Source organism: Panthera leo, chromosome E2 (assembly GCF_018350215.1).
Source record: "Panthera leo isolate Ple1 chromosome E2, P.leo_Ple1_pat1.1, whole genome shotgun sequence".
NCBI lineage: Eukaryota > Metazoa > Chordata > Mammalia > Carnivora > Felidae > Panthera > Panthera leo.
Window position 1 is genome coordinate 39650272 of NC_056693.1, and position 72089 is coordinate 39722360.

A 72089-nucleotide genomic window follows, 5' to 3' on the forward strand; every position below is an offset into this window, starting at 1 on the left:
TACATTCTCTAAGTTGTGATGATATGAGGCAATCTATCTTGACCACTGTTATGAAACCAGCAGCCAGTTCTTTGAAAAAAATTTAAGAAAATTGATAAAACTCTAGCCAGACTTATGAAAAAGAAAAGAGAAAGAATCCAAATTAAAAAAAAATCACAAATTAGAGAGAAGAAATTACAATAAACACCATAGAAATACAATTATAAGAGAATATTATGAAAAACTATATGCTAACAAAATGGACAACCTGAAAGAAATGTATAAATTCCTACAAACATATAAACTACCAAAACTGAAACAGAAGTAAATAGAAAAATTGACCAATAACCAATAACCAGCACAAAAAAAAAAAAAAAAATCACTCAGTAAACAAAAAACTCCCAACAAAAGTCCAGGGCCAAATGGCATCACAGGCAAATTCTACCAAACATTTAAAGATGAGTTAATAGCTTTTCTTCTCAAACTCTTCCAAAAAATAGAAAAAGAAGGAAAACTTCAAATTCATTCTATGAGGACAGCATTACCCTGATACCGAAACCAGATAAAGACTCCACTAAAATAGAGAACTATAGGACAATATCCCTGATGAATGTAAAAATCCCTGGATGTACATCCATCCCTGATGGATGTAAAAATTCTAAATAAAATACTAGCAAACAAAATCCAACAACACATTAAAGCAATCATTTCCCACAATGAAGTGGGATTTATTCTTGGGTTGCAAGGATGGTTCAATATTGACAAATCAATCAACATGACATGCCACATTAATAAAAGACAGGATAAGAATCATATGATTATTTCAATAGAAGCAAAAAGCATTCAAAAAGTATAACATCCATTCATGATTAAAAAAAACCTATGCCAAAGAGGCTTAGAGGCAACATACATCAAAATAATAAAGATCATATATGAAAAACTCAGAATTAATACCATGCTTAAATGGGGAAAAAAGTGAGAGCTTTTCCTCTTTGGTCAGGAACAAGACTGGGATGATCACTCTCAGCACTGTTATTTGGAAGACCTGGCCAAGGCATTCAGACAATGACAAAAACAAAAACATAAAAGTCATTCAAATTGGCAAGGAAGAAGTCAAACTTTCACTATCTGCTGATGACATGATATTCTATATAGAAAACTCCACCAAAAACTGCTAGAACTGATAAGCAAATTCAGTAAAGTCGCAGGATACAAAATCAATGTGTAGATGTCTGTTGCATTTCTATATGCCAATAATGAAGCAGCAGAAACAGAAATTAAGGAATCAATCCCATTTATAAGTGCACACACACACAAAAACAACCTAGGAATAAACCTAACCAATAATACCTGTACTCTGAAAACTATAAAACACTGACGAGAGAAATTGAAGATGATGTAAAGAAATGGAAATCCATTCCATGCACATGGATTGGAAAAACAAATTTTGTTAAAATGTCTATACTACCCAAAGGAATCCACCCATTTAATGCAATCCCTATCAAAATACCAAGAGCATTTTCTTCAGACCTAAAACAAACAATCCTAAAATTTGTATGGACCACAAGAGAAACTCAATAGCCAAAGCAAACTTGAAAAAAGCAAAGCAAAGCAAAGGCATCTCAATTCCAGACTTCAAGTTATATCACAAAGCTGTAGTGACCAAACCAGTATGGTACTGGGACAAAAACAGACACACAGATCAATAGAATAGAAAACCCCAAAATGAACCCACAACTGTGTGGCATACAAAGCAGGAAAGAATATCCAATGGGGAAAAAGACACTCTTTTCAACAAATGGTGGTGTTAACACTGGATGGCAACATGCAAAAGAATGAAACTGCACCACTTTATTACACCATGCACAAAAATAAACGAGACAGATTAAAGATCTAAATGTGATGGGTCTCTGGGTGGCTCAGTTGGATAAGCATCCAACTTCAGCTCAGGCATGATCTCATGGTTCATGAGTTCAAGCCCTGTGTCAGGTTCTGTGCTGACAGTTCAGAGCATGGAGGCTGCTTTGGATTCTGTGTCTCCCTCTCTCTCTGCCCCTTCCCCACTCCCATTCTGTCTCTTTCTCAAATATAAACATTATAAAAATAAAAAAAAAAATTAAGACCTAAATGTGAGACTTTAAACCATGAAAATTCTAGAGAACACAGACAGTAACCTCTTTGACATCAGCCATAGTAACTTCTTTCTAGATACATCTCTTAAGGCAAGTTAAACAAAACAAAAACGAACTATCAGGACTCCCTCAACATAAAAAAGCTGCTGCACAGTGAAGAAAAAAAAAAAAAAGAAAAGACAATCTATGGAATGGGAGAAGACATTTGCAAATGATGTATCTTACAAATGACTAGTATCTAAAATATATAAAGAACTTGAAAAACCCCACACCCGAAAAATGAAAAACCCATTTAAAAAATGGGCAGAAGACATGAATAGACATTTCTCTAAAGAAGACATACTGATGGCCAGCACAGACATGAAAAGATGCTCCACATCACTCATCATCAGGGGAAACTCAAATCAAAACTATAATGAGATACCACCTCACACCTGTCAGAATGGCTAAAATCAACAACTCAAGAAACTACAGATGCTGGCAAGGATGTGGAGAAAAGGGAACCTCTTGCACTATTGGTAGGAATGCAAACTGGTGCAGCCCCTCTGGAAAAACAATATGGCAGTTCCTCAAAAATGTAAAAATACAAGTACTCTATGATCCAGCCATTGCACTGCTAGGTATTTACCCAAAGAATAACAAAAAAACTAATTCAAAGGAATACAGTTACCCCTATGTTTATAGCAGCATTATCCACAATATCCAAACTATGGAAACAGCCCATGTGTCCATCAATTGATGAAGGGTTAAAGATGTGAGATATATATAGATCTATATCTATATCTATATCTATCTATCTACAGATATATATACACACACACATACATACACACGCACATACATACCTGCACATACACACACACATGCACACAGGCAATGTAATATTTCTCAACCATAAAAAAGAATGAAATCTTGTTATTTACAATGGCATGGATGGAGCTAGAGAGCATTATGCTAAGTGAAATAAGTCAGTCAGAGAAAGACAAATATCATATGATTTCACACATATGTAGAATTTAAGAAAAAAACAAATGAGCAAAGGGGGGGAAGGGGGGATGCCAACCAAACAAAAGACTCTTAACTATAGGGAACACACTGATGGCTATGGTGTGGAGGTGGGGGAGGGGTGCAATAGATGACAGGGATTAAGAAGTGCGTGAGTGCATTTGTGATGAGCAGCGGGTGTTCTATGTAAGTTTTGAATCATTATATTGCATGCCTAAAACTAATATTACGCTGCATGTTAGCTAATTGGAATTTAAATAATAACTTAAACAATACATAAACAAAAATGACAATTTCTGTCATCTTGTAGGTAGGGGATAATCCTGGAGTTCTGAAATGTTACTTTTGGAAACCAACCCATATCTTCAGCAAGTACACCTGCTCGTTTCACATTCTCTCACTCCTAAACCAACTAATCTCACATCACAATAGTCACTTCATCAAATGTTAAAGAGAATTTAAGTATTTTTTTTTAATAATCACATTCCCTCAATTCTCATGTTCATAATTTTACCAGTAAGTTATCTTTATTTTTCGCCATACTCTCTTTTTAACCATCCCAAATTTCTTCATTCTTAGTGGATTTCCGTTTCTGTGGCCAAATGCATTTATTCTATAGCTTTATTTTGCCTTTCATTATTTATATTTAACTGTTTCCTTATTATTACTTTCTTTTTACCATAGTCTAAATATTAAACCTCTCATAAATTCATTCATTTTGCTGTTTGCATTTGAATTTTCATGCAGTAGTTTCTAAAACCTACATCCTTGAGTCTTGACCAGCTTTCCACACCCCACATCTGACTTCAAACTGCCTTCCATACTGAATTTCCAGCAAGCACTTAACATCTAACATACACTAGTCATTGAGACAGCATTCTTTCCATTTCAAAAATTAACCTGGAACAGAAATGAAAATTTCAGAAAACACTTCCTGACATCACAGAAACTGGAAAGAATATTAAGTCTTTGATAATAGAACTTAAAAGGAGGGGCACGTGTGCAGCTCAGTCGGTTAACCTTCCGACTCAGTGTCAGCTCAGGTCCTGACCTTGTGTCTGCGGGATGGAGCCCCACATCCAGCTCCTCACAGGATGTGGAGGCTGCTTGGGATTCTCTCTCTCCCTCTCTCCTTCTGCACATACCCCCCCCCCAACTCGCTCTCTCTTGCATGCATGCTCTCTCTCACTCAAAATAAATAAACATTAAAAAATAACTTAAAAGCAGATGCAAACATAGGCAGCGGCACAGCAACAGAGGAGCAGTGAGATGACAGAATTAAAAAAAAAAACAACTTTCAAAACACAGACATTAAAATAACATTAGAAACAGCCAAAGCAGTGTAAATAGAGCTCAAAGTGGGGAGGAAACACAGAAAAAGGACCAAGAACAAAGGCTAAACCCTCTTGTTATTTCCAAATTCAACCATACCAGCTCACTTTTTCTTTTTTTCCATTCTAGAAACACCATTTCTCATAAACTTCACACAGCTCGTGAACAATGCCATTTACAGATGCATTTTATTTTCACAGAGCTTGCTTTCCTGTCCCCAGTGAGCTTCCACCCACCTCAAATCTCAGATCAAATATCATATCCTTAGAGAAATTTCCCCTTACAACCCTGTATAAGTTTCATCCAGATGTTTTAGACTTCATACTCTTCTAATACCATGCACGCACCCTATAGATAGATGGGTAGATACATACATACATACCATACACACACAGAATTGGGGTTGGTGGTAGTGGTCATGATTTTTGTTGCCATTGAGATTGTGCATAAATTTATTCTATTATTTGATTAAAATCTACTCCCCCACTACAAGGTTATTTATACTTTACTTACTGGAAAACTTGCAGATTATAGTATTCCAGGAACAAAGTGGCTGTTCTTTAAATGCATACTTTATCAGAAACTTAAGATGGTAATAATATACATTATGGATCTACTAAAAGGTCCTATTGTGTATGTTTTTAAAATTTATTTGAATCTGAAATGCATTCTGTATTCTTCTTTTGGTTACACGGCCAGCTTCATATATTTTCTACCTTCCCTGATGCACACACACATGCATGTGCTTGTGTGTGGGTGTATTGTCCACTAATCTCAAAAACAAGTGATGATTTAAAGTAAAAAAAGGATTGAAGTCCAACAGTAAGTACAAGAGACATGATGTTAATTCATATGTCATGGGTGTGGACAGCAAATTCATCTGTCATCGTCACGATTAACTTTATCATCATCACAAGAAAATAATGCGATATAAAATATCCTACACTTATTAAGTTCTTACAATGAATTAAGCTCTGTGCTGAGCACTGTGAATACATGATTTATGAGCCTAATACCAACTTTCTAATTGCCTCCAGGTCACACTTGGTTAAAACTCACAATTATAGATGCACTTAAGAGGCTACACCATATACAAGACAGCATTTGAACCCAGGTCAGGCAAAGGCCCTGTGGTCTCCTGATCGGTGCTACTTTCCTAAACTACTTTCTCTTGCATTAAAAAAAAAAAAAAAAAAGGTAAGAGAGGCTGATTCCGAGACATCTGTGTGGATTACATGCGATATACTAAAATAGCTATTCCATAGTTTGAAACATAGTAGGGGTTCAACAGACAACGATTAGGAACAAATTGACACACTTGTTAAATATTTACAAAAATGTATCAATCGACCTCAGCAGGTTGGAAGCCCCATGAAGACTAGAATACGTGGTATTTCCACCATCAGATGAAATGGCAATACTGAAGATAAAATTGATAGAGGCAGTAGATGTACAAACCAATAAATTGTTCAACAAACATTCACCAAGCACTATGTGTTAGGCAATCTTTTAGGCTCTGGGGAAATCAAGATTTATCTATACCTCTTAAAGAGAAAGACTGCTACAGAGCTCAGAAACAATGTGGTTAAGGGTGAAGAGGCCGGAGATAGATGGTATATTGGCTACACAAACTTAGGTTTTTATAATAAAGCTGCCAAGCTATAATTTAAAACATCATTTAAAAAAAAAATCTTATCATGTAATTGTTTTTCAAGAGAACAGTTACGTAAATAACCTTTTTTCAAATGAACTTCCATGTATTTAGTAGATAGTCTATCTGACTATTACACTTAGCCTTGTCAGGTAAATGGATGGTATTCCATTCTTGCCTCATTTGCTTTCCTCAACAGTTATTCAATGAAAATAAATAATTCACCTACATTGTCACAGACTGAAATTCAGGATCTTTGCTCACTGCAGACATGAACAGCATAATTACCTGTTAATTGTTCTGTGATTACATTTACCTTTAACTGTCACAACTTTAACAGGTACCCTAATTGCAGCTCAAATAATAGCTTTCCTCCATCATGTTACCTTCAGCTTCACCGCAATGCAGAAAAAAAGGTATTTAATTTCTTTGAAACATGATCATCTCATTCTGGACATTAAAAAATCTTTAAAAAGAACCAGTTATAAATGAGGAAAGCTCCTTCTATTTACGCTTGTCCAAAAGGGAAATTTATCAGAAGGCACAAGTAATGTGCTAATGTAAAAAGATGCTCTTAAAAGGACACATCTAATTGTAAACTTGTTTTGATCTTTTCTTTGTATAAAGCCTGACTGGTGACTGAAATCTTTTTAGAGTAATGGTAATTGGGACAGCATGGATCACTGACAAGCACAACTAATATTGTTTATAACTGGCAATACAAGATGCCTTCTTAATGAGATGACTTTTAGCCAGAGGGAGAAGGATTTAGTTAACCAAATGGAGGAAACAGAAACTGGCAAGTGTTTCCTTAGACTATTTTCTGTGGTTCTCACTCTTTTTGTCTCTGTCTTTTTAATTTTAATAAAAATAGTTTGCAGGTGTTTTATGCTGGTGGTTAGCCTATTTATAAGCTGTGACTTTCCTTTGGTCCTATGCCTTGCTCAGTTGAGGTCAGTGGACCTGCTTCTCCCAATCACAGATTATTCTGAATGGGAAAAAGAACACATTCGAAGCTATCCTCACCGGTGGTGAGTGAGTGGATATAAAACAGCTTTTGGCCCCCTTAGCCCTGGTGTCTTGGGGAGGAAGCTGAGTTAACTAGCCTTTTGGAAAGATCTCAGCTTTTTTAAACAGAAGGTGGGTGGGAGATTGGTCTATTTTGAAACCAGTGTGTTAAAGAAGTAGTGGTAACACCTCAGGCAAAGCTCCGTGGTGGTAGCTGATATTAGCAATGAATGCTTGAGAAACGTGAATAAAGGACTACAATGTGGGACTGCATGATTATTTTGTTGCCTTTCTTTTTCAGGAGATGCAACTTCCAGTGATGCCAACGAAATGGTGTCAGCCTGTGTGTATAATATTATGTGCATATATGCTATAATGTATATTAAAACATTATTTTTATTTATTTTCCATATTATCTATATTTATTTATTTTAGTTATATTAATTTATTACAGAAGGTAATAGGGCAATGGGTAGCATAGAGGCTACGTGCAGGGACTTTGGAGTCAAACAGCTGCAAGTTAAAATGATTGTAACCAACTACTTTAACCTTTTGAAATTCAATTTTGGAAAATGTAACACGCAGAAAATTGAAGCACTAATGCGTTGTGCTGTAGTAAGGACTGAATGAAGTGATGTACTTAAAGTACTTAGAATAGTGTCTGGCACATAGAAACACCATTATTATAGTATTACAATATTATTATTAAACTGTGTCATGCTCTCATCATCTAGGGTCAAGAATATTTTTCCCTAAGATCTGAATCCTATCTTTGGCACATTTAAATCTTTTGCTAAGATGTGAATATATTTTATTACACTGTATATAATATGCATGTACACATGGGGGGAGTTATGTGTGCATGTTATTTATCTAAAATGTTAAACTGCTGTATCTGACCTGGGTATTTCTTTTTTCCACAAGTATTTATAGCTCATGTATCCTTTAAACAATGATTTTTGTTTCTCTGTCTTACTGACAGATGTATCAATTTCTAAACTTTATTTGTCAAAAGTATTAGTATTGGTGAACCCACACATTGCAGCTTTGTAACCTCTTATATATAAGTGAGGCGATATTTTCTGAAATTCTAGTTCACCTACCTCTTGCATCAAGTACTTGGTTAATATACAATTTATATATCTAAAATTTACCCAATGTATGTGTACATACACACAGTAAATTTATGTTCAATAAATTTATACATGGCCACCATCTAGTTTTACATTTCCATCACCCAAAAAAGCTAGTCATGTTGGGGCACCTGAGTGGCTCAGTCAGTTAAGAGTTGGCCTCTTGATTTTGGCTCAGGTTGTGATCTCCTGGTTGTGAGATTGAGCCCTGCATCAGGCTCCGTGCTGAGTGTAAGGCCTGCTTGGGATTCTCTCTTTGCCTCTCCCCTGCGCATGCTCGCTCTAACAAAATAAATAAACTGTAAAAAAAAAAAAGTTATTCACATTAATCCCCACTCCCACTAAACCCCAAACTACTGATATGCTTTCTGTCTTTATAGGTTTCCCTCTTCTTAAATTGCATATAAATAGAATCATAGAGTACACAGCTTTTTTTGTAGCTGATTTCTTTTGCTTTATCATGGTTTTTTTAGCTTTATCCACCTTGTATACATCTATAGTTTGTTCTTTTAAATGCCAAGTAGTACTCCATTAAATGGATATGCTTATTTTATTGATCCATTTAAATATTAATGGATATTTGGATTGCTTTTGTGTTGAAATTACTATAAATAATGGTGCTATAAACATTTGCTCCTTTACCTTTTTCATGTGAATGAATCTTTGGATTCTAACAAATTTAGCTCCTATCCTCACAGAAACATAAACGTGTACCTTGGCAGAAAAACAGATTCAGTTTTAAGATTCACAGGCTCCTTGAACCTGAATGTCACCTACAGTTCCCTGGGTCTTAAATTAAAAGCTCATTCCCAAGAATCCTACTATTTTAAGATTCACACATTCTTATTTCCTTATATAAAATTATAAGTATACTATGTTTTAGAGAAAATGAAGCAATTGGCCTCAAAAAAAACTAAAAGCTAAAGTCATTTATCAACCTAATCATGATTAACAAACTACACACAAGCAGAGTGGCCTGGGGACAAGAAAGAGCTGTGACCTGCTGTGACATCTGCTATGATGGCAATGTACAAACAGACAAGATACAAGCGATCTATACCCCAGGAAGTACATAATGTAGTAAAACAGCAAGATGTTTCAATATGATGACTGGACATCAAGTCCTGAATCGTGGAAAAAGAGGGATAAGAAGTGATACGCATCATCAACAATCATCACTGTTTGAGTACATGTCCATGCTGTATGCTAACAGTTGTGGAATTAACAATGAGTATCAAGCATTGTGCTTGCCCACAGGAACTTGGAGTTCAGTGGTCCGCAGAGAAATACTCTTCTTATTGAACTTTTAAAAATAGTGCCAATGTCAACATACTGGAGCCATTTTAAACGCACTCCCTGTAAGATTTATGAAGCTGAGTTGCTTTTAGAAATATGACATAATTATGTGGATATGGTGCCTAACACAGATTAGGCATTTAATTCATTATAGCTGTTAGGACTTGTCCCATTCCATTATGATCCTGATATAACAGCTGGGGAATGCGATGTATAACTAAGTAACTGCAAATAATTGATTAATGTTGCAGTGGAGGCATAAACAATGTGCTTTCCAAGCACAAAGGAGGAAACAGGTGTCATAATCTGGCTTGGTAGGAGAGGGATCCAGATGAAGCACTGAAAGAAGAGAAAAATCACGAACTGGGTTTTGAAAGATGAGAAGTTGACAGAGTAGATTAGAAATAAAGATTAAACAGAGTATTTGAGACAGAGGAAAAACATGTAATAAGACATGAACACATGGAAGTATGTGGAATATTCAAGGACCAGGGAGTTTTTCAAACATGGCTAATTTGAATGGGTGTAACAAAACAAGTAGGGTGGGGTTTATGCCACCTCAGGGTTTTTGCAGTCTAGGAAAGCAGGCGGAGGGGACAATCCAGTGCAGCTGATTCCTGGCTATGCTCTACATTACTGTTTTACAGGGAGATGTTACTGCGGCCTGCATTTGCCTGCTATTTCATGCTGCAGAAAACTTTTAATTTAGAATTGTCTCATTTGTTCCTTAATACTACCTAGACATAGAGGTGGCTTAGCCATCTTTGGACTCATTTTTAATCAGGAAACTTTGCCAGAGAGGTTAACTGATTTTCCTAAATCTCAGAGGCAGGTAGTTGTCTGATTTAAAGTTAGGACTACTAACTGTAAATGTAATGGTGCTTTTCAATTGCCCTTAATCTTTGAAGTCGGACTAAGTATTAATATGGAAGAAATGAAGACTTCCAATAATGGTGCTGGTGGTGATGATAATGTTGATTCCCATGGTGTTTTTTGTTTGTTTTGATTTTGTTGTGTTTTGTGTTGTTTTGTTTTGTTTTGTTTTATTTCCTGGGTGATTTATTGTACTACTCTATATTTCAGGTTAAATAAATGACTCTTTGGTTTGAAATCAGAATAAATCTCGTGCCAGGCACTTCACTAACCAATGAGACTCAGAAGATGAGGAATCTTGAGCCTTCTTTCAGAAACTTGGAAGATGTCTCAGAATGGCCATACTATATAATAACATTATTATGCAAACTGAGTACATTTCTTGTTATACAACATTTACTCCAAATTCAAATTGTTTGTCCATATAAAGGGATCATAGAAAATTAAAATGACCATTTAAAATCAATCCTCTCTCTTCCCCACACTCTACATTAACCTAAAGAGCAATAAAATACAGCACACCCTCCTTTGCTAGAAAACTACTCTGCGGCACCTCGAGGTGTGCATCACAAGTGGTTGAGTAGTAATTACACGTGGAGATGTGTCCGTTGTAGACGCTGGGTTCCCAGTGCATAGACAGTCTAATTACCAGAAATGGACAATGTTGCCTGGTAGGCTGTTCCCTGTAAACACTGCCTCTGCCCACCTTTTTTCTTTCCCCATATTGTATTGTTGTGCTGCATTTGTCAAACTGGAAGAATATGGGGGAAACTGACAAAGAGAACTTATGCTGTTGTTTTATTTTCTGAAGGAAATAAGTCATTATAACATGTATGAGTAAATAGAAAAATATAATAAAATATTTTATAAACTAAAAAAAGGTATTTTAAACTGAACCATCTACTTTTACTACTACTCTAAGTGATAGCAGAACTTAAAAGAAGGAAAGGATTCTAAATATCTTTAGGGCTCTTAGGAGTAGTCTATTTTATATTTTACCCAATCTTCAGCTGAAGACAGGTAATATGAGAGGATGAAAATACCTTTTAGGCATTGCTTAAAATACTGACAAGGACTTGCTTAACAATTCCACTATCTAACTTCCATTTAGCTCTTTTTTTGGGCCCAGCATTGTGCTAAATTTTTCAAACAGTGAATAATAAAGAGTTTTCTATTGTCAAGGTTTTCATCATGGCAGGTGGTATGGAGAGATAAAGGAATAAATGGGTAATTGCCCTAAAGTGTGTGAAAGTCTATGGTAGGGTTAACTTGCTACCAAGACCATAGCCCTACAGGGTATTTAGGGCAACTTCACATAAATGGAGAAAGTTCGAACCTATAAGAATTGGAATTAAAACTCTAAAAATATGAACTAAGAAAAAAGGAATTTCCAGACAGTAAATCAACAAATAATGGAAATGGCTTTTCCTAGGTTAAGGTAAATGGCTGGAGTAAAACATCTTCAATAAGTGGGATGTGAGGAGTACTAAAGAGGAGGCTACAAAAGGAGATTTTTATATAACTATGTGAATTGGGATTTGTAGCTGTCATTTACCATGTTTTTCTTAAGTTCCTTCTCTACTAGTTGTTAGAAATAGATTTGAAGTTAAAATTGACATGGTCCATGGCCTACTGGCAGGTAAGAAACTGTTTAGTGGAGGACGCAGAGAATTCAAAATAAGCACAGAAATAAATATGTAATTAATACAACTTTATAATTATTGAGAAGATGAGTCTAAAGGTGCTATACAAGAATTTTTTAGTCTTGGGGCACCAGGGTGGCTCAGTCAGTTAAGCATCCAACTTTGGCTCAGGTGATGATCTCATGGTTTGTGAGTTCGAGCCCCGCGTCAGGCTCTGTGCTGACAGCTCAGAGCCTGGAGCCTGGTTTGGATTCTGTGTCTCCTTCTCTCTCTGCCCCTTCCCCACTCATGCTCTGTCTCTGTCTCAGAAATAAATAAACATAAAAAAAATTTTAAATAAATAAATAAATAAATAAATAAGGGGGTACCTGAGTGGCTCAGTCAGTTAAGCATCCAACTTCAGCTCAGGTCATGAACTGGTGGTTTGTGAGTTTGAGCCCCGCGTCAGGCTCTGTGCTGACAGCTCAGAGCTTGGAGCCTGCTTCAGATTCTGTGTCTCCTTCTCTCTCTGCTCCTCCCCCACTCAGGTTCTGTCTCTCTCTCTCTCTCTCAAAAATAAATAAAATATTTTTTTAAAAATCAAAACAAAAATTAAAAAAAAGAATTTTAGTCTTTGGCTCTTAGAGAGTCAATGCATTATAAGCATGAAGAGTAATGATCAAATATTCTTCAAGATTAGAGTTTTTTTGTTTGTTTTGTTTTGTTTGTTTATCATAGATGATGAAGTGGAGTCCCCAAAACTGGACTTGGTTCAAGCCATCTTCACCTTAGCTGGTCTTTTACTATCAGCAGCAGAGGGATGAAGAGACCCAGACAATTTTAGTAGAACTCTCAGAAGGAAATGCAATCGACTGTACATAAAGGAGAAGGGATTTACTGAGCTTATGTCAATACTGACTGAAGAAAAATGCATCCATGCCTCTCCTGCAGAGTCCAAGAGAAGATCAGGGAATGTTGAAAGGAACTCAACCCATTTTTTTTTCCTTCTCAGAGGGGAGATACAAAAGTGTATTGTATTGTAACCTTGGATATCTGATATATTTCAGATTTTCAAAATTTTTAAACATAGACTAGAAAGCTTTCAATAAAGTTAGCATTTTCCCCCAATTTAATATTTCCCCACTTGGGTGATAAGTGAGTTATTCACAGTGCTTCTGAAAACACACTCTTCATTTGTGTAACAAATCATTCAGTGAGCTACTACAATATATCAAGCACTATAGTAAGGACTTAGTAATAAGAGTCAAAAAGAAAAGGAGTTCCTATCTTTACCTGGTATATATGGTCTAGTAGAGAAACCAGACATTAAACATGTTATGACAATGTGCATATGAATTATAGTAAGACAGGATTTTAGGTACTGCATGATCTCCCAATATCAGGAGAAAAAAATGTAACAAAACTTGAAGTGTCTACAACATTAAAAATACGGTGGGGATGCTGTCATGCAAATGGGTCAAAATCGCATCCAACATTCAAATGTCTTCCATATGGGAAGAAAAAAAAAACTCTTTTGATGATCATAGGAAGCAGAATACAAAAAAAAAGTTAAAGGGTATCAGATTCCTATCAATATAAGATATAATTTTCTAATAATCAAAACATTATGCTAATGGAAAAGTATTCCTTGTCACTGGAAGCATTCATGCTCACGCTGGAAGAATTCCTAGATATGGGTTCTGGGTGTGCATATTCAAATGCATAGGGATAAACTCAGGTGAAAAAAAAATTAAGCAAGATGGACCAATTGAAGAGAATGCACATCCTATAATGTGTTCATTTTTATATTGTATTAATTCTGGACTTAGAAGTTGTTTATGAACAAAGAACAAGTTTAGTCAGGGTGCCACAAGACTTCAGTCTGGTGAACTGGCAGCAAGTTTGTGACCCTTGTAAGGTTATGTGAAATGTGAAAAGTCAACTTATTTTATTTTTTTAATACGAAATTTATGGTCAAATTGGTTTCCATACAACACCCAGTGCTCATCCCAACAGGTGCCTTCCTCAATACCCATCACCCACCCTCCCCTCCCTCCCACCCCCCATCAACCCTCAGTTTGTTCTCAGTTTTTAAGAGTCTCTTATGGTTTGGCTCCCTCCCTCTCTAACTTTTTTTTTCCTTCCCCTCCCCCATGGTCTTCTGTTAAGTTTCTCAGGATCCACATAAGAGTGAAAACATATGGTATCTGTGTGAAAAGTCAACTTAAATAGAGGATCTGAAGTCATTCATTATTCTTCCTTCACATCCTGATATCTAATAGTTTTGCTATTCTCTGATAAAATTCCATCATCCTGAGAAATACATTGCTAAGCACAATTTCCCCAAATCCTTCAAATTATACCCTGCCTGCAACCACTGGTGCAAATAAAAGGGCCAAGAATACTCACTAGCCAGGATACCTCAAGTGTTTGAGATCATTGCTGAATTTTAGTTTCAGCATCTGCAATTTGGGAAAATTTGTTTTAGCAGAGAAAAAAACAGTCAAAGTCCTACAAGTTAACTGTCTTGTTAAATGAGCCAGAACTCTTGTCTGGGCACAAGGAGGTATGGGGGAAATACAGCATTTTGTCCTTATATTCCAGTTAACCCCTGAACTGCCACTTCTCCCTTGCTCCTATTGTCAGATACTACCTAGGGACTTCCCCACATCTCCCAATGCTCATGTATATAATTTCCAAGGGACGAGATAGGAACTTACAGGACCTCAACCCCTACGTGGCTGGTTCACAAAGGATCACCTGATACAAATTAGCTCATTCATAATATTCTGACTCCCAGGGACCACTGTGCTATAGCTGGGCCAATAACTTCCTTCCCTAGGCTGACTGGATAAGGGGGAAAAGGCTGAAGTTGTACCTCTGAGAATTGTCAAGGGCAATGTTTTCCATCATATTAAAAAAGAAAACAGAAGTCATGTAGAGAAAGTAAGATATATAAAACTGACCCACAGAGAGGAGGAAAAACACAAAAATGAAAGCTCTGAAAATGCCAAGATCCCCATAACAGTTGTCCCAGTGGCTGAGTCTACCCCTTCTAACACGGGTTGGTGGTTTCACGAGATTATTTCAGTATCCTCTCCATGAACTTTCTTCATGTAAAGTTCCTACTTATTACCTATTTTACAAAGTCCTAATAAACACATCAATATGATCTTACTCAGAAATTGTGAGTCTAAAACATGTATTGGTAACTAAAACAAAAAAAAGGGCATGGATCCTTTCTTCTTCTTCTTCTTCTTCTTCTTCTTCTTCTTCTTCTTCTTCAAGTATGTTCATTAACTAAGTGACACCTACAGTTAGCAAATTTTATTAGAAGCATTCTACTAAGTGATACATTTGGTCAGTCCTCATTCTAGCTCCTGTGAAGCCACTGGCTGCCCTTGAGTCATGTACTAGAATGGCTCCTTAGAAGCTGGAGGACTAAAGTCTGTGCTTCTCTAAGTCACCACCTGAATGCACAGAGTCCTTAGACAGATACCAAAGAGATGGGGGAAAATGTAATTAAAAAGCAATCTAGGACCTCTTGTCCTTACATTCCTTGTACCATGTGGGCAATTGCCACTTAGTAGTATCTGGGCAGATGTTACTGGAACAGATGGCAAACTCAGGGGAAATGTGGTGTCCTGTAGAGAGCAAGGACTTCACAGACAGAGAGACCAAGGTTCAGATCTTGACTTTGCCACTCTCTCTTGAGCCAATGATTTAGTTTCTTTGACCCTCAACTACTGTAACTATTAAGTGCAGTGATTAAGTGAATAATACATAAAGCACCTTGACATCCGAACGAAGTCATGTATATGAAGTACCTTGCACATACTAAAGATGTGATTAAAATATTACTTCTTCCCCAGATGGATCCCTCTAACACATCCACTGGGATGTCTAACCAGAAAATTAGAGGAGGTGGGGAGGAGAAAGAGACAAAGGGGAGGGTTATATAAACTCATTATCATTAGTCCCAAATTATCTGGCTAAAAGCCAAGGTGAGAAAAAATTGCATTTCAAATGCATACATGCTCCCAGCTGTAGCTAAAAGCCTTTAGGTTTCTGTTTCCAAGATAACTTCTCTCAGGATGTTTTAAGAACATATGATGTGGATACCTGTATGGTTCAGTCGGTTAGGCAACCAATTCTTGATTTCAGTTCAGGTCATGACCTCACAGTTCATGAGATGGAGCCCCACATCATACTATGCACTGATAGCAGAGAGACTGCTGGGGATAGACTCTCTCCCCCCACCCCCTCTCTCTCTCTCTGTCCCTCCCCACCCACCCCCAAATCAATAAAATAAAACATTTAAAGAAAAGAGAATATGTGACAGATTTTCTGGAATAGTTCCCTCATTCAAGCTAGAAATCCATCTGCAAGACCTGTTAGGATTGAGAGCAGACAATCAAATAAATACCTGGTATCCACTCTCTATTTTAATGACACATAAGAAAATTGTTATACTAGACAGAAAGGATTAGGATAACAATGACAAATCCCATTTATGGGGCACTTAGTGTATGCCAATCACTCTCCAAGCAATTCTATCAATATTATATTTCAAAAAGAAACTTTCTAAGAAAAATACCTAGGGATGTCACCTTATATTTGTTAGATACAGCATGTACAAGACATAGTTAACAAAATTTTTAAAGGTCACCAGGACTTGTGACAGGCATAGGGAACCAAGAGTTGAGTAAAAGTGTTCCTGATGTCAAGAGGCCCAAAATAAAGAAGTAAGACATTGTAAAAACAGGACAAAATACAAAATAATAATAGTAGCTGTTCCTTATTATGCAAATTTACTTATAACTTATTTAGAATGATTTATTTTTACAGAAAAATAAACAGAAGCAAAGACTATATTATATACACCAACTCACTCTTTCTGAATCCTCTCTATATTAGTAATACCATTGTGGACATAGATATAAATATCTCACCACAATGATAGGCAGTGGGATATCATTAAGGATTTAAATGCCCTGTTTTGCTGTGTTATCCCTTTCCACTGGGAAGTTAATTCTTCAAGTCCTGATAATTTCTTGTTACTTCCTTGACAAATACTTGCTGAATTCCCAATAGGATGTAAGGAGACTAAGATGAATAATACCATGACAAATGACAAGTTTACTGACGAGTTTACCCAGGAATGCTCATGGAACACTCAAACTCTAGGCATTAAGATACCTGGAAAGGTAGGAAAACATATGGTAAGGGTTAAAAAAAAGGCACAGGTCCACACCAATATCCCAAATTGTGTTAGGGGCTGCGTCTCTCAAAAATGTTACCTTAGGGGCACCTGGGTGGCTCAGTGGGTTGAACCTCTGACTTTGGCTCAGGTCATGATCTCAAGACTCATGAACTGGAGCCCCACACCAAGCTGGCTGCTGTCAGCGCAGAGCCTGCTTCGGATCCCCTGTCCCCCTCTCTGTTTCTCTGCCCCTTCCCCGCTAGCTGAGTCTTTCTCTCTCAAAAATAAATAAATCTTTTAAAAAATGTTAGTTTATTTTCTAGGTGAACCAGCCTTCTACATTTGGTTTCTTTACGGGTAATGCTATGTGATATAGTTCTGTATTTGTTTCACATGTTGAAAAATATTTTACAATGTATTATATTTTGCATTATTAAAAAACAAAATTGAACTGAGGGCATTTTAAGATCTGATTGGCTTTATTAAGCAATTCATGCATGGGGCAGTATCCTAAGTAGCAAGTAGAGATGCTCTGGGGAGTAGTACAAAATAGGTTTTGATAGGAAGGAGAGTGGGGCAAGAAGTTATTAGCAAAAGAAAAGAAAAGAATTGTTACCCTTCACAGGACGTCACCAAGGCTGATCAAAAAATTTCAGATGGACTACTGAAAGGTCACATTCCTGAGACAGGTATGTGTTGCCCCTTTGCAATTAGTCTGTTAGCCAGTTGTTGTGGTTTGGTCCAGGGTTGTTAGGGAATGGGGCAGTCCCATTTAGTACGGAGTAGCAGCTCCAGAGAGCTTGGGGAACCCTGATCCAGATGAGGTTTTAGTTGGCTCATCAGTAGTAATGATGGAATATGGAAAGTGACAGACTTCTTTTACTTATTTTGAGAGGGGGGAGGGGCAGAGGCAGAGGGAGAGAGAATCCCAAGCAGACTCTCCACTAACAGTGCAGAGCCCTATAAATCACCAGAGCTGAAATCGAGAGTCGGACACTTAACCAACCAACCCACCCAGACATCCCTCTAGGGGCAGATTTTAAAGCAATCAGCAGTACAGGGCAAATATGAATCGTTAAAAAAATAATAAAGTGCCTGGATAGCTCATTTAGCAGCGTGAAGCAACTTGAGAATTAGCTATGTTGCCTACCAAGTAGCTTTTTTTCTTCTTCTCTCAAAGAGTGAATTGCTTACTGTGAATATCAGAATTACTTGAGCTGTTGGTTAAAATCCAGAGTCAGAGGATTGCAAGCAATGACATTGTAATGTATGACATCCATGCAAATGAAATGTTACGGAGATCAGGGCAATCCTAATACTTATGTGTTTTGTTTCATATTGTATTCCAACTCTTAGCACCATGCCTACCAAATTATAGATGAAGGAAGGGAGGGAGGGAGGAAGGAAGGAATGACGTTTTGGGGTGATGGTGGGCTTCAGAGCTGATGGCCAAGAAAGAATTCTTGAACATGTCTTTGGTGCAAAAATGGTGATTTTATTAAAGCACAGGACGAGGACCCTTGGACAGAAAGAACTGCACTTGTTCAGGGAAATAGTCAAGAGGGAATTTCCAAAGAGACTTTCATATGCTAAAGACTCACAGATTACTGGAGGCCTAGCTGTTGTCAAGCTAATGTTGTTTTCCCCTGTAACAAATCATTAAGACAGTAGGAGTTCCTGAAAAAAGTCTAGTCTGTATTCCCCTCAAGTATTTATCCATGAGCTACAGGTTATAAGGTAATTTAATTTTACCTGCCATTTCTTTCTTGCCTTTGTCCCCATATCACTATGAAGGGGTGATGCTGGGGCTCCAGGAGCCAGAGTCTACAGGTTACTGGAGATTAGGCTATTGATAAAATTACCTTTTTCTTGTAATTTACTAAGATATTTGTAAACTTATGGAGATTCATTAGTTTAACCATTTCTTTTCTGTCCTTTCCTTTGTCCTCTGGTAGCCAGGAGAGCCTGAGGAATATCACACATATCTCACCTGGGTGGGGGTGGTGTGTGCCAGCTTGTACTTGGTCCTCACCTTCCCTTAGGGTCCCTTATCAGAAGGAAGGAGAGAAGGAAGGAAGGAGAGAAGGAAGAAAGGAAGGAAGGAAGGAAGGAGAGAAGGAAGGAAGGAGGAAGGAAGGAAGGAAGGAGAGAAGGAAGGAAAGAAGGAAGGAAGGAAGGAAGGAAGGAAGGAAGGAAGGAAGGAGAAAAGTGCACAGGGCAGAGGAGGACTGAGGATGGGAAGAGGAGGGAAGGTGAAGGGAAGGGGGAAATTCCACAATATCAAGAAGCCATATTACTTTTTCCTTTTTTTTTAATTTATTTATTTGTTTCAAGTTTTTAAGTCCAACTTTTCAATGGAATGTGTGTGTGTGTGTGTGTGTGTTTTCAAGAGGGTCTGGGAAAGGTAACAAAAGGTAGGAAAAGATGAGTCTCTACCTCACTCCTGTGTTTTGCTTTTTTTGATGCTAAGAGTGAGGAGGAGAAATCATTTTAACCTATACATTCAAGAGCTCAGTCCCAAGAACATTTGTGTCAAAGGTCAAGCTTTCTTAGCCCCTCTACATCCTTTTGTAAAATTAATCATGCTATTAATTATTTGGATTATTTTAATATTTATTGTTCTCCTATATGCATGACAGGAGACAGGACCTGGTAGATTACTTGATGACAGAAAGTATGTACTAAATAATTGTTAGCTGTTTATGTGAAAGACTAATGATTGAAGGCTCAATCTGCATCACGATGACTTGATGTCTAGTGTTTATTTTTTATATCATTATCTTGTGACCACTCATTTCTGCCTCAAGTTCCGGGCAAGCTGGGAGGACTATCATGAGGGATGTTGTTGGATTCACATGTACAGAACACATGGTTCTAGTGAGGTATGAGGGAAGGGAGACCTGGGAGATGACAAGTTGACCAAAGTAAAACCATTTTGGTTTTGGGCTAACCCTTAACCTAAAAGTCATTAGGTCATAAAAAGAGTCACACAGTCCAACTCATGGAAAACAACAAGACTCTACTCCCTCCAGCAATAAAAGCCACAAAATCTGGACATTCTTAAAATTATTCTCTGTAAGGGTACCTGGGTGGCTCAGTGGGTTGATTGTCCCCACTCTAGATTTCAGCTCAGGTCATGAAGTGGAGCCCTTCATTGACCTCTGTGCTGACAGAGGATTCTTTCTCTCTCCCACTCTCTCTGCCCCTCCCCTGCTCTTGCTCTCTCTCAAAATAAATAAACTTAAATAATAAAACATAAGAAATAAATTTTTTAAAAAAACCTGCTCCCTGTAGATAATTTCACAAACCTAAGCATAACCTTAAGACAATGGAAAAACTAACCACCTTCTACAAATGATAAATGCAAAGTTAAAGAGTTAATTTAAACGCACACACACACACACACACACACACACACACACTTACAAGAGGCAAAAGGGGATCCTTTACCTCATTTGGGAGGAGAGAACACTACTTTGTCTGAGAAGTAGCTCCATTCTTACTTCTAGACTCGATGAGTCTTTGTCTCTTTCTCTAAATGGCTTGCTCTTGAATTCTTTCCTATAGAAAACCAAGAACCCTCTTGGCAAGGGGCCTGGGTCCCGCCATCTCAGGGCCTCAGCCCATCCAGCTTCACTAGTAAAAAAAGAAACAACTTTATGGGAGAAAGAAAAAAATGATGGATGGGAGGAAGGAATTAAAATATCCTCAGGGGTATTAAAATAAAAATTTTTAAAGGATAATAAAGAAAATGGGGAAAATCTTACTTTCCAGCATTGATTGAAAGTAACCTGTTTTTCAGGGGACATCTTGGGTCTGCCTCTCTTGGTGTTGCTTTTGCTATTGCTGTTTTTGTTACTGTTTTTTGAGGCAATTATGCTAAATGCAGATGTGTTTTTTCTTTTACAATTCTTTCCTTTATATAATGATTCTTTACACTCTATAGTACCTTTTCTTTTCTTCTTGTTTTGTGGGGGAAGGGATAAGCTTTTTGTGAGTTCATAATCAGAGCTACATTGTGCTTTATGCCATCTTGCAGACCCTTCTGTTATCATAGGGATATTGTAGAATCATCCTTGTAATTAGGATATAGTTAAATTCGCAACTTGATTTTGCAGCCAATTGTTATCTAGGTTCTGTGTAATCTTGGCAACCTTATCATTGATGACTCATGCAGTGCATTACAGAGTACAATGGTGCCAAAATTCCATGAACATTCTCATACAAATAAGAGCTTTCAAACTTATTTATTACCAGTGTGCATACCAAAACACATTAACTATTCACAGGAGAAAGGTTAAACCACAGCTAAGCTAAATCCCATCCAGTTAGCACAATGGTGCTGAATTAGAGCACATGGCAAGATAGTGTCTTGTGAGTCTCATGAAAACTGGGACTTTCTCACTTTGGCCTGAAACATACATAAATAAAGAGAAGGGAGGAGAGGAGAAAATTAAAGATAAATCAACTATAAGATCAATTTGTATATATTCAATATTGAGATGACATTTGCAGAATTCTCTTCCTGTAACTGATCTTCAACATAATTTTATCTGTTTAGTCTTGGCCAAGCTTTCAGTAAATCTTTTTTTTTTTTTTCAATACAGATTCATATATTCTATTTCTTCTTTGACATCTCTAAGTGCATAGACAAAAGAAGACTTAATATGGACAAATGCTCTTCATGACTCTTGATCCCTCTAATTCATTCTGAACTTTTCCTTCATGGATCTTTGCCACTAAAGATAAGCCACTTAATTAGCCATTCACCAGACTAAAAAAGGAATTTTCTCTGTACCTTGTCTTTCCTTTATACCTTGCATCCAAGATATCCATAAGCCCTGCTATGCTTCTATTACTACTTCCTGTTTCCAAGATTTTATGGTTCTCATTTGGACAATGAAAGCCTCCTAAATAGTCTCTTACATTGATTCTCACTGTCACTATATTGTTTTTCATACAAAAGCCAAAATAAGCTTAAAAAATATCATGATTCTCCTTTGCTTAAATCTGTTCAATGGTTTCCCCAATAAACTAGAATAAAATAAAATCAAAATTCCTTTTGTAGTTTATAGATATGGCTTGTCTACTTTCCTCTGAATGTCATACTCCCAACTTCTGTCATTTCCCTTAAGCCATACTCACATTATTCTCTTCATCAAACATATGAAACTTATTTTTAATCCAGGGTCTTTGTAATAGCTCTTCCCTTTGCTGGGATTCTCTTTAAATTTGGTATGACTGAGCCCTTTTAAAGATCTATGCTTAAATATTTTCTTCTAGAGAGATCTTCCTGGCTATCCAAGTTGAAATAGTCCATTAGGCAATCCTTATCACTTTATTTACTGCATAGTATATTTGTACACTAATAAATAAACAAGAAGACAACATATACTAGTTATTGATAGTCTACTCTTTCTAGATTGTAAGCTGCATAGGAGCAGAAACCATGTCTTTCCTCTTTGTGATGAATCCAGAGGATCTAGAATATTTCCTATCAGTAGCCTCCCATGAAACATGGTGAATAAATATGTATTCAACAGGTTATTATTCCATGTTGAATCCTATGTTGTTGGACATTCAATGCTGAGCAAAACAGATATGTCTATTTCTTCATGGTGGTTTTGAGAAGGGAAATCTCATATTATTTAAATATTAACACAAATAGCTAAGTATCATTCAATAAAAAAGAAGAGTATTGGCAACATACTACTGGAAGATTCAGGAAGAGGTTTCTAAAAAAAAATAGTGCTTATGGGATCCAATAGTAGAACTTAACTAGGAAAAAGGTTGAGCATGGGAGAATGTTGGTCAGTGCCCTAGTCATCCAGGGGGAGATAACCGCATTTGTTAAAAACCATGAAGCAGAAAAGATGATGATCCATTTGAGGAAATAAGTAAAGGCCAGTGGGGTTTGAACATGGAGGAAAATGGGGACAGAAGTTATAGGTGAGAGCAGAGAGGTGGGTAGGACACTTTGAGCTGGAAAAGAAATTTGAGCTGGAAAAGAAGATAATTACCTTGAAAGCATTAATGATATGGGGATTACTAGCCTCTCTCTTTGCCACACATCTGGTTCTTAGGAATCAAAGTGATAAAGCACTTACATGAATAGAAAATGGTAATAATGAAAGTGTGCAGAGTATATAGAGGCCATAGTGTTTTTTTTAAAGTTTATTTATTTATTTTGAGAGAGCGAGAGAGAGAGAGAGAGAGCAAGCAGGGGAGGGGAAGAGAGAGAGACAGAGAAAGAGAGAATCCAAAGCAGGCTCCTGACTCCCATTGTGGAGACGGACATGGGGTTTGGCTCAAGTCCACAAACTGTGAGATCAGGACCTGAGCCTAAGTCAAGAGTCAGACACTTAACCAACTAAGCCACCCAGGCACCCAAGGCCATAGTGTTTTTAAAGATGTGGAAGTGAATTAATTATATGTGTAGTCTTTAGGCCAAAATAAAGCAGGAAGATGATTCCTAAGCAAGGTTTAATGGATACATAGGATTATATTTAGAAGAACAGAATGACAGGGAGACATTCCAGGTAAGTAAAACAATTTTCATGAAAGCCAAGTCTTCTATTCTGGCTACTGGAACTAGTTTGAAATTGGTGAAGAATAAAGTATGAGTAAGAGGTGCTGAAATATGATAGTATAAGAATAACAAGCATTAGATAATGCAGGCATAGTGTTATTTGAAGAATTTGGACCTTCCTCTGGTCAGTGCTTCTCAACTTTTCTCAACTTCTCTTCAAATATCCCTAACAGAAGATGAGCTAGGATGCATATACTCAGAGGACTAGAGATATAGCCCCAAAAGTCACCAATAAGGCCATTTATTTCACAAATTGTCCTAGCTCAGTTTAAAAAGGCATGTGATTCCAACACTGATTAGTTGTTTTTATTGTAAAAGATATACAGTGCCCAAATATTTGTAAAAATCAGCAGCATGCTTATCCATACTATTGCATATCCTTGGCAAACCACTTCATACCCCTGATGTTTGGGTCCTCCAGGTAAAAAGATAGGTAGCCTGTCCCCACCTGGGGGCTTTGGGAAGGGGCCTGGGGTGATGTCAGAAGCTGGAGGCCCAGGCCCCACCCTTGGGAGCTGGCCCTCCCACTCTGCACATTCCAGGGCTGGAGGGAAGGACTTCTGTGTATATCTTGTGCTGAATAAGGTTGCTTTTTGTTTATTTAATGCCATGGGGATGGGTGAGAGGAGTGGGAATATGCTGGCTCTTTCCTTCTCACAAGAGTGAGGCTAGCTGGCCTACACAGCTTGATGTACTCTATCCTCCCCACATGCCCCAGGGCCCTCAGGCATCACACCCCCACCTGTTTCCACAGTCCCCAGTCCACCCACAGTGGTTGGTTCTGTGAGGAGGGAAAAAACAAACAACAACAACAACAACAACAACACAAAGACAGCTAAAAAATGTCCTGTCATTGAGGTCTTTAAAATACAGGAGTGACATAATCAGATTTGTGACTTAAAAAGATCACTCTAGCTGAGAATGTGGAGGCTGGATTAGAGAAGGGAAATAAATAGGCACTCAATAAACATTTGTTGAATTACTCTGTTTACTCTCATCAAAGGCAAGTTGATACAGTCACATGCAATCACATTGGTATGGTTTATCCAAGTTCAAATACCTCCTCTTGAGAAACAGGCACAGTGCTTTGACCTAAGTCATCTGGAATCACAGTCTGTGCTAATCAAATTCACCACAGCTGCACTTATTTCTCACTCTACAACCTCAGGCAGAATAAAAAGTTATTATCAACCACACCTTTTATCTAGTAAACAGCAACCACTTATCACAGCCGGAGTAAAAGTTATCCAATTAAGTCATTTATTCTAGCATTCTTTTTGGAATAGACTTATGATATCATTTTGAGATGGGGAAAATGTTTCCAATATTTTTATTTATTTTTATTTCTGATACATTTTCCAATACTTATTCCAATAAGTATGCATTTTATTTCCTATCTTCCAGGAATGTTATAAGGTAATCCTACAGTACAAGAACTTTTATGTAACCAAGACTTTCTTTTTTTTATTTTTGATTTTAAGTAGGCTTCATGCCTAGCAAAGAACCTAATGTAGGTCTTGAATTCACATGCCTAAGATCAAGACCTGAGCTGAGATCAAGAGTTGGATGCTTAACTGACTGAGCCATCCAGGCACCCCTGTATAAGACATTCTTAATGTTCCCTTAAGATTGAAAAAGAAAACAAACAAAAAAAAAGATTGAATAAACTTTAGACAGGATTCTTTCTCTTTTTTTCCATGTTTCAAGTTTTTATTTAAATTCTAGTTAGTTAACATATAGTTTAATATTGTTTCAGGAGTAGAATTTAGTGATTCATCACTTACATAGAACATCCAGCACTCATCACAGCAAGTGTCCTCCTTAATCCCTATCATCCATGTAGCCCATCTTCCATCCACCTCCCCTCCAGCAACCCTCAGTTTGTTCTCTATAGTTCAAAGTCTCTTATGGTTTGCCTCCCTTTTTTTTTCCCTTCCTTCCCTTATGCTCATCTGTTTTGTTCCTTACATTCCACAGAAGAGAGAAATCATGTGGTATTTATCTTTTTCTGACTAGCTTATTTTGCTTAGTATAATATACTCTAGCTCCGTTCACATCATGCAAATGGCAAGATTTCATTCTTTTGATAGCTGAGTAATATTCCATTTTATGTGTGTGTGTGTGTGTGTGTGTGTGTGTGTGTGTTTGTGTACACACATATATCCCATATCTTTATGCATTCATCAGTTGATAGACATTTGGGTTTTTACCATAATTTGGCTATTGTTGATAATGCTTCTATAAGCAATGGGGATGTGCCCCTTTGAATCGATATTTTGGTATCCTTTGGGTAAATACCTAGTAGTGGAATTGCTGGGTAGTAGGGTAGTTCTATTTTTAACCTTTTGACAAACTCGATACTTTCTTCCAGAGTAGCCGCATCACCTTGCATTCCTACCAACAGCAGATCCCCTTTCTCCACATCCTCGCCAACATCCATTGTTTCCTGTGTTGTGAATTTTAGCCATTCTGACAAGTGTGAGCTAGTATCTTATTGTAGTTTTGATTTGTATTTTCCTGATGATGAGTGATGTTGAGCATTGTTTCATGTATGTGTTACCCATATGTAGGTCTCCTTTGGAAAAAAAAAATGTCTATTCATTAGACAGAATTACTTCTGATTATAGGCCCTTGACCTCTGTTTTCTTTTAGCATTTACTTTAGAAAACTTCCAGTTCTAAAGTCTTTTTCTGTGAGATGCAAATATTCTCTTTGCTTTTTCCAGTTTTACAATCCAGGAATGTCATTCTCAAAGACCCAAAACTCATTCTTTGAAATGTAATCATCAAAGAGTGCCCCATCTCTCAGTTGCCAGGGGAGGCAAGAAGCCTGACTTCCATAAGTGTCAGTTAGCAAACACAGATGCCTAACCGCATTGACCAACCTCCCCTGCAATATCCTCTAGCACTTTGTCACTAGATCACCCCAGCACTTAAAACCCCACCCTTTGCTCCAGCAGAGTTGAGGTCAGTCTCCCTTCCCTATTGCATAGTTTTAAAGTTTTCCTTAACTGTGTCCCATGTGATCTTTCTTTAACAAATACATATCAAAGTGAGGTATTAGAGAAGTTTGGGGAGTTAAGCAGGCAGCAATTTCATGGGCAATATTTGCTATTGTTTATCTACCGTGAGCTCAGTCAGTGATAGTAAATGTAAAAAACTTAGTATACCCTAACAGAAATGAAAGGAAGAATAAGCATTTTCTTAATATTTGTGTGCATGTACATATCACTGGGATATAGCTAGGAGGACTAATATTTTCTCCTCTGAGTCCCAAAGGAAATAATTTGGACATGACACTGCTTATTGCCAGTTACTGTAAGATGTTTTGTGCAGTAACTTAGGGTGGCAGAGTAAGTAGATGTCAAGGATGCATCCCTTAGCATAATAAGGGCAAGGTTAAGGACAATTAGTTTCTGTGAAATTTAGTGCTATTAGAAGCTACATCGAATTCTCAGACTCAAAAGACATTACAAAAGAAAGTTATTCCTCATTTTGTCAAGGTATGATTTTATATGTTCTAAAATATAAATACATACAGCCTCAAGGGGACGCTCCCCAGCCCCGCCCCCTTCCCATTCCTGCTACCACTGTATAAAGAACAGTAACATACTGTTTAGCCTTTCTATGTCAGGACCTAAATCCACAGTTACCTATGCAGAGCAGCAATAACTAGACAGATACAAACCACCTAATAAGTCATTAATACTTCAGAATTTGAAGCAGTAAATATATAAGGCAAGACTGAGTATGATTATTTCTATAGGTTACTTGGAATATTGTAGAAGTAGATGAGAAAAGAATTTAGAAGAAGGATTCTGTGGGAAATGCAAAGGAATGGGTAAAATTAAGAAAGAACGAGATGTCTTTGTCAGATACTCAACAAAGTTCAGTATTGTATCAGGGGTATAGCATGGGTTCCCACTAACAAATTCATAAAAATAACTGTTTAAACACTTGGCAAGTACCTGAATACATTTATTGGGCCCTCCAAAAGGTAGGTAGACACCTACCTTTTGGAAAGCAAAAATAAATGTGTCTATCACCAAAATTACATGTGTATCACATTTAATTTTAGAATTTATTAATCCATTTACACTTTTATTCATTAGAACAATATTAGTGTTAAGCATCTACTATGTAGTAGGCACTGTTCTTGGTACAATGGATGCATCAGTAAACACAGCACAGTCTTTGTCTTGCTCTCATGGGGTTACATTCTAAAAATAGGTATGGGGTAGAGATGGATGGGGGACAGATAATATACATATTAGAAAGTAAATATACAGAATGCCCACTAAGATTAAGTACTGCTGTTTTGGGGAAATAGCCAGGTAGCCAGAGTGGCTAGGTAGCCAGAGTGGCTAGAGTAAATGAGAAAAGGAGAGAGTTGTAGGAGATAATGTCAAAATGTAGTATGAGACCAGATCCTTCAAAGAAATGAAGGGATTGATTTTACTCAAGTAAGACAGGAAACCTTTGGAAGGTTTTGTGTGGAAGAATTAACTGATCTTGTGTTTTAGAAGCTCATTCTCACCTTGAGATTGAAAACAGACTGTACAGGATTAAGAATAAAAATTAAAATCCATTCACAGGACAAAGAGTATTATGAGAAGTGGTCAGATACCAAATAAACTTGTAAAGCAAAGATGATATGACTTGGGATGTATTAAATGTGAAGGTAATATCAAGAAAGGAATGGGGCACCTGGGTGGCTCAGTCGTTAAGCATCCGACTTCGGCTCAGGTCATGATCTCATGGTTCCCCAAGTTCCAGCCCTGCACCAGGCTCTGCACTGACAGTTCAGAGCCTGGAGCCTGCTTCAGACTCTGTGTCTCTCTTTCGCTCTCTGCCCCTCCCGTCTTCATGCTCTGTCTCTGTCTCTCTGTCTCTCACTCAAAAATAAACATTAAACTTTTTTAAAAAAATAAGTAAAAATTTTAAAGAAATAGTAAGAAAGAATCAGGTATGACTTTAAGAGTTACAGCTGAGAAACAGAATTAAGTCCTTATTTACTGAGTAAGGAGAATATAGTAAGAGTGGAATTAAAAGGATGCAAAATCAGGTGTTCAGCTTTCAACAGGGGTAGGCAGTTAGAGATACCCATTTTCAGGTCAATGAAGATACCCCTAAAGGGAAATATAAAGTTATCCACATACAGATAACTTTTACAGTTATCCAGTTGAGATCACCTAGCCCCTAAGTCCTAGGAGGTCCATAAAGGGAGAGAGGAGAAAAGATGTCATTTACAAGTTGGCTCCATGAAAGAAATCAGGAGAGAGATGCTTGAGTAAGAATCCAGCAAGAGAGGGGGAGAACCAAGTGAAAATATACACTAGAAGATAATTAAAGAGGGAGAATCTTAACTCTAAACATGAGAATTAAGACCATTGATCATTGGGTTTATCAACATTGGGACTATTGGGTCTTTGGTAGGAATAGTGGTGATGGACCTGGGTGGAGGTGGAGGCAAAAGTTGGATTGTAAGAAATTCAGGTTAGAGAAGAATATTGTTGCTATAATGCAGAGCACATAAATGGTTGACAGTTACAAGGTAATATATTAAACATAGATTTCGATGAGAAAAATAATACCATTTCTCCATGCCATTACCTGTGATGCCTTATAGAGAAGAATTGGTGATACATAGAAGAGAGACAATACATTACTGAGACATTTTCCTTGAGTAAGCTGTGGGTAAAGGGAGTTGTAATGCATAGGGAGAGGACACGGCATTAGCTAGGAACCCAGATAATTAATTCAAAGTAATAGTAGGAAAGACAGAGGATGGGGATATAGACACAAGTGTTTAGATAGATGTAGTAATTGGGTGTATAGATATTAATTCTCTGACGGCTCCTATTTTCTCAGTGAACTGGGAGACAATATCATCAGCTGAAAGTAGGATGAGGTAGAGGATGTTCAAGGTTTCAGGAAAGAGGCATGAGTGTGAAATAGGAGACAGGAGAGGAAGATGGACTAGGGGAATGAAGTGGATTGCCTGGCAACACTGATGCCTGGCTTTGAGTTAACCATTGTGAATTTAAAGCCAGATCATTCAGCATGGTTTTATGTGTTCCTCTCTCCCCACATTTACATTAAGTTGCAAGAATACGATGGACTGAACCAATGTTGGAGGTTGGCAGAGGAATATTCAAAGGTACAAGAACTAATTGAGTCAATGATATAATTATGATTGGTCATAGAATCTAAAATTGAGAAGAAGTGAAACAAGAATGTGAGGGAGGTGAGAAACATAAAATAATAGTGTCAAAGTATTAAAAATCTACTTGGGGTGAAGAATTATTGGAATTTCCAAATCTGAGGGTGTGGCTTAGAATGGTCAGAGGCCAAGATGCTTGAAATTTCTGTCAAGAAGGGCGTATATCTTCTGTTCATATATAATGCCTATCTATGGGCTGATATAAAGTTGAAGACCAAACCAGATCATTGGATCAACAGGAGGGAAACTGAGAGGCCAGGACCTTAAAAGTACTATCTACATGGGCATTAAAATCATGAAGAGCTGTGACTGCAGTTGTGTTGGGGAAAGAGACAGGGAGCCAGGGGTTAACATCCTCAAGCAATGAAGGGAATGATGGGGAAGCAGAAGATGACTACCCAAAAAGGTTAGAGTTTAGCTTGGCAGGATGCCATGCTGTTTAAGTCAGGGTGCTCTGAGGGAGGAGGTGGGATCATTGTTAGGAAGCAGCTTCATAAAAGCACTGAGAAGACCAACTCTGTCTCCTCATCATTGAAGGAAGATAACAGGCAAGATCTTAAAAGGAAAGGGGGATGTTAAAAGGAGAGGTTGGAGATAGAGGCTGAAGAAATACTGTGGATTTCTAAGGGCACAATGACAAAGTTTCAGGTTAAAAAATAATAATAATAAATAAATAAATAAATAAATAAATAAATAAATAAATAAAATGAAAATGGTCTGCATGACAAATTTTATCTGTTTCTAATAGACCTATAAATTAGAACTCTAAGAAATTATTTGCTCAAAATCATAAACTTCACAATTTGAGATAGAGTTTGAATACCAGTAACATACCAAAGCTCAAGAACTTCTAAAACTTTTTGCTACCATGATTCAGAAACTATCTAATGCAGTTAGAGTGAGTCATTTTAGTGTGGGAATTACCTCTGACATGTAATACTCTCTTATTTTCCACATCTATACTGTATGACATGCTAGAAACTAGGACATGTCTTTACCAATTTTAAGAAACTTTCTGAAAATTAATTTTTCCTGCAATAGCTGCTATTAATTATTTGATTATCTTTATGGATCTGCAAAATGGTATATAATGAAAATGGACAGATATGGAATTAACTGGGTTCAAATCTCAACTCCAGTGCTTTATTAGATATGATGTTTAGACTAATCAATTAAATCAGTTATAGTAAATCAATTAAACTTTCTGGGTCTGTTTGCATGTTTGTGATGGTGGGATAACAATACCTACTATGTAGTTACATTAAAATAGTATTAAGGTGGATTGGGAACAGAACTTCAATACAATTTTTTTTTTAGAATTTGTACATTATGAGGAAGAGATAATATAGTTCATTATTAATGTGAAGAAAATTTTCCTCATTCTCAGAGAGGCCAGTAGAGAAGAAGAGGAATGACATTTTGAAGTTGTTTCTAGACCTTCTGTACCTAGATTAGTGTCCTACTTTGCTGAATATAGAGTAGGTTTTCTGTTCTTTAATAGCACAGAGTAATAAATGTTCAGATATCCAAAGGTAAGCCTAGGGATGAATAGGGGGTAGAAAGGTAATTTACACTGCATAATAAAAGAAGAACATTAGGTGTGGGAGAAAGTTTGAAAATGAAGAAAAGGAATTACTGAGGTGGGGTAAGGCTTATGTAGTATGGTGGAGAAGATAATGGAGTTTTATGAATGGGATTTTAGTTGTTTGCATGTCTCTAATGTAAAATTGTGCAGTTCTATAATGTCTTCATTAAATTCAGCTACAAACCCATGCCTTATTAGCAGGAGACTGAGCCAACTTTTGGGGGAAAGTCAAAATCACCCTTTCAAAGCCATAAAGTATTTAATTCAAGTGCACTTAAAACTCCAAATCAGCCCTACCCTACTGCCTTCTGTGCTTCACCTTACTCTTTTCTCCTTCACTTCTTCAGTATGAGATCTGGGCTCTCTTCATTATGCATACTGCCCAACCTCTGGGGAGTACACAGCCTCTTTGCATGTCAGAAGCCAGGCTAAAGGCAGCACCCAAACAACTTTATGATACAAGATTAGCCCACAAAATAATTTAATCTGAAGTGTCCCTACTGAAACAAAAACATGGGTAAAAACCTGATGTTTTTTTAAAAATTTTTAAAAACGTTTATTTATTTTTGAGACAGAATGTGAGTGGGGGAGGGGCAGAGAGAGAGAGAGATGGAGACACAGAATCCAAAGCAGGCTCCAGGCTCTGAGCTGTCAGCACAGAGCCCAACGCGGGGACTGAACCCACGACTGTGAGATCATGACCTGAGCCGAAGTCGGACACTTAACTGACGGGGCCACCTAGGCGCCCCCAAAATCTGATGTTTTAATTACAATGCATCTGTATCGACCTAGATAGAGAGATCATGTTCCAAAGAAAGGGAAGCGGATAGGCTTGTGCAATTTCCATGAAGGACAGAGGTCTGAGAACAAATTATAATCACTGCCAAAGATGAGATGAGTAAATACATGGAGAGCTGTGAGCAGTTGGACATTAAAGACATTGGCCATGGAAGCAGTGCTAAGATTTTCTGAAGATGAACCAGTTAGCAAAGAGGACTCCTGTAGAAGGAGTGGTGGACTTATAGTCGTGGACAAATACATATATACTGGACAGATACAACCTATACAAAAGGATGAAAGGTAGTCATTGAGCTGCCAGGACTGAATGTCAGAATCAACTCTATTTATCCCAGACCAGAGGAGCCTTAGAAACACCGTAAAATACAGCCAAAGTAGTAGGGAGCCCTAATAGTGGGTAACATTAGAATCAGGAAAATACTGACATGTGAGGTCTGATCCAGTTTAACGTGATGCTGAAAAATAAAGAGAGCTGATATTTCTGGAACCCAGGAGTCAAGAACACAATGAAATCAGATCACACAATTTGTAATATAGAGAGTTAAGTATCTATCTGTGTACAAGGTACCAAGAGAAGGGTTAGGACCTATGTCAAAGGGAGATTACAAGCAATGACTGAGATAATTCATGTAAAATAATTCATCACAGTTCAAGGCACACAGGAGGTGCTCAAGAAGTATTACCTTTATCAATAGCGTTATTTTAAGTGATTTTGAAAATTTTGCCAACCACATACCAGTTCTCACTACATAACATAGAACTAAAGCCACCCAAAATTAGGAAACGTATAATCTTACTATATATGGGTCCAATGGTTGCAGAAGTTCAAGAACATCAGTCTAAATTTTTCTGGGAGATAAATCCCTCAGCTGGGCTCCCTCCCTCCAACATGGGGGTTGTTGGAAACAGCTGGTAATGCTGAGCTCCTGCTACAGAACTGCTATCACTAAACCTGCTAAGCCTGTTTGTTGCTCTCATATATAAATACATTATCTGTTAAAAAAAACCAACAAACAAAAAACCCTCAACCTTTTGTATGAACAAAGTTTAGAGACCCACAGCACTTAAACTAATTAGATTTTAACAGGAGGTCTTTGTTTTGTAATATTTCACACGACAGACAGATGCTTCCTACTGGCTACAGTTGTCTTCTAGGGCAATTAGTCAGCCACCAACTGAAGACTTTTAACACCAGCATTTCTTTTTCAGCTTTCAGTATCAGGCATTTAAACATGTTATGAGTGTTAATTAATTTACACTTTCAGACAAAATGTCAAGGGTTTCTGAGAAGTAGGAGAAGATGTGCATAATCAGTTGCTATATGGCATTAGGAGTTTGTATCCCCTCTCATTCTTAGAAATATTAACCCCTATTCCAAATTGGAATCACAGGTTTGAAATGTAGATTAAGAACCGTTAGTGTTCTTCTGTTATAAAGTTGATTAAGAAGTCAAGGATGTATGCAATGTAAGGACTATTAATATAGCTACTAATACTAACGTTACTGGGGATACTGTTTGTCATGCCTCATGCACATTGCATTTTACAAGTAACTTTGATACTTTCATTCTGCAATTTAAGCATTATTGTTCACATTTGGCACATGAAAGTCTTAAAAGTCATAGAGCCCAGTTAACTTGTCCCAGGCACACATATACTAAAAGTGTAGCCATGATTTGAATTCTAAACTTTTAATTCTTTTTTTTTCTTTTGATACAGAAAAAGAGAGCACAGAAGGAGAGGTGCAGAGTGGGGGCAGGGGGATAGAGGATCCAAAGCCTGTTCCACACTGACAACAGAGAGATCAATGTGGGTCTCAAACCCACCAACCATGAGATCATGATCTGAGCCAAAGTCAGATGCTCAACCAACTGAGCTACTCAGGCGCTCCTCCCAAACTTCTAATTCATACATGCTTTCTGCTACCCCCATTTTGACTTGCTTATTGGGTTTGAATGGATGATTTCACTGGTGATAGTTGGAACAGTTAGAGACTCAACAGGAAACAGATGGTATACTCAAATTAGGATAATTTGAAGAAAGTTTATTTTAAAAAGGACTATATATCGAAGTGTGGGTAGTAGGGTAACCACAATGAATGATGCACAAAACCCTGGGCTGGTAATGTGAGAACTATTACTACCCCTGGGCCTAAAGGGACAAAGGTGGCAAGCACTTACTGAAATGCAGGTCATTCTGAGTGAAGAATGGCCCTTCAAGAAGAACAAAGCAAGCCCAAGATGACTTTGTGAAAGGAAGATGGGTTCCTAAATACACTCACTTCAGTTTCATGTTACCTTCTGATCCCCTGCCAGGGCCCCCTAATGTACTAGTCCAGTCCCAACACCAGAGGCATGGGAGCTCATTGATGCCCTTTACATAGAGCTTTTGCAACAGTGAATAGAGTAGAAAATGAAAAAAAAATTAAGTGTGAAGGGCAAAGAGAAGAGAACACATATGAAAGAACTGTTTACATTGAACCAAGTGTGGCTATAAGAGACAATGCTGTTTCAAAAGTAGTTTGTTATAGCTTCGCTGGTCTTCAGTCTCAAAATTTATTTTTTATGATAATTCTTGATTAAATAATATGGTGGTTTTTAAACAAGAGACAATATAATTGTGAATATATACATTCACTATATTTATACATATATATACATATACATACATATATATATACATATGTATACACGTACACATTTGTTTTGTTTTGTTTTTTAAGTCCTTTGGAACTGGAGAGCTAGTATCTGTTGTAACAAGAATACTATTCTTTGCTTATGAATTCGTGTGGTGCCTCTTCCCTCCACCAAAAGCTATTCCCAAGAGTGAAACAATGGTCTGCTATCTACCAAAGGCCAAGGATGGCTCTTGAAGCTATTAGATAGCCACACCAGAGTCAAAGTCAGAAGTGTGTTTTTGAAGGAATCAGGCATTAATTGGAGAGTCAAAAGCATATAGCTGCAACTGTAGCTTTGTCTCAATACAACCCTCTTCTAAAATCAAAAAAAAAAAAAAAAAAAAGAAGCCAATTCACCAACAAGTAACAATAATAGATTCCTGTAACATCTTACTTACATGTATTCTTATTTGTTGTCTCTCTCAATCACTAAAGTATGAGGTTCAAGAGAGTAAGGACCTTGTGTGTCTCGTTAAAAGCAAATGCTCAGTGCCCCAAAGCATGCCTAGCATAGAATAAGAATTCAATAAATATTCATCAGATTTACCAAAGAATTATAATTAGTCATCACTTGAATATTTGGGGAGAAACAAAGTATGTTTTGTTTGCAGAACTTCTTACATTGTTTGTACTTGAAAGATATGTAAAAAACAGATTCCCAAATATTGGATGATCATTTTAACTAAATAAGTGTACATTATAACAACATTTTCTTTATCCTCATTTCACAGACAAATAATCTGAATCTTAGAGAATTTAAGTAATTCTCACAAGGTCCTATTCTTCATGAGTGAGTGTAGCCCACATGCAACCCAAATACAGTTTATTAGTCAGAAAACATGTAATTTCTATTCCCTTAGTTTGGCTGGGTGTAGCAAAGAATTCCCTGGTAAGATTGCTTGGAATTAAGGAGGGCACGTGTGATGAGCACCGGGTGTTGTAAATGTTGAACCACTAAATCGTATACCTGAAACTTAATATTGCAATGTATGTTAACTAACTGGAATTTAAAGAAAAACTTAAAAAAAAAAAAGAGTGTTTAGATCCCCCCCCCACAAAAAAATAAAAATAAAGAATATTTAGATTCACACCCACCCCCCAAAAAAGACTGCTTGGGTTTGAAGACTAAAAGGTACACTACACTAGTAATGATAGTACATTCAAAGGCAAGAGAAGCGTGTGGAGAGACACGGGTAGGTGGCTGGCATTTAATTGATCAGTTATACTCAGTGTGAATAGACTCTTACCAACTTAATAAAAATAGCCATCATTTTCCTATTACCCCCACTTACTGTGTCCATATACATATCAGAGTGTCTATAATGTTCATTCAGAGTATTTTCTGTTGATTTGGAAGGAATAATACTGCAGAGTATTAATAAATTCCTTGAAGCTCCTGACGGCAGAATGGTAGCCTGGCACACAACACTCAGGCCTTTTTGTCAATACTTGACTGCATCCCCTAGCTCTCTTGTCATGCTTCATATGTTCCGAGTGTTAAGCAAGAAACAACTTCTTGAAGGTGTAATCAATTTTTCATGCTGCCAGACAGTCATGTTAACATAAATGATTCTGTTCTAAATTTCCTATTTTAAGGGGAAAGAGTCCTATTTAAAATTTCATAATCTGACCATAGGTCACATTTTTGGGCTGAAGCTTAAAATAGTTTCAGGCAAAGAAGAAAACATAGTGTAGTTCTATTCAGATACCACTTCCACCATCATCGCCTTACCACATGGTGCCCCTATTCACTGTCATTAGGTTCCAAATATGTGGCCCAGGATACAAAGGACTTAATCCAGTGAGTCACTAAGATTTAATAGTAAAATAATAAAGAGAATATCAAGGTTTTTGTTTCTTAAAAGTGGGCAAAAAGCTTATCTCTATCAGAAACACCTGAGAGCCCCATCAAATATGAATATTTCTGGCATCCACCAAGACTTACTAAATCCCTAAGACTGGATATTGAAATAAGAATGTTAAACCAGATCCCCAGATGAGTCTTACGTACACTAAACTTTGAAATCTCCCTGCTCTTTGTATCTCATCTATATATTCCAGGACAGTCCTGTAATTACTACCTCTAGAACCACAAACCTCCAGTATTGTGCAGCTCTTTCCATTAGAACATCTTTTTGTACTAGCTGATAATGTGTTTTTCTGAAACTGCCCACACATTAGGTGAAAACAAGATCACTTTTGACAGTTTTATTATGAGTGCAGAAGTCAGTGTTCTAGAATATTTTTCTAAACCTAAAAAGAAAACTGGGAAAATCTAAAAGAAATGGTATAACTGGGAGATTTTAAAAGCAATAGAGATTTTTTAAAAAAGCAATACAGATTCCCAATGACACAAAATAAAGCTATGTTATTCAATAGGGGAGCCAAATGGAAGCAGAAATCAATATCATCAGCTGGTTCCCCTTGCCAACAGAATGTTTTTTCGTGAGTGTGACTTTTAACATTGTGAAAACACATAATTCTAAAACAAAACACAAAAAACAAAAACATAAGTGGGCCCCATCATCTCCTTAGTTCTCTTTTTCCACTTGCTACTTAAAAAGTTGGCTGGCCATTGAATTACAACATGATTAAGCACCGGTGGTTCTGATTATTATACTTCATTGTCTGGTGTCAAATATTTATACAACTTCCTCTTCTGTACGCCCCAACGTGATGCTCTACAATCTGCCAGAGTGAGTTCCTCAACCTGCTAGACATATCAGTTTTCCTCTTTAACTTTCTATCAGCTGTTCCCTATAATTGAAAACCACCTATCTACTTCCCTTCTTCCTCCAACAACCATATTTGCCTGTTATGGACTGAATGTCCGTGTCTCTCCAAAATTAATACATTGAAATTCTAACCCTCAGGGCGATGCAATTCAGAGGTGGTGTCTTGGGAGGTGAATACGTAAGGAGGGTGAAACCTTCATGAATGAAATTAGTGCCCTTCAAAAACAGACACGGGAGGACTCTCTCAACCCTTCCACCATGTGAAGACACAATGAGAAGGCCATCCATGAACCAGGAAGCAGACTCTCACCAGACACTCAATCTGCTGGCTCCTTGATCTTGAATTACTCAGCCTCTAGAATTTTGAGAAATAAATTTCTCATAGTTGTAAGCCAATTCTGTGAACTGCTATTCTGTGATAGTAGCCCAAATGGACTCAGATACTGTCCTCTTCACCACCAAAATTTGCACATTTTCCAGGGCCAGCTCAGAATTCTCTTCTTAGTGATATCTTTCCTAGACATGTAACAGTTTTACACATTTTAGCGAAATTTGTATTTGTCTGATGGACTGGGCTCTTACCAATTTCAGTAACAATGTTCATCATTTTCCTGGAAAATAATAAAGGCAGTTACAATTGACAGTCCCTTTTCTGAATATATTCACTGCAGAAGAGGTGGGATGATGTAATGCTTAAAACAGCAGGATTTGGTGTCTGACATCCAGACTTCATCACCAATGGCTACGAGGGATTGAGCAAATTCCTTAATACCTTTCTGTGCTTTGATGTCCTCTTCTAAAGAGTAGGGTAATGAGAGACTCCACCTTACAATAGGGTAACATATATAATAAGTTCATGCATTATAACTATATAAATGTAGTACTATTTAGGTATACTTATATTTCAACATAACTAAATAAAAACTGTGAGGTTGAGAAGTTCTTTGCCATCTGAGAAATTCTTAGAATATTGTGAGCACTTACTTAATTCTAATCATTTGAAATATAACCAATGTTAATATTATTTCAACCTTTTATTACTCCATGTCCCAGGCAAGAAACTGAGCCGTGGATGAAAGCCATCTTAACCATCATCTGATAAATATCAAAAGGTGGGTGCTATAACAGATACTTCAATACATGTGTAAATGTTCACCTACCCACATTCCTCGTCATGGATCCAGCAGCGAGTTTATTTTCCACCTGAGGATGCTAGATATACTTCTGTATGCCTATAGTTACTATCTCTGCCGAAACCTACAAAATGTCTCTGGCAACCTTCTCAGATTCATGTAAATTGTAAAGTAGGCTAGGAAGCAGTAGAACATTCTATCATCTGGCACCTAATTTCGGATATTAGTATTTTAACAACACTAAATATTGTCTTTTCCCTTGTTACTCTTATATTTCATTGCACTGAATCATCAGGAGTATTACACTGTTAAAAAATATCCTATAAACTGAATATGCTTTTCTTAAACTTAGACCACGTTTTGATTAAATCATAATATGCCAAAAATATAAGTAAGAAATGTACATATTTTTAGGTAATTAACAGTTGGAATTAGAGATGAATAGCACTTCCTCCCCCTTACCAGTTGGTTGGTGATTATAACTGGTATTTTTGTCCAGGCCAATTTTTATCATCAGTCTTTCTTACAGAAACTAACAGCCACTTCATCTTTTCAGCTGCTGTAATTCATCCAATTTCATATAAGAACTATAAGAGATGGAATTGAAATCAGAGAAGAAAAACACCACTTCCCAGAGTTTGGGGCCCCACTGGTATCAATCAAATGGGTTGTATTCAGATATTTTCACAATAATTGATGTAGAGGGTTAAATAAAATACTTTGCATTCTCTTGCTATAGAAATTCTCCAAGATGTGTTGTTTTTGATAGTACTCACATTTCTAGCATGCCCATTGTTTTTCCCTCTTCAATTATGGCACTGACAACTCTCCATCCTCAAAAGGCAATGACAAGGCTACTCCCTAACTCTCCATCCTCAAAGGAAATGACCCTATGATTTGTAACACACCCTGCAATTCCCTTCTCTCCAAAGCAGGTAAGTCACACAGACCTTTGAATTAGTATTGGAATTATTATGATAAATATATTTACCCTCATTCAAGTGAAAATGAATGGTTAAGCTCAGATTACTTGCATACAGCTCACACCAAACAGAGCTGGGAATCAATCCTACATGGGCTTCTTGAATTCAAAAACTTACGTTCTTTTTATACTTTCTATCTACGTTGTGTTAAATGCCAATGACAAAAAAGAGAAAACTGAGGAATTTACAGAGAAATCAGAAGGAATTCTGTGAGGGCCTGAGCTAAGGGAATAGCAGTATGAACAAGAAACCTGACACAGTGAGACGAAAACCTATAAATTGACCACATTTATTAAACACCTATTATGGACTATAGACTGTTTTAGACACTATCCACTGTTAACCCATATAATATGAATTGACCCCTCATTTGAGTCTTAAGTTATCAAAAGCACAATGATTTATAGATAGGAAACAGCAAGTAGAAACAGGAAGAAATAATAATTTTTATTTATTCTTTCCTCAGTTGACTAAGATACGTAGCCACTAATAGGGGCTGAGGTCAATGCCAAATTTCCAGAGCCTTCACATAAGTTGTGTCTCAACAATGAAAAACACATAAAATTGATGTTAACTAAAAGCCAAATGGTTTAAAAACACTCACATATAATACAATGTAAAATGTTTTCGGTGTATTTTAAATTGACCCACAAATAAACCTAAAAGTTGATGTTACTAATTTTACTTGAAAATAAATAAAAAAGTAAATAAAATGTGTTTTATTTTTTAAATGAATAATGGGGTCCTGTGTAATACTTTTTCAACTCTTCTAGAAAAACTCTTTAGCATAGCTATATTACTTTTAACATGGAAGAGTAATGCATTAAAAAAATGAAAATTCCTACATAGTTAAATGATTCCCATGGTTTAGGAAAATATTTATTTTACTAGTATGGCTTGTGATTATTGTAATTGAATTGATCCCTTAAATTTTAGGTCTATGGCTATTCTTGGTTCAAACCAAACTCTTCCTGAGGAATGACCCCAGCTTAGTTCAAATCAAACTCTCTGGGGAAAAAGTTCACCATGCGTTGTAGTTGGCCAAACCCCGAATCCCTGGGTTTCCTATCGTAAGTCACCAAGAGGTGATTCAGTCTTTCCACAAGGACCCACTCATGGAGAAGGCCTGCCTGACCTGGCACTGAAGAAGGGAGTCAGGTCTGTAGTGTGGTAACCTCTGTGATATTCCAGACAGTCACAGAGACTTTCTCCTTCTCTTACCACAAGAGGTAGCAATGCAGAATACTGTCACATTCGATTGTTTTTAACAAGCTCATGTGTGTTTTCATCTTAACACTTTGGAAAAAATGTGTTAATTTGTGAAAACAAATTCAAAATTAAAGTCACAATTTTGGGAAAATCCCACCTGCCTGAATATATGTAAACACTAAAAAAGACTACCTATGTTCTTCACGTTCAGACAACAGCATTGCATAGTTGATACATCATACAGGCTTTAGAGTTGGAGGAAGCTATATTTGAAAGTCAACTGCATCAGTGAGCAACTGGGTATCTGTACTTTAGAGTGCTTCAGAAACAAGACTCTGGAATATGTATTACAGTGCAAGTGGTTAATTTGGAAAGTGATCACAGGAAACATCAGTAGGGAGTGGGAAAATAATAAAGAGGAAAGGAAATTGTTTAAAGGTGCTACACATAAGGCACAGGTTACTGTTACAGGCAACTGGGGCTCAATTCCACTGGAAAACCCTTGGAAACAGTAATTGTCTCAAAAGAACAAGAAAGCTCAGGGGCTATACACCTACTCCCATCAGACACTGATGAGGGAAGAGCTATTGAGAGGATGTGCTAAGTAGTGCCTGTGAATGCTATCTACGTGCATTTTGTGCTCTGTAGATGTTCTCTCTCCTCATTTAGGATGCAAAGTGTTGACTCTGTATACTGTTCATAGGATATAATTAGGTTTGCATTCCTTTGTCTTTTTTAAATTTGCTCACCTTGGCCTCATAACTTCCTAAAAGCCCTGAATAATCACATAAAAGAAGATATTTCAAGATTTTCCTAAGTAGGACTTAAAAAAAAATCAAGTCTGTGTTTGTGTTAATATCAATACGATTGCTTAAGATTATCTAGCGAAGTCAAACTATTATACTATCACAATTGTCTGAATCATCCCTAATATTATCTAGTCATTTTAAGACACTGGAGAAAATGATTCCTTGCTTAGATTCACATTTCTCATCTAAAACAAATAAAATATAAAAATGGAGCTGCTGATCTAGTATTAGTGGCAACAAATATAAAGTTTCCCTCCTTGTGGGTTCACTGGTTGATCCCTCACGTTAAAAACCCAGCATTTTCAACAATGTACTCCCAAAACTCAGGAGTAAGAGTGCCTGGGTGGCTCAGTCAGTTAAGTGTCCAACCCTTGAATTTGGCACAGGTCATGATCTCATGGTCACAATCTCACAGTCATAGAATCTAGCCCTGTGTCTGGCTCCACACTGGGCATGGAACCTGCTTGAGATTCTCTCTCCCTCTCCCTCCACCCCTCCCCTGCTCATGTGTGCACTCTCTCTCGCTCAAAAAAAAAAAAAAAAAGGAGCAAGACAAAGCTTTGATTTTTAAAGACAGATCATAATTTACATTCAATATTTAAGTTATACCAAGATCACTGTGTGATCTAATTGTCTAGGCCTGGAATTTCCTTTACTATTTTTTTTTTTTTTTATTTATTTTTGAGACAGAGAGAGAGCATGAATGGGAGAGGGGCAGAGAGAGAGGGAGACACAGAATCGGAAGCAGGCTCCAGGCTCTGAGCCATCAGCCCAGAGCCCGACGCGGGGCTTGAACTCATGAACCGTGAGATCGTGACCTGAGCTGAAGTCAGACGCTCAACCGACTGAGCCACCCAGGCGCCCCTCCTTTCCTATTTTAAATCTGAGAATACCAAAGTTGACCAATTCTCTGTTCAAATACAATTTTATGTGGATTACAAATGTGTAAGGTCAGAAAAACTACGCTGGTCCAGTTTAGGCAAGAATGTAAACCCATAACTCTAGGTATAAGTATCTGAGGTATCCTACCTATTTAACCCTGAGGCACATTTGAGGAACTTCGGAGGTATAGAAATTCATTAAACTAGTTCTGGAGTGCAGGTGGTTGAACTGGCCCACAGCTACGAGAAGGTGAGGCCAGGAACAGCAGTGGACACTGACTCCTCCTGAATGGCATTCCTCCTAGTACTTGGACTCTAAGTGCACGTAATTAGCCCAGATATAGCTCTCTGGTGAAGGAGGGCTTATAAATCTCAGCTGGCTTTCGCAACACAAATCACTCTTGGTTAGAATTGCTCCAGCAGGATTTAGAGTCAGGAAAGAGCACATTCCCTGAAATTACTGTGAGGATGGATTATTCCAAAAGGAGGTATGCTGTCTTAGATATGTAATGTCATAGAATACAGATTCCAAACTAAGTATACTGCACAGACAGACCACCAAAGAACAACCACACAGGGGGGTGGCACTGTACATGGGAAACAGAGAAACTGATGCCAAATATATAAATCAGTAATGTGACACATGGTAAAAGAAGAGGCCATCATTGTATTAGGTAGCTATTATCAATATCAAAGTTGTAACCAGGTAAAATGCCAATATTTTGGATAACTATGCCATTAATTCTGATTTCAACAACTTTTATGGAGTTTGGTAGTTATACTCATTAACCCTGAAAAAACAGTATATGATTTTTTTGTTTATCATAAAGTTTTTGGAAGGGGGTTGATTTACACAGATGGAATGACATCATGCAGATAGTGTAAAACCGTTGGCATTATTTTCCTTCTCCTGAATGTCAGCTTTGCCTATATTTCAGTAAAGCCTGCTTTAAATTATAGTGTTTTTGGTGGGAAAAGGTCAAACACTTTCATGTTAGAGGTCATCAAGATTCAATACTCTTTTTTGTTGGTAGGTTGAGCCCCTTTGATTTCTCACTAGTTTTATTATTTTAGTTCCCTATAGTTATATAGAAAACAGAAAACTTTGATTTTCCATATTTTTAAATCCAAAGATCCCCATCTATTACTAATATTCAACATGCTTTAGCACTACCAACTGTTTTGAAATCTGTTTAAAGTTTTAATTTAACTCATTTGATATGGTTTGAAATCATTTTTTATAGTCTTGCCTGCAGTGAGAAATGTTGATATTCTGATTATTAGGTAATTTTCAATTTCCTCATTAAATCAATTATCCAACTTGAATTCATTTAATTAATCAATTATGTAAGTATTTGTTTTCCTAATAAATATTTATTGAACCTTGATTATGTCAGGCACTGAAAATAAAGTAGTGACTAAAGGGAACCAAGTTGCTGTATTCATAGACCTTATATTTAATTGAACATATTTTTGTTTTTGTTTGTTTTTGTCTTTGTTTGTTGGTAATACTACTCTTTTCATTTTACAGGGAGACTATTTTGTGTCAACTGTCTTGCTAACTCTAATTATCCTGGCATTCTTGCAAAGTTGATATTATTATACCTATTTTACTGGGATGGAAACTATAACCTTAGATAGAGTTTAAATAAGGTGTATATAATAAAACTGCCAAATTAATGACTAAGCTATATATGGAATTCAAGTCTTTTTGGCTGGCTGAAATGCTGTAGCTATCATATCACACTAATCTTAGAGGTTTCCAGGGGAGGGAAATGATGGCTAGATATCTCACAGACTGAAATAGGTAATTGCACCTTAGCTTGGGAATACCTACAGATCACTATTGCAGTTCCAAGTTATGGCAAGGCATTAATGAGAACATTTCTCCACTTTTTATTTCACATATTATAGCTTTAAAAAATAAAACTGACTCTTTTGTGGACACCTCTGGGATTGTATGTCCCTCCTCCATCCACATGTGAGACAGCATAACTTTACCACCTTAATACCACATTTGATTTGATTCATCCAGAGCTGGGCCCCTGGGAAGAGAACTATATTTTTTTTCAAGTTTATTTTTGAGACACACACACACACACACACACACACACACACACACACACACAGCAAGCAGGGAAGGGCAGAGAGAGAGGGAGACAGAGGATCTGAAGTGGTCTCTGAGCTGACAGCTGAAAGCCCAATGCAGGGCTTGACCTCACGAACTATGAGATCATGACCCGAGCCAAGGTCAGACACTTAACTGACTCAGCACCACCTAGGTGCTCCAGAATTTTTTAATTAAAAAATTTTTCTAACATAAGAGCTGAGAAAATGTTAATCAGTTGATGAGTCAATTTTTTTCTCATAGTTAAAACCATATGATATAAGATTAGAATTTGTCAGTGGTCCTATCTCCCAGTATGTGAAACCAGAACCATAGAGCAAAGCAAAACAGACAAAAACCCCAACATGTACAGAGAAAAATCAGTAGAGACAAACATCTGTATCACTAGAGAAATGTAACATAGAGAAACAGAGGCAGAGACAGGAATTGATCTAGTGACATTAGAGACCATTATTCCTACTGTTCTAGATGTCCAACATTTTGGTTTGACCTTGTCTTGGATTTTATGAATGTGTTTAACTGTGTTTCTGGTACGTGTCATCTGACTTGGTGTTACCTTCACTTGCATCTTGGTAGTGAGATAACCCTTACTCATAACAAAGCTGTGTAATAGCATATCCAAATATTTTTTCTCAATCAGTCACTTACTATCTAAGATTATTCAAGTGATTTCATATCTCTAGATATCTCTTCCATAATCTGAAATCTGAAGTATTACTACTTCATAATGATATGAGAATCAAATTGGGCACTGCATGTAAAAGCACCTCATAACCATACATCACATGCCTATATACATGCAAAGAATGATAAGAAATTAAGCGGTATATGGACATTTTGAAAGGCTCTCCATGACATCACCTGTAAGGCCTTTGGAGAGCATATGTTTGCTTGCCTCTCCAGTCCATTCTGCACCTAACTTATGCTTCAGTCATGCTGAATTACTCACAAGTCTCTAAACATATTTTTTAGCCTTTGCATACACCGTCCCCTCTTCCTAGAATATCATTTTCCCTCAATCTCATGCACACTTATCTAACTTTTTCTTATGCTTCAAGATGAAGTTGGTGCCCTTTTGTAAAGCTTCCTTTCTATGATTTCCTTATTTATAGGAAGAATGGACAGTGTTTGCCCATTGTATTCTTTGGAAATAACTGTTTTCCTAGAACTCGTGGAATTTCCAACTAGTGTTTAATTTCCAATTTCATCCCCATGGTTAGAATCTTTGGACACAAAAGCTATGTCTTATTCACCTTTTATAAACCATCCAATATCTTTAACTCATCATCTTTAGTTGTCTACAGAAAATAAGAATTAAATACACGTTCTAAGGGCTCTTGGGTGACTCAGTCGGTTAAGCATCTGACTTCATCTCAGGTCATGATCTGATAGTTGGTGGGTTTGAGCCCCGCATAGGGCTCTGCACTGACAGCTCAGAGCCTGGAGCCTGCTTCAGATTCTGTGTCTCCCTCTCTTTCTGCCCCTCCCCTACTCGTGCTCTCGCTCTGTCTCCGGGATAAATAAATATAAAAAAATAAATGTTCTAAGATGATAATTTTTTTCTTGAGTCTCCCTTTTGTTTTGTCCTTCTGGGTATTCCCTAGAATATGGTGATACCATTGCATTTATTTTCCTATAATGCAAATGCATTAATATCTCTTGAGAATCAACATCTTTGTTTAACTTTAAGAGAACTATGTCCTTGCTCAGGGATGAATGATAAAAGGTCACCAAAGAACAAACAAACCTCCTATTTATTTTTAGGAGACCAGTATTTTCATATAACTAGATTATATTTTAGCAATCCTGATTCAGTTCAATTTATGTATTCCACAGGATCAAGAAATATTTGATCCACATTTTTCTTAATAAGTTATTACTTATCAGAGAGATTAAAGAAGTTTGTCATCATCCTAAAATAATCATGACCACACCCTATTACTGTACTTTTTAGTAGAATTGCTTTCATATATCCAAAATCTATGCTAGATAATTTGTGAAACTCTATGCTAGATAATAGTTGATACTGGCATAACTAACTTATACAAATCGTTTCACTTCATCTTCACAATAACACTGAGAATTTTAATAGCATCCCATCTAACAGATAAGGAACCACAGACTTTACATGACATGCTTGAAATCAAGTAAGTTTGTTCCTTCTGGAAAGGATAGTTATAAAAGCGTTCCTGGCATTCATTCCCAATAACCTAAAGGAAGAAGAATCCTTTCCCTATTTATCATTCTTTAGAGCCTTAAATTTCTTGTGTACCTCTTCCCAACTTGTTACTTTCCACATGTCTCATCGATTATAGGTCAGGCATCATGCCCTAGACCATTAGCGTACATATAATATTCTTCTACTCACTCCCTTTTTGTGCTCTCTCTGCTAAAATCTTCTTTTAAAAAATTATTCTATGGATCTTTTTATACAATGATCTCATTTTCAGAAGGAATGCTGGTAAAATCAGATAAAAAGGACCAGCCAGATGTCCGAGGTGGGACACTCCCCTTGCATGCTTTTGGTTTTTGCAGTCTTCCTTGCCTGTTGCATCAGCCAGCAGCCAGGAGCCAGAAGCTTGACTATATTAGTCCCGCCCAGCACGGAAGCACATATGTATAAAAGATCAGTAAAACCCCAGCCAATACTCAGCTTTTGGAGGTGACTTCGCTGGGCCAGCACCGGTGCTAAATAAACAGTCTTTTCTGATTTCCCAAGTGTGTGTCACTTGTCTCCTCCTGGGCACTGAGTATTTGCTGTAACATTTTTGGTGCATGGGCAAGGAAGCCAACAGCCATGCTGGTCCCTTGCACCACCGGTGTCAAGAACCAGTGGGGGAACTGCCATTTTGGACCCCTGCGACAAGAAGGAAAGTGCACCACCAGTGGTTTCACTGAATGCTGACCCTCTCCAAGCCTGATGATAGCCAGCCACTGCCACATTCTAACGGATGCTGTGGGGAATCAGAGAATTTTGCCAGGACGGGACATTGGATTGGGTGGGTCCCCAGGGGCCCAGGACCGAATTCAGGTCGGCCCTAGAGGGGAAGCTTGATCACATCCTGGGAGATAGAGTTACCACATAGACAGGGAAGTCCTGAGTGGAAGTCTGCAATCTGTCTCAATGTGTGTATGAGTGCCTGTGTTCCACGATTTTAGCTATGGAGACTGAGTGGATCCTACCCTGCAATTTCATGATGACCTCATATGGCTCAAGGCAGAATCAGGTCCGCAGAGGCCTGATCTGAGTCAGGGGTTTATACTGACCTGCCAATGCTAAGAGGTGTCTAAATCTCTTAGCTAAGAGGTGCTAAGAGAGTGGCCAGGCAGATGAAATGACCTCTTCCCTCATTGTTTGTCTGGTGACACCACCATACATTGGGAGGGACCAATCTAAGATACCAGGTTTGGGGTGCTGGGGGCTGGGGGGGGGGGTGGAATTCCTCACAACCAACTGTTAGAGCCAACTGTCTATGGTCAGTATACCTCAGAACAGGGACTTTAAGGAATATTCCCAAGCAGCTACCAAAACTCCCTTTGTTTCCGGGAAATCCCCTGTCTTCTCTGGACAGATATGGGCTGCCTAATTCCACTAGTGGAAAACAAAACAAAACAAAACAAGACAAAAACCTGGAGTCTGATCCTCTGTCTGAGCCAACAAGATTTAAAACTTGGAATTCTCTTTCTCTGCCTTCTGCTAACACCTGGACTCTTCTGTCTTCCCTTCCCCACCCCCTCCTGTTTCTGCACCACTTGGGGTGTGGACAGCATAACTGGCTCCCCAGTGCTTCAGGCACCATCAACTCCTCCTCCCACCCTAGATGTCTAGGAGTGAAGACCACCCATTTCAGATTTCCCCACCAGTGTTCCAGGTAAAAATTAACCATGGGGAACAAATTGTCTTAAGTGGACCCAAGTAAAATGTATTCAGTGCTTAAGCTAATTTAAGTATGTTGGTTTTGAGACAGACCTGTTTATCAACATTAAGGAAACAATCAAACAATAAAAAACAAAACAACTTTTATTCCACCTAGATTTGCTGAAGGTCAAGTAAGCTCATTTAACCTCTTTCTAATTTGTTAGCAAAAGGATGACTTAAAGTGATGGTTAACTTTGTCTGACAGTTTTCATGCATAATTTTAAAGATAGCTTTCAAAGTCTTTGGTAACCTAAAATATTAAAGTTTTTTCTTGTATGATAAGTTGGATTGAATTCATCGGATATCAAATGAGATAAGAGGCTAAGGCACTAATTACTAGATGTACATTTTTGCTTATGACTTGAGAAACTAAGGATATTTGGATCTGTGGGAAAACATGCTTTATGCTTAAATGGAGATAAGGGACACCTTTCTTCCTTTTTGCTATAGATGGGTAATTCCCGAATGAAGGCCATTACTTCTTTGAAATGCATTATGACTCATTTTCTTTTGCACAAAGGCTTTGCCCCAATACAAATTGGAGGAGGAAACCTGGACACAAAGGAAAATATCAATTATAATACTATCCTACAATTGGACATGTTTTGCAAATGTGAAGAGAAATAGGGAGAAGTCCCCTATGTTCCTTGTTTGGGGGCCTTAAGAAAAAAAAAATCAAGATATAAGCAATGTAAGGTGGATCCTGATTTAATGACAACTCTTTCTGAAATGCAGCAATCAGGAGGGGAAACAATTAAGGGTCCCTAACCTGTATCCAAAGCAGATCTAGAGAAGGAGGAAGGGAAGTCTTCCACCTCAACCTCCTCCTCCTCAAGTCCTCAATCTATATAAAAAAAAGCAGTTCTGCTCCCTACTGACCACCTTTTCCAGACTCTCCCTGTAATATAACAGGTAAGTTTCCCTTACAAAAAGCTAGAATTCTAGAAGGAGAAACTTTTTACACTACAAGGTTTAAGACCAATAAAAGGAGATCCAGGTACATTTTCTGATCAGATAAGAACATAGAGGCTTTTCAGAATATTGCGTATGTTTTTTAGTTGATCTGGAAAGGTATAATGCTTTTGTTAATTCAGACTCTTAATGAGACAGAAAATTGTGGGGTTCAGGCAGCAGCTAAGAGATACGGGGATGAGCATCTTATTAATTGCCATGAGACTGGAGGTCCTGTAGGAAACTTCCAGCTCCCTCTTGGAGCTCAGGCCATTCCACCCCAAGATCCTAATTGGGACTATGACCATCCCATTGGGGAATAGTATTGCTGCCACTTCCAAGCTTGTGTTTAAAAAAAAAAAATTAAAGAAATCTAAGATTAAGCCCATAAATTATGCTAAATTAGCCACTATTTTACAAACACAGAATGAGAGCCCAATGGTCTTCCTGGAGAGATTGAGGGAGGCTCTAATTAAATATATGGTTATCTCCCCTGACACCCCTAAGGCTGAGATGATTTTAAAGGACAAATTTGTCACTCAATCAGCCCTAGATATCCAGAGGAAATGAAAAAAATTGGCTGTTGGTCTGGAAGGGATCCTGGAGGAGCTCTTATGACCTGCCAATAGGGTATATTACAACTAAGAGAAAAAAACAAAACAAAACAAAACAACAACAAAAACACAAAAACAAAAACAAAAAACAGGAAGGAGGCTTAAAAAAAAACTCTGAGGCCTTAGTTGTGGCTATATCAGACTAGACTTCCCAAGGTCCTGGCACCAAATGCCTTTGATGTGGCCATTAAGACTGCCCTGAGAAGAGACAATAGAAGTCAAAGCCCTGTAAGCCATGCCCCTTGTGTGGAGACATTCATTGAAAGCCTGAATGCCCTTGGGGACTTCTATCTGTGAGGGCTCAGATAACCAGTGTCCCTGGAAGGGACTGATGGGGCCTGGGACTCTTTGGGGTGGCTCGCAGAACCAACTGTCTATTGGAAGGTCTGAGCTTCAGATAACTCTGGAAAACTCAGGTAACTAGAAAGTCAGTTCACTTCCTTCTTGATATTGGAGATACCTTTTCTGTCCTCCTTTTCACTCCAGGACAACTATCCAAATGGCAGCATGATGATTAGAGGTATCACCAGAAGAATTCTCACTAAATTTTTCTCTCAGTCCTTGGGATATATACGGGGAAACCTAATTTTTTCTCATTCTTTCCTGATAATGCCAGAGAGCATTACTCCCTTGTTAGAAAGGAACATTATAACTAAATTAGAGACTATAGGGCTACAATCTCCAAGACAGATAAACAATTATGTGAGTTTTAGGTAATTACTAGATATTGTAGGCTGTGGATACTGGGATTCAGCAAATAGCTCACCTGCTATATCATTTCTTAAAGAAGACTCATTCCCAGCTACTTTCCCAATGAAATAAGCTGAAGTCTGACTGATGAACACTGACTCCAGCCCTTGGGATGGTTACAAACAGAGAAGGGACAACTACTATTACCAAGCTCACAGAGCTAAAAGATCACTGAAGTACTACATCAGGCCTTTCATTTATGGAGGGATCCAATGGCCCAAAGGATGTTTACTGAAAACATTTGTCAAGAACAGTTCAGCAAATAGTATCAGCCTGTAAGATATGGTAAATGGCTGCCTTGACTTTTTCTCTAATAGGACTCCCAGCTCTCAGAAAAGTTTTACACCTTGAAATAAAACAAACTGTCTGCTTATACTCAGCAAAACTATAAATAACACCTCACAAGCATTAGATGCTTTAACAAAAAAGTTAAAGTTAGGGCCAAACACTTGGAGAACAGAGCCACCATTGATTACTTACTGCTCCTCCATCACCTGGGTTATGAGAAATTCCCTGACATGTTTCAGTATAACAAATAATCCTCCCAGTGTCTTCGAACAGATAGATGACATTCGGGCATAAGTGGACAAAGTCAGGGTCTCTACTAGATTGTTTGGTTTGGGAACTGGGGACATTATCTTAAAATGCCATCTTTTTGGTCAATATAATATTCATGTTTTTCTCTTTGCGTCTGCTAATGTTTATGCCACCTCATGCCTGCCAGCCTTCCTGTAAAACCATACTGTGGGCCATGTGACTGAGCCTTGGTGAGTACCCACGTGCTGTTCTCCACACCATCCCTTATCAGCTTGAAGAAGCTAGAATGGTCATCATCCCTATTTCCTAACAGCAGGTACAGGCCCTATTCCAGGAAGAGGAATGAATATGGAAAGAGTTAACATCAGGCAGGGAGAGAAAAGAGACCTTCAGGAAGGCAGACTACAGGTGCAAATGGGACGCTAAAGAAGCAGATGGGGTTCTCCCCTTATAAAATCCTTTATGGGTGCTCTCCCCCCATTATCAAGGGCATAAGGGGGGAATCTAAATAAAAATAGGCAATCTATTCCTAGGGCAACAGTTGCAGACCCTTGGCATAGAGCCAAGGTTATCTCCTTGTCCAGAGCCAACACCACTGGGCTAAGGAACAAATCTGGACAAATTTGTCCAGAGCCAACACCACTGGGCTAAGGAACAAATCGAATCAACAAACAGAGGCAGAAATTAGCAGACTCACAAAAATCTTGGGGCAACATACGGAATTGGGCATCTGGGCTCCTCCCATTAGCTGGTCCTCTCCTAAAGCTTTTCATAGCCCTCCTCTTTGGTCCTTGTATTCTTAATATGCTAATCAGAAGCTATAAAACTTCTAGTTTAGAAGCTATAAAATTCCAGATGATGTTTCAGTTAGACCATTCTAGCTATCACTACTCTCTTTGGATGACGAAGAACCCTAGTTGCCACATTCCTCCCTTCAATGTCCCTGTCCATCAGGAAGAAGCCAGAACAGTCTTTTGCCCTTCCTCCTGTGGCAGCAAAAGTTTCCCTGTCCCCCACAAACTGATTTTCTCTAAGTTTGCTATAGCAGCTTGAGAATCAAGAGGTGGGGAATGAGAAGGAAAGCTGGTAAAAGCAGGTAAAAAGAGCCAGCCAGATGTCCAAGGTCAGATACTACCCTTGCATGCTTTTGGTCTCTGCAATCTTGATTACCTCTTGCATCAGCCAGCAGCCAAGAGCCAGAAACTTGACTATAACTTGTCTGGCCCAACCCAGAAGCACATACGTATAAAACATCAGTAAAACCCAAGCTGGATGCTCAGTGTTTGGAGGAGACTCTGCTGGGCCAGCACCAGTGTGAAATAAACAGTTTATTCTGATTCCCCGAGTGCATGTCACTTGTCTCTTCCTGGACACCAAGTATTTGCTGTAGCAATTTCAGACTGTTGAGCTACTAGATTCTCAAAATCAATCCTTATATATTGTTTTATTCTCAGCACTTGGTGCAATGTGTAGCATATTAAGTACATTCAATAAATATTTTTGAATGAATGAAATGATGTATCTTTAATTCCCAAACAGTTGCATTCTCAATTTTGAAATATTTAATTTTATTTTCTTATATGATCCTATTATAAAATGTGACCATCTGGTACCTAATATCTAGTATTTAATATTTCAGAATATTACACCACTGGGCTATGTTCCTTCTCTTCCGTACTAATGTTGGGGAAAGAATTAGGCCTGGTTAAGTGTTTACATGGATCCTTTTCAATGAGTCTATTCCCATGTACCACTTAGCCTTCTTGAGCAGAAGTTTTCAAAGAAGATAGAAAAATCGTATCTAAATATATGGCCAATCATATGAAAAAGAAGAAGACATATTACTCCTTTGTCCCTGCCATTTAAAATTCCAATGAAGCGACCCTTATGGCATTTTGGAGTGGTGGGAGTCTGGAGCTGATGGCCAAGAAGAATTCTTGAGATGTCTTTGATGCAAAAAGGTGATTTTATTAAAGCATTGGGACAGGACCCAGGGGCAGAAAGAGCTGCATTGGGGTTGTGAAGAGTGACTAATTATATACTATGGAGTTGGGGGAAATAAAGGCAAAAGGGAGGCCTCCAGAAGGACTTTTATATGCTAAAGAGGACTCATAACATAATGGATGCCTTGCTATTGTCAAGCTAAGGTTGTTTTCCCTCTAGTAAGACATTAGCATTAAGACAGTAGGAAGTTCCTGGAGAAATATTATATTTTGTATTTGCCTCAAGTATTCATCAAAGGACAGCAGGTTATAAAGAAATTTAATTGTACCTACCATTTCCTTCTTGTCTTTGTTCCCCACATCACAGTGGAGGGGAAAGTGATATTAGGGGCTCCAGGAAACTGATTTTTTCTTGTGATTTACTAAGATATTTGTAAACTGATGGAGACTCATGTCCTGCATGACTGTGATCTCTATCAGTTAAGCTCTTTTTTTCTGTCCTTTCCTTTGTTCTTAGGCAGCCAGGATAGCCTGAGGAATATCACACATATCTGCCCCCCAGCAGGGGGTTGGGGGAGTTGTTTGCAGGGTGCCAGCTGGCCTTTTGTTCCCTCCTTAGCCTCATCAAGTGACTTTGACCAAGAACAAAGTAAAGGAGCATAAAAGAGTTCCTCCTTGAGGTTAATACTTGGGGCTGGTTAAGATTAGGGCTAATATAAAAATTTCTACAAGTTTTTAAAACTCTACTGTGTGACACATGTTCTATGCATTATCATATCCTGGAGTCATTACAATAGACATGGGGAGTAGATAGTATGCATTACCCACCCTGTTAAAGGAAAAAACAAAAACAAAACAAAAGAAACAAACAAACCAAAAAACCTAGCTTGGCTTCATTGAGGATAAGTGGATATTCCAAAGATCTAGAAAATGACCATGGCTGAGAAAATGACCATGGCAAATCTTCCTCTGTCTCTAAATCACATAGTACATATCACTTTGCTGAAATTCAATTCACATGACTGCAGCCAGGAAAGCTGAGTCACAGTCACCGGGATGTTTAGTTAAATGACAGACTCCTGGCTTCCATCTTACTGAATCAGTACTTGAGATGGTTCAGGAATATTTGCAATAATTTTCTAGATGATGCTAATATATATCCAGGTTTAGTGACACTGAATTATATTCATGATATTCTCTAAAATAATCTTACCTTCAGTGAGCCAATTTAGTGTAATCAATTTAAATGTGTTAAAGAAGTATCAGTGGATGTATAATATATGCCAGGAATGATGTTAGATTGTGACCAGGACGATGACAACAACAACAAAAACCTAAAAAGATATTGAAACTGAAACAAAGGTGGAATCCAAACATGATAGGGAACTGGCAGAGAAACCAATAACTTGAAATGTCCAATGATAAACCAACAATAAATGATTTGAGGATGAAATTGTGAGAAAAGAGGAAATAATTGTCTCTATTTGATGAAGGAGGTTAGAAAATTCAGAGGAGATGGTATCTTTATTAAAATAACTTCCTTTATATTACTTGTCAGAAAAACAGTATCTATATGGTACATTTCCAGCCTCAGGCTTTAGTTTTCACAAGAATAACAGTTTGAATTTATCTGAATTTTTAAAAAATCTTGCTCTCTCTCTCCCCCCATATGTATATGCATTTTATTCTTTTATTTATTTGCTATTATTTGTTTAGGAGCCAGCATATTCAGGGGATATTGTGGTAACTCAAAAGAAAACATACGGAGCAATCCCTATCAAAATAGCACCAGCATTCTTCACAGAGCTAAAACAAACAATCCTAAAATTTGAATGGAACCACAGAAGACCCAGAATAGCCAAAGTAATGTTGAAAAAGAAAACCAAAGCTGGAGGCATCACATTCCCAGACTTTAACCTGTATTACAAAGCTGTAATCATCAAGACAGTATGGTACTGGCACAAAACAGACACCTAGATCAATGGAACAATAATAGAGAACTCAAGAAATGAACTCATAAATATATGGGCAACTAATCTTCAACAAAGCAGGAAAGAGAATCCAATAGAAAAAAGAAAATCTCTTTAGCAAATGGTGCTGGAGAACTAGACAGCAACATGAAAAAGAATGAAACTGGACCATTTTATTACACCATACACAAAAATAAATTCAAAATGGATGAAAGACCTAAATGTGAGACATGAAACCATAAAAATCCTACAGGAGAAAACAGTCAGCAACCTCTTTGACCTCAGCCACAGCAACTTCTTACTTGATATGTCTCCAGAGGCAAGGGAAATAAAAGCAAAAATTAATTATTGGGACCTCATCAAAATAAAAAGCTCTGCACAGCGAAGGAAACAATCAATAAAACTAAAAGGCAACCGATGGAATGAGAGAAGATATTTGCAAATGACATGTCAGATAAAGAGTTAGTATCAAATCTATAAAGAGCTTACCAAACTCGGGCTCCTGGTGGCTCAGTCGATTAAGCATCCTATGGCTCACGTCATGATCTCACAGTTTGTGAGTTTGAGCCCTGTGTCAGGCTCTGTGCTAATAGCTCAGAGTCTCAAACAAATTCTGTGTCTTCCTCTCTCTCTCTCTGCCTCTCCCCCACTCACTCTCTCTCTCTCATAAAAATAAATAAACATTGAAAGCAATTTAATAAAAAGAATGTACCAAACTCACCACGTGAGAAACAAGTAATCAAGTGAAGAAATGGGCAGAAGACTTAAGTAGACACTTTTCCAAAGAAGGCAAACACATGAAAAGATGCTCAACATCCCTCATCATCAGGGAAGTACAAATCAAAACCACAATCAGGTATCACCTCACACTAGTCAGAGTGGCTAAAATTAACAACTCAGGATATGACAGATGTTGGCAAGGATGTGGAGAAAAGGGAACCCTCTTACACTGCTGGTGGGAATGCAAACTGGTGCAGCCACTGTGGAAAACAGTGTGGGGGTTCCTCAAAAAATGAAAAATACAATTACCCTACAATCCAGCAATTCCACCACTAGGAATTTATCCAAAGGATACAAAAATGCTGATTTAAAGGGGCAAATGCACCCCAATGTTTATAGCAGCACCATCAACAATAGCTAGGTTATGGAAAGAGCCCAAATGTCCATCAACTGATGAATGGATTAAGGTGATGGTGTGTGTGTGTGTGTGTGTGTGTGTGTGTGTGTGTGTGTGTAATTAAATACTCCTTGTCAACGAGAAAGAATGAAATCTTGCTATTTACAACATGGATGAAATTGGAGGGTATCATGCTAAGCAAAATAAGTCAGTCAGAGAAAGATATCATGATTTCATTCATATGTGGAATTTGAGAAACTTGAACACAGGGGAAGGGAAGGAAAAATAAGATGCAAACAGAGAGGGAAGCAAGCCATAAGAGACTCTTACATACAGAGAACAAACTGAGGCTTGATAGAGGTGGGTTGGTTGAGGAGTGCATTAAATGGCTGAAGGTCATTGAGGAGAACACTCTTTGGGATGAGAACTAGGTGTCATATATAAGAGATGAATCATTGTGTTCTACTCCTGAAGCCAAGACTATACTGTATGTTAACTAACTTGAGAACAAAGAGAGAGAAAGAGAGAGAAAGAGAGAGAGAAAGAGAGAGAGAGAGAAAGAGAGAGAGAGAAAGAGAGAAAGAGGAAGCATATTGATGTCCAGGTTAATTTATTCTTGTTATTTCTTCTATCTGACTTTATTAGATAGTTTTTATTTCAGCACATAGAATATATGACACTATAGGATGAAAGTTATATTTTATACTGTATATTCTGTTGTTTTAATTTTTTTTTTTATTTCAAAATCTCAATAGGAGATTCACTCTTAGAATGTCCAGTGCTATGAGAAAACATGATGAAATCATGGAAACCTCTCATTCCTGACACTGTCTTCTGAAACTACCTTTATTGGTTCCTCTGGAACATCATGGGAATTGAAGTTTAATGGTTCCAAATTAAAACTGGTTTCGAATAAACTGCAGGTGCAAACTGGGAGAATATTTATCGAAATTAAGTTTTCTTTTTTCTACTTTCCTCTGATTATATCTTTGTTGAGGTTTTTTGTAAATGAAAGTAAATGGCCACATTTGGAAAAGAGAACTTACTGAATCTTCCACATTAACTGATGACAAGAGCGAGGACCTGAGAGGGTAAGGCACATTCCCAAGCACACACGGCACTCCTGGCTCTCAAATTGCCATTCTACTCTCAACCCATAACCTTTCCGCTTTGTCTCACTACTCCTTAAAATAATATATTGGGAGTAGAGGAAATTATTAAAAATAATTTTTTAAGCTTTTCCAGAGGATACATATAGGACCAAGGAGACTTACACACATAGAAGGTTGACCTCCTAACTATGGCATGCGTTGTGTCTTAGTGGCATTTATTCACCATTAGATTCTGAATAAGTATCATGGTACACCTCCCTGAACATACAGGTTACATCCAGGGACAGGTCAGCTTTTGACTGTTTTTATCTATAGAAAAAAAAATTAATATTTATTTTGAGAGAGAGAGAGAGAGAGAGAGAGAGAGAGCGAGCACAAATAGGGGAGGAGAAGACAGAGATAGAAAGAGAGAATCGCAAGAATCTGTCAGCGCAGAGCCTGACATGGGGTGTGATCTCACAAACCGCAAGATCATGACCTGAGCCAAAATCAACAGTGAGGCTCTTAACTGACTGAGCCACCCAGGCATCCTACTGACTATATCTATCTTTGATGACATATGATGAGAAAATTACTGCTATCACTCTCACCCTCCTCTCCTCCTGTCCAGAATATATAGCTAACATATTTCTCTATGTTAGGGTCCTGATATTTCCCTTACATTGTTCTTTGGGGAAATTAATTGATATTTCACTATGTCTAGTGTTTTAGTTTTTATCTTGAACAGAGTAAGCTTATCTTTAAGTCAAAACAGGCAGATCATTGCAGCTTGTAAGTCAGCCAACAATAGACAAACCATCACCATGGAAAACTAGAGAGGAAAAAAAAAAAAACTACATCATATCAACTGTGGGAGAAACCTCATTTAGCGTCTAATTTTTCATGAAAACAAATGATGATGGACGATGACCGCGATCACCAACCTATGTGAACAGGAGTAAAAAAAGCAAGTGCTGATCCTGAGACCTAAGACTAAGTGCTTATCTCTTCATCTTTAGATGTCAATGGGACACACACATGTCCGCATGGATTTCATGGTAGTTGGAACACAGAGAAGCAGTGTGGAACCTCATAGAATTTCACAGATGTGCTCAGACTCCACCTACAATGTGCACGTTCACTCTTAGAAGGTCCACTGCCATCTCTGCTTTGAAAAACAAACAAACAAATCAAATGGTAGTCACTTACAGGAAAATGATTAAAGAGGCAAAAAGTTCCAACTGAGACTAAACCACATATTCAAACGTTTCAAGGAAGGGAAAGAGTTAATCCATTAACAAAGATCACTTCATATATGGAGAAATTTACCAATGAGGTATTATTTTTTGTCCACTTACCAGTAACAACAGCAACAACAATAGGGCTTTGCAAAATGTGTAACTTCAAAGTCAACGAGTAAGAAACTGGGATTCCTGCCCCATGCTCTTTCCACTACATTGTGCTAATGGTCAGGTCTGAATGAAATTTAAATGTCACATCTCCTCCATGACTCATAAAATGCCCAGTGCCATGATAAGCTGATTTATTGTGTGTGGCCAGAGAAGAATCCATAGCATAATAGACTATAAAAAAGGAAACAATTAAAAATGACCATATGTTCTCATTTTACAGATGAGGAAATGGAAACTGAGAGGGGAAATGACTGCCAGTTGATCATTAATAGAATTTATTGAACCCAGTTCTGATTATATCACTCTTTTCTTTAATATTATTCAATGCTTACCAATGAACTTCAAATGAAATCCAAACTCCTCTGAATGAATTATGAGACCCTCTGAGATTCACTTCTGCCTCTTTTTATGTGCAACAGCTATTCAAGTCCTCTTTTAGAGAGCCTGCTACATCAAGTACTAATTTTCTGGGACTAAAGCTTATATATGTGTGTGTGTATATAGACACACACACACATTACATATACATATACACACATACATACACACACATATATATATACACACATATATACAGATATACCTACATATATATATATATATATATATATATATATATATATATATATACATACACACACACACACATAAATACACATATATATACACACACATATACAGATATACCTATATATATATATATATATATATATATATATATATATATATATACATATATATACCTATACCTATATACACATATATACCTATACATATATATATACATATATAACTATACATATATATATATATTTTTTTTTTTTGAAAAAGAGAGTGTAAGTGTGTGAGTCGGGGAGAGGCAGAGAGAGTAGAAGACACAGAATCTGAAGGAGGTTCCAGGCTCTGAGCTGTCAGCACAGAGCCCAGTGTGGGGCACCAACCCACAAACTGTGAGATCATGACCTGAGCAGAAGTAGGACACTTAACCGACTGAGCCACCCAGGTGACCCATGGGAGTAAGTTTTTTAAACCTGCTGTATATTCTGACTGAATTTATTTTCCTCTGCCCCTCCATACACATACAGTTCCTAACTAATACCTATTTATACTTCAGAGTTCACCTTAAATGTCCTTCCTAGAATGGACAAGATTTCCTGCCTGGGTTATTTTCTAATATCACTTTTACTAATTTTTTGCACTTGTCAAAATCAAGATTAGATAATTACACTTTAAAATTTCTGTTTAAAGTCTAGATTCCCTTCTAGACTATAAACTCCATGAGGAAATGTATTATAACAACACATTTTTTAATGATTGAATGTTAAATTGAGAATATTAGGAGTGAAATAGATTTTATTTTATTATATGAAATATATTGTCAAATTAGTTTCCATACAACACCCAGTGCTCATCCCAAAAGATGCCCTCTTCAATGCCCATCACCTACCCTCCCCTCTCTCCCACCCCCCATCAACCCTCAGTTTGTTCTCAGTTTTTAAGAGTCTCTTATGCTTTGGCTCTCTCTCCCACTCTAACTTTTTTTTCTTTTTTTTTCCTTCCCCTCCCCCATGGGTTTCTGTTAAGTTTCTCAGGATCCACATAAGAGTGAAAACATATGGTATCTGTCTTTCTCTGTATGGCATGAAACAGATTTTAAAGGCAATTTCAATTCCTCATGGAACGCTTGAATTCTGTCTGCACGTCTGTCCCCAAATGGCTAACTTCTATTTTTGTTTTAAATCAGGGTCATCTTTTACAATGGAGACTTTTCTCTTTTTTTTAATATTTATTTATTTATTTTTTTTTTTGAGAGAGAGGGAGTGTGGTTGGGAGGGGCAGAGAGAGAGGAGACAGGGGATCTGAAGTGGGCTCTGTTCTGACGGCAGAGAGCCCAACGTGGGGCTCGAATTCACGAACCGTCAGAACCTGACTTGAATGGAAGTCTGACACTTAACCAGCTGATCCACCCAGGAGCCCCCACAATGGAGACTTTTCTACAGGTACTTACTGCTACTCTTCCACCTATGTTTGATCAATGTTGAAAAGTTTGAGACCTTATATAAGATTGTGAGACTATAAATGCTACAGAGGACATTTTTTTAAAAAAATAGTAAAATAATTATTTACATACAAATATCTAGTAGTAGTTAAATAAAATCTACTTCTTATTATATCATTAAAATATCAAAGAACCTCAACTTACAATATTTTACTAGATTTATAATGATGTATGAAATAGAATGAAAATAAGTATGGATAACTATGAAAATGGCCAGTGTAATAGCTAACTTCATAAATGAGGAAGGCCCACCATTCAAAGTAATTTGCATCTTTAGAATGCGATCTCAAGTAAACCTAATGGCCAATCAGACTAAACCTTCTTCTTCTTCTATGTCTTTGTCTCCCTTCTTCGGGTTTGGTAAAAGCACTGAAAACCTCTAAGTCAAACTTAACGTTTCCTTCTAATGGAGAATGACTATTTTATTCTCATTTTAGTGGATCTCTGTCCTTGGTTGGCTATTAAATAGGAGTCTCAACATGTGCTCCTTCCAACCTTTAATTTACAAGACTGCAGCCCTATGTCTACCAGATCAGTGTCACAGGATATTATTTCTTGACTTTCACTTTCAGCATGTTGTATCTGGAGAACAATGTCAGTTGCTATTAAACATCTATTTGAAATGATTTTGCTGCTTAAGAATTTTACTTTGCTTGCCTATGGCATCTTAGCACTCAGGCCAGAAACATTTTTAATGGAAAAAATGTTGAAAATGAGTATTTTAAAACTCCAACAGTTTTTTTTTTTTAATTCAAATAGAGATGCCTTTGATAGTTTTAATCTCAATTTACAATCTTCCCCTAAAGCAAACAACAGCTCCTGGACTTTGAAACTTCCACATGAAATTCTCAATTGCACTTTCACAATTTCTCTCTCACTTCTCTGCAAAAGAACGCTGACCTCCACTTGAAGTGATGTTCAGCATCACAGCAGTGCATTCACTTAAACATGGTACTCTAAACATTTAATAATTCTATAATGCTGACTACCTCTACTTGAAAAATAGAAACGTATGACTCCTGAATGTTATATAAGGTAAGGTAATAATGGAAAATATTAACATGATAAAAGAATGATAAATAAAATTAAGTTCAAACTGGAGGATGTTTAAAACTTTTATTGTATGGGCACCTGGGTGGCTCAACTAGTTGGGCATCTGACTCTTTATTTCAGCTCAGATTGTAATCTCATGGTTCGTGAGTTCAAGCCCCACATCGGGCTGCGCACTGACAGTGCAGAGGCTGCTTGAGATTCTCTCTCTTTCTCCCTCTCTCTCTACCCCTCCCCTGTTCGTACTCACTCTCTCTCTCTCTCAAAATAAATAAACTTAAAAAAACTAAACTCTTTTAGTTAGCCAAATTGTGTGTGTGTGTGTGTGTGTGTGTGTGTGTGTGTCCAGGTGTGTTTTCATGTGACTGTGTTTCTTTTAATGATACCCAAACCATCCATATTGTCGTTTCTGAAAAGGACAAACAAATGTTTTTAGCACATATAATGTTTATTTATCCCATTTCATCCTCCCAATAATCCTGTGAAGTATTTTGATCAGAATGTGATGGAGAAAATGCGGTTAAGAGAAATTAATAAATAACTCAAGGTCACATGTCAAATGGGTGATTAAATTCAAATTCAAAAGCAGGATTATAGAAACAGAGAATCTGTATTGTTTCCAACTATATCTGTGATTTTTTAAGCAGCAAAGAGCCATATGTGTAGACATTTATATCCTCTTTGCTTGACGCTTAATCCAATCAATTCAGCAAAACCCCTAGAGCTCTATGGAGAATTTTCCAAAGGATAATGCATTGATTTTCTAAATTTGGAGACTTGCTCTCAAACCATATGCAGAAAAACCCAAACGGAGAGGTATATCTCACTCTTGTAAGGTAAATGTTTCCAAGAGAAATATTTTCAGGAATAAAGGGAGAAAAAAGAAACCTACTGAATCAACAAGCCATAATATCATTAAGTAGTTTTACATACTGTGCTCTGCAATGTATCTGCAATGTATCACAAGGCAAAGCTGAAAATATCCCAAAGCTCAAGCTGAGCTTTAGCGAGCAGAAAGTTATGGAAACCTTGATGTTGTTGCTAATGAAAATGATTTCAGAGAAAATGCACAAAAAAAAAAAAAGAAAGAAAGAAAAAGAGAGAAAGAAACAAAGAAGGGAAGAAAGAGAAAAGAAAAGGCAAGAAGATGAGAAAAAAGGAAAAACGAAGTCTTGTGTTCAAGAGTCTGACTTTACTGCTTGACTTTCAGGAAGCTGAAGACAAAATGTTGCTAGTTTTCCTTTTTTTTTTCTTTAAGTTTATTTACATATTTTGAGATAGAGAACATGAGACAGGGAAGGGTAGAGAGAGAATCCCAAGCAGGCTCCATACTGTCACTGCAGAGCCGGATGTGGGGCTTGAACTCATGAACTATGAGATCATGACCTGAGCTGAAGAATGATCCTTAAGTGACTGAGCCACCAGGTGCCCTGGCTAGTTTTCCTTTTATTATTTACCATGAAAATGGCCAAAGGAGGAATTGAAAATTATATGCAACTCTTACTGGTCCTATGAAAATCTCAAAACTTCCTCACTGAAGCATATAGACAACTTCCCAGAATGGATACAATAATCCTACTTCTTACCTCGTTCTGTCTCTGAATTTAGTTATTTCCATATAACACCTTAATATTTGTTTTATTAATCTGCATATTTATTGAGTGCTTACTACAGAGCAGGTTCTGTTTTCATTCTGGAATTATACTTGTAAATGAATAAAAAAACTTACTCCTGCTCAATCAATATTCTAGTGAGGGAGACAGATAACCAACAAATAAATAAGGAAGATTATTTCAGATGTTCAAAAGTGCTATAATGCTTCTAGCTATAAAATAAATAAGTCATGGGGATGTAATGTACAGCATGGTCACTACAGATAATACTGCTGTGTTGTATATTTGAAAGTTGCTATAAGAGTAGATCTTAAAAGTTCTCATCACAAGAAAAAACAATTAGTAACTCTGAACCATAGTGGATGTTAACTAGACTTGTTGTGGTGATCACTTTGCAATATATGCAAACATCAAAGCATTTTGTTATATACTCCAAACTAATATAATGTTATATGCCAGTGAATATCAATTTTGTATAAGTTCTATGAAGAAGGTAGCGCAGAGTGCATCAATAGCAGGCAACTGGGAGAGACATATCATTTAGATAAAGTAGTCAGAGAAGATTCCAGTGAGAAGATGACATTAGTATGGGGGGGCTGGATGACAAGGAGCCATCTGATGAACTGGGTCCCACATGTTTTAGGCAGAGAGAAATGGACCCTCAAAAGTACTGAGTTGAAAAACAGCATGGTCCATGTTGTGAGAACACAAGGGGGCTGTTAGCAGCTAGAATTTACTGAGCATGAAGGGTTAGGTTTGAGAGTAAGTCAGGGGTTAGACTCTAGACAAATGTGATCTTCTTATTTACTTTTATCAAATCCACTCTGAGTTCTCTGGATTCTTATCACCTATCTTTTATTCTGTAGATCTCAAAAGCAATACATTTTATGTTGAACTGAGCCATCAACATTCACTTGGAATAAGTCCTAGCATTAAACTGCCTAGTATTGTCAGGGGCATATCTATATGCATCTCTTTTCACATGAGCATCTGTCAAGTGAAAATGTGCCAGGCACCATGTAGTTTCAAAAGCAGTATGAGGAAATTGAAATAGACTGAGAAGGAAGTCAGAGACATGTGTTCTAGCCCTTTTCTTCCTCTTACTATCTCTGCTATTTTGGTCACGTTATCTACCTTTCCTTCACCCAAGTTTTCTCATCTGTAAAATGGGGATAACAGTGGTGGACCTGGCTGAATAGACAGGAACCTCCAATATACAAGGAACCTTGAGTGATAATGCCTTGAGAAGGCAGAATTAAATAAAGAAGATTCCAGGAGAGGAAAGAGCCAGCAAGGACATAATATACAGGGCTGGATTGGGAAGCAGCATTAAGGACAGAATCTGTAGTCATGTCAAAAGAACAATGAGAAGGGACACTGCTGCGTCCTTGATAGGTTCAAGCCTAAGAATTGTGACTAGCTGTGGTTTTGTTCACTTGGTTGTTTTGTTGTGTTTTGTTTGTTTATTAAATGGAAACAGGGCATCCTCTATTCTGTCTTAGCATAGTGCTTGCCACATAATAAGACTTCAACAAATAAATGTTGGCTAGATACATGAATACAGATGGATGAACTGATAGATGTGTACGCCCATAAAGACAGTTAGCAAAGCCTTCCTTTTTGATGTAATCCATACTCTTACACCTTTGTGTGCTCAGGGATAAAGTGGAAGTGGCATGAGCTACATCCATCCTATAGTCTAGAAACTAGAAGATTTTCCATACTATCTATTTGGCAGGCGCTTTGGTGAAAACTAAATAATTATGTAGGTAACCAGTATAGTGACTGAGCACAACTCAGAAAATGGAAGTTCTCCTATGTTGGGGATTTTCACGGTGGGTTCCTAGATCATCTACTTCAGACACCTGGTAAGTGTCTTCAGACCAAGTCCCAGGGTTGCACACATATCAGACTAAGAATCTCCTGGCTTGAAGCCTAAAAAAAAAACATTTTTAAAAAGTCATTTAGTTGATAAATGTCCCCAAAACTTTGACATTTTTTTTCATGGCTTAAAAGCATTGTTTTTGTTTTGTTTTGTTTTGTTTTGTTTTTACAATTTAGTTACACTTGTGGGGATATAAAAGTAAGGTAAATTATTGACTCCAGTGGGAAGTAGAATTAGAAATGGTTCTCAAATTATATCCAAAAGATTTATTTCAATAAAATGTGAAGGGAGACAGAAAGCAAGGAAGTAGTACAGGTATAAAGATGTGTGTCTTTTAAGGTAATATAAAATCCAGTAGTAGTCATTCATGTGATGCAGCCAGTTCAAAAGCTGAGTCTTTATAGTCATAGAAATCGCACACTCCTCAGAACGAGGCCATGATAGTCCCATATTTGTCAGACTAGCACAGGAATGCTGTGTTCACTTTCAGGTGTTAACTTCTAAAAGGATAATAACTAAAATGAAGTTGCCCAGGTTAAAAGACCATGCCCCATAAGGAACAACCAAAGAAACTCAGAGTATTTGACTTACATGAAAAAACAAAGGCCAGCATGAAATTTACTTTCAAATAGTGGAAGGCTGACCTGAAAGAGAAATGAGATTCTCTCTGGGAGGAAGGACTAAGGACAGGAGACTTTTGAAAACTGTACGGTGATTATTTTGCCTCAATATAAAGATATGTCTATTTCATTAAACTATTAAAGAAATGATTTTTTAATTATAGAAATATTGCTTAAAATGTGGAAAAATGGTATCTATAATTCTTCACTCTAACGTACGTGTTCATATTTTCAGTAACTTCAGATTATGTCCACAAGCAGGTCTATGTTTTTAAAAATAGTTGCATCGTGGTACATTGAATGGCATGTCTAATTAACCATATATTTCTGAGATTTTTATGTGGATATGTGATCATCATTTTGATGGCTGCACAACAGAGCATCAAGTTACATACCAAAACAAGCCACTTCCCTATTAACTGTGTATGAAGAGGTCTGTATAATAAAAAGCAACACTTGAAATAGAATATCTCACACTGAAAGAATCTTAGGCCTCAAGGAATATTTTGAGGTAAATTCCACAGTCAAGTATGTTTTATGAAGAACAGATTCTGAGTAGTAGAGAGGAATACTTGAGGACTTCTATGTAAGTACATGAACCATTTCTGATTCATGGATTGGTGTTCATTTTCCATCACTAGATTGGAAAGAAATGGTTCTCATGCTTTAAAGGTATCCAAGTAGGTCACAGTGAGGGCTTGCAGGGATATCATAAAAGAGATTCAAAGTATCAAAGGCAGGACATGCAGTGCAACCATTAAGAGACTTTCCAACAGGAAGATTCTATGGTTTGGCATAGTAAGGGCTAGTTTGGAGGAAGGAGATATCACTGTTTCATAGAGTGGTCTCAGGTTATTCCCTAGAAGAGAGACATTAAGTGAACCAGGAAGACTATGGAGAGTTCTCAGCTATAATTAATGCAGAGTTGTATACATTGCTTTGGTTATTCAAAACTGTACATGTACTGGTATAAAGGCATTCTAATCAGGGCATTCTACATGTCCAATATTCATTCTTTCATTAATGCCTTATGATAAAGGAAAAAGATAAAGTTGTAGCTATTTCCTGTGATTATTCCCATTTTCCAAAGGTAAAAATGATGGGTAATCAGGATGGGACACCAAGATACAAGCTGACATGAATAAAGGTGCCGATCTTTCATCATTCCGTCCCACCATCTCAAGAAAATATGTTTAATAGAAAGGTAATCTTTCTAGAAAGACTTCACAATATAACCAACAACTGAGGTATTTCTCTGGGACTAACACCAGGTACCTTGGTAGGCAGAGCATTATGAATGCCAGATGGATGTTTTTATGCTTGGCTTTTTTTTTTTTCCTTTTAATCTCATTTTTATAAAAGTCCCTAAAATCAAAGCTAATTAAATACAGTATTTCTTCTTTATTTGTGGAAGATATCTACTGCCAGATTTGGTCAGCTATGTAAGGCTGTCTATAATTTCTCACTTAAGAGGGTAATTTATTCATGACACTAATTGATGATGAAGTGATTATTAAAGCTACATAGTGTGTCATTCCTTTCAGTTTCTGTGTCATTTTACACTGAGTTGAGATCTGTCTTTTCTGAATCTCTATGCCAGGATAATTATATGGCCATATGTAAATCACCCCATCCCACCTTTCTGAGTTTTGAATGAAAACCAGGGATGGAATTACTGTAGATCCATAACCATTTTATACACAACATAAAAGGATTTTCAGAATTTAATATGAACTATAAGGTGAAAATAAATTCGAAAGAGTAGTTTTAGGACATGTTATCAGAAATTAACTTTAATGGTAAGTTTGGAGGGTTTTAAACTTACACTAAATGAAAGCTGCAGTATTATACATTTATTCTCTTTACTAACTTCTTAAGACACTCTGTGACTTGTCCTTTATTTTATGACAAGATATTTGAAAGGTTGATTTGTATGAGTCATAGTCATAATTATTAGGCTGTATAAAAAGATAATAGATTTCGGAACTTCTTTTTTTATTTTTTTAATATCTTAAAATACTACCATGAACTCTTGCACTATTGAATCTAAAATAGGATTTCTTAAGTGTCTGACTTTAGGCATCAACTTAACTTCAAAAGTGTATAAAAAAATGAAACCACATATTGACAGATTTAATTCACTTTTTACAAGGTATAGATCATTGCTCTTATGTGAAATGTAAGGACTCAGGATTACAAATTACTGCTTTCATGGTACAGTATGACTTTGATCTTCAGGGAGGAAGCATTATCAACCAGTGTTGTGCCAAACAAAAATGTGGCTTCCAGGGGAGTGGCTGTATACTGGCATTGCCTTTCTTTCCATTATTCTCGCCAAAAATCTAAGCATGACTCTTTTCCTCACTCCAACATCTATTCAGTCAGAAAATCTTGTGGATTCATGCTTCAATCCAGACACAGAAGAAGGGAGCCAACCTTCACAGCTACATCCTATCTAATCCACCCTGCTCTCTTAGCTAGAAAATTAAGTAACCTAATTAGTTTCTCTGGTTCCTCCCCTACAACCTATAATGTACACTCCATTCAGTAGCCAGGGTGAACACCTTCATGGGAATCTAGTAATGTTCCTTTCTTGATCAGAAACCAAAGATTTTTCATCACACCCAAAATTAAAATCCCCTACATAGCCTACCAAAGTCAAGTATATTATGGTCCTTAACTACTACTCTGACCATACCACCTGAAATGTTTTCTTTCATACTCAGCTCTACACAAGTTAATTGTATTTCTGCTTCTGGAAATATAAAACTCATTACATCAGGGCTTTTGCATTCACTATTTATTCTGTCTGGAGCACTTAACTCTAAGAAATCCTTGCTTGGTTCCCTCCCACTCTCCCTGCCTCCAATTAGGTATCCACTGAAATGCTACCTTCTTCTAGGAGCTATTCCCAACTGCCAATCTAACACTCTCCCCTTAAATTACCGTCATTATCCTGTCTAGGCCCTTCCCTCACCTTATCTTCATAGCATTCATCACTACATTAGACATGTGTATCATGTAAGTCTCCCTCATGACAATATAAACTCAAAAAGGTAGCTTTCCCCCTAAAGATCAGAATAGTTTTTGCTTCTCCATAGTGCATGCCAGTTTAGTAGATCGTTGAATATGTTAACAAGTAATTTCACAGGTTTTATAAATATAGACAGTAGTAACAAGGATTATTTTGTTAAACCAACCAGACTTCTAGATAACAATGACTACCCTCCACTTGATTCCTTTCTTAGATTTCATTTGTTGAATAGCCTTTGACCCCAAATTTCCATAAACATGTTCTAACATCTAAGAGGTCTTGAAATATTCAACCCCTCCCCCAAATACGAATACAATTTCCCAAAGTGGATCTGGACTGATAAGAATCTAGAACACAGCTCTAATTTTCATTTACTTACATTGTGTAACAGAGGCCTACCATAAGTAAAATATGTTCAACTAATAAGTTTTAAAGAAAAATACATAAAATAAAAAAAATATTTTTGTGATGAATCCCAATTTTCAGGATGTACTTTATTAACAGGTACCCCATGAAGTAGTAAATGAAAAGTAAAGTTGCATGACACAAAATTAATACCCAAAAAACAGTAATGTTTCTACAAACTAATAAGTAGCAGAAGGAGAAATTAAGAAAACATGTCCATTTACAACTGCATTAAAAAAAAAGGTAATAATAGGGGCACAGGGGTGGATCAGTGGGTTAAGCGTCCAACTTTGGCTCAGGTCATGCTGTTGTGATTTGTGAGTTCAAGCCCTGTGTCAGGCTCTGTGCTGACAGCTCGGAGCCTGGAGACTGCATCCGATTCTGTGCCTCCCTCTCTCTCTGTTCCTTCCCTGCTTGCACTCTGTCTCTGTCTCAAAAGTAATAAATATATATTTTTTAATAAATAACACACCTAGGGATAAACTTAATGAAAGAAGTAAAAGACCTATACTCTGAAAACTTCTAAAAGATGGATAAAATAAACTGAAGATGACACAAATGGAAAGATAATCTATGCTCACAGATCAGAAGGATTAATATTGCTAAAAAATCCATTTGACCCAAAGCAATCAAAGGAATCCCTACCAAAATACCAACAGTGTTTTTTCATACTAGAACATATGATACTAAAATTTGTATGGGACCACAAAAGACTCGAAGAGCCAAAGCAATCTTGAGAAAGGAAAATGAAGCTAGAGGTATCAAAATTTCAAATTTCAAGATATAGTACAGAGCTGTAGTAATCAAAACAGCATGGTACTGGCACATACACAGACACATGGTTCAACAGAAAAGAGAGCCCAGAGATAATCCCATGATTATATGGTCAATTAATCTATGACAAAGGAGGCAAGAATATATAATAGGGAAAAGACAGTTTCTTCAATAAATGATACTGGGAAAACTGGACAGCTACATGTAAAAGAACTAAACTGGAACACTTTTCACACCATACACAAAAATAAACTCAAAATGGATTAAATACCTAAATGTGAGACGTGAAACCATAAAAATCCTAGAGGAGAACACAGTCAGTAATTTCTCTGACGTCAGCTGTAGCAAGCTTTTCCTAGATATGTCTCCCAAGGCAAGGGAAACCAAAGCAAAAATAAACTGTCAGAGTACATTAAAATAAAAATGCTTCTGCATAGCAAAGGAAATCATCAACAAAATGAAAAGACTACCTACTGAATGGGAGAAGATATTTGCAAATGATATATCCAATAAAAGGTTAGTATCCAAAATATATAAAGAACCAATATAACTCAACACCACAAACAAACAATCAGAGTGAAATATATTCAGAGAACCTGAACAGACAGTTTTAAGAACAAACAAACAAACAAACAAACAAAAACATACAGATGGCCAACAGGCACATGAAAAGATGTTCAACATCACTAATTAGGGAAACGCAAATCAAAACCTCAAGGAGATATCACCTTACACATGCTAGAATGAGTTAAAAGAAAAAAGACAAGGAAAAACAAGTATTGGTGAGGATGTGAGAAAAGGAACCTCTGTGTACTGTTAGTGGGAATGTACATTTGTGCAGCCACTGTGAAAACAGTATTTACATTCCTCAAAAAAATAAAAATAGAAACACCATATGATCCAATAATTCTACTATTGGGTATTTATCCAAAGAAAATGAAAACACTAATTTGAAAATACACAGGCACCCCTATGTTAATTGCAGCATTATTTACAATAGCCAAGATATGGAAGCAACCCAAGTGTCCATCAATAGGCAAATGGGCAAGGAGGTGATATATACATACCCATATTTACAAAATGGAATAATATGAAGGCATAAAAAGGCTGAGATCTTGCCATTTGAGACACCATGTATGGACCTACGTGGTATTATGCTAAGTGAAATTAGACTGAGAAAAACAAACACCATATTATTTCACTCATAAATAAAATCTAAAACAACAAATGAATAAATAAGCAAAAAGGAGAATCAGACTTATAAATACAGAGAACACACCGATGGTTGCCAGAGGGGAGGGAGATGCGAGGTTAAGCAAAATGGGTGAAGCGGAGTTAGGGGGTGGGTACAGGTTTCCATTTA